Source organism: Zea mays, chromosome 2, assembly GCF_902167145.1.
Source record: "Zea mays cultivar B73 chromosome 2, Zm-B73-REFERENCE-NAM-5.0, whole genome shotgun sequence".
NCBI classification, from domain to species: domain Eukaryota; kingdom Viridiplantae; phylum Streptophyta; class Magnoliopsida; order Poales; family Poaceae; genus Zea; species Zea mays.
Window position 1 is genome coordinate 196,758,816 of NC_050097.1, and position 69,034 is coordinate 196,827,849.

Below are 69,034 nucleotides of genomic sequence, written 5' to 3' on the forward strand. Positions count from 1 at the left end.
ATGTGTGTTGCCATGAAGTTAAAATTAGTATAAAATATAGATACGGATTGACAAACATCACTATAATATGCATCCAAGTTTCACATCACTATGAAAGAATGACAAGTAAATAGGAAATCAAATACTACCTCCATCCAAGTTTCACAAGCGTATATAAGTAATTTATGCATGTCTAGGATTATAAATGAATTACAAAACTTTATAACACATATTTTTATATAAGTTATCGTGGTATTATATGTTCCCGTTGCAACGCACGGGCACTCACCTAGTGATTAATTATGCATCTACCCGTAATACGCTTCGACTATAGCTTTAACCACTGCGAGACCTTCCTTCTTCTCTTTCTAGCCATGGCGAATGCAATATCGTATGTCATATCTTATGCATATTCAGTTTATCTGCTCGCTTGTATGGTGTACTGTTTATTTCCTAATTCAAATGGATGGATGTATGTTTGCGCTCGCATAGAGAACGGTCTGGTTGAGGATCCCGAAGAACTTGCAGGAGAAGCCCCTAAGCAGCAGCTGGTTGGTGGAGGCAAGTGTCCCTTGACCTATCTTTGTCCTATACATTCTATAATTCACTTCCCGCATTTACACGGTTATACCTAAGGATTGACTAGCTTTTGTTATCCATGTCCTTGTTTACCTATTTGGGTTGGATTATTCCGGTTTAGCTTCATGCTAGTGCTTAACACTAATCAATGAACATGATGAGATTTATCAATGATACACTATTTTCCCTTCTTTATTATGATGTTATACTTGTGGCATTTAAGGGGGGCTCGAGCGGTTTCTCGAGTGCCTCTCCGTAAGGACTTGTTCGTTGGATGACCGCCCGGGAAAACAATGCAACCATGAGGGTGGAGTGGGACGCCCTTAGCTGAATAATTAGAGGAACCGGGGTGTAGTTCGCTTAGCCGTCGTGCCGTTAATGGGGCTCGGTGTATGCTGCTCGCTCCGCCAAGTTTGGTTCGCCCCTTAGGGAGGAGTGCGGTGCATTTAGGAAACCTAACGGGCGGCTACATACCCGGGGAATCTTTGTAAAGGCTACATAGTGATACCCTGCTGGGTCACCTTGGTAGTGATCAATGGAGAGTCATGATCTCCGGGCAGAAAGGGAATCACGGCTTGTGGGTAAAGTGCGCAACCTCTGCAGAGTGTTTGAAAACTGATATATCAGCCATGCTCACGGTTATGAGCGGCCAAGGGAGCTCCATTGATTAGTGGTACTTGATCAGAGATGTTCAGATTACAGGTGGCGAAGAGAATGGTGGTTTTGGTATTGACTCTGGTGATGGTAAGTGGTATTCTTTCCATTTGGAAAGGGTACGTTTGGGTTAATAACGTGGGTTAATACTAAAACTCGGCTCTCTCTACTAGTAATAATAATCTGACCAACTAAAAGCAACTGCTTGACTTACCCCCACATAATAAAGCTAGCCCACTACAGCCAAACAGGACACTTGCTGAGTATGTTGATGTGTACTCACTCTTGCTCTACACACCAAACCCCCCATCCCTAGGTTGTTAGCATTGCAACCACTGCTCAGGAGAAGACAAAGTCGTGGAAGGAGACTTCCAGGAGTTCCAAGATTACGACGAGTTCTAGGCATGGGTTAGCGGCAACCCCCAGTCGGCTGCCTGTGAAGGCCGCGTGTATCTATGTTTCTTTTACGCACTTTGATTATTGTAAAGACTATGTGGATGTCTCAGACATATGATGTAATCGACTATTATTACACTTTTATGTTATTATTTGAGCATTGTGTGATGATGTCCAGTTATGTAACTGTTGTGTACGTGAATTGTTGATCCTGGCATGTACATGGTTCGCATTCGGTTTGCCTTCTAAAACCGGGTGTGACATGAGCCCCCAGGGACGTTTGCGTTGTGATCCGGCTCCGGCTGGGAGTCGTCCTCCATGGGGATTTGGCCGTCGGAGCGCTCCAGAATGTCGATGGGGGAGTCCTCCATAGCCGAGAGAATAGGGGGGAAGGCAGGAGAGCGGCGGCGCGCGGCCGAGACCAATGCCGGTGCCTGCGCCGAACAGGTAGTCGTCCCACGACACACGGGGCTTGTCCCAGGAGAAGGCCATGTCACCAACGGACATGCAACCGGCGTCCAAGGAGAATCGTGGGTCTGTATCGCACGAGCGTCGGTCGTCGGCAAACTCAGAGCCGGCTTCCCCACGGCGGAAGCGGCAACGCCGGAGGAACGACGACTTAGATGGCTTCCCCGGTGGGGGCATTGCCACCGCCGCCTTTCTGTCCGCGGCCTCCTGCTTCTTGAGCTTCTGCTTGCCCCTCCACTTCTGTCACTTCTTGCTGAACATCAAGGCGACAAGCCAGAAGCTCCCGACGATCTCCTTGAGGTCCTTGGGCGGCAGCTTCCTAGGCTGCTGCGACTGTGAGGCCTCGAGATCTTCATGGCCCTAACGTCCCGCGCCGCACTCACCTTCGTCTCCATCTCCCCAGAGGTGCCCACGACCAAGATGGGCTCCATCACCGGGACAACCTCGTCAGAGTCCTCGGCCCCAACGATCTCCTCCTCTGAGAACATCTCACGGACGCACGCGGGAGGTGGCGGTGGCGGCAGCTGCGGGGGCAGGAGAACCTCGGCGGCGAGCGCGACCGCCGCGGCGGAGGACGAGGCCGGGAAGGCACCGAACGCGGTGCCGTCGCGAACCCGCTGGCGGTCGTCCTGGTGGAAGAGCGCCCAGAGAGTGCTCCGCCCGCGCACGTCGCACGACCGCCGCCGCGGCGGCCAGCGCGTCGCCCCCGCGCCCGCAGGAGAAGGACTTGCAGCGGCGGAGGTCCGGCAGCGCGGTGGCGAACGTCCAGGAGAAGAGCGAGCGGATGGCAGAGGTGGACCTGCGGCCCGGTGCGGCGGCCGCGGCCACATCGGAGGTGGACTCGAGCCCCCTTCCATCGCCGGTGTGGGGAGGAGGGTGGAGCGGAGATCCTCGTCCTTTGATGGCGTCCGTTGTTGGTAGGAGGCGCGATTGGGTGGATCCGAGGCCATCCATTGATGCGCGTCCGTTGTTGGTAGGAGATCCTTGATGGCGGTGCAGATGGCGGCGCTGAGACAGGATCTGTGCGTTTGGGGAGGATCGCGGAGGAGAGAGTGACAGAACCATGCACCTACACAGATGTGGACGCTTACACTACTGCCTTAAGAAGTACTCCCTCCGTTTCGTTTTAGTTGTCGTTGGATAGTGCAAAATTGAACTATCCAGCAACAACTAAAAAAAAGGAGTAGTATATATTTAGATAATCTATTTTATTTATTATTTAGATTAAAAATGTTTTTAAAATTATTTAAATTGATATTCTGAACTACAACTCTACATTGAAACTGAAACATGGAGCCACCCTAGACACTCTCTTTGGATTTGGTAAGGCTATATTGATATAAATACCCAAAATTCTATTGGTTTATCGTGCTTCTATTATATTTTGGTTTTTTGATTATTTCGGTTTTCTGAGGTCTAGAATCGAAACTACCACGGTTCTTTAGTAAAACATAGAATCGAAATTTCGTTAACGCCCCGTTTGGATCATTGGAATTGAATTCCATTTTAATAATAATAATTTAGACATATATTAATTAATCTAATTCGGTTTTATGCACAATATATTTGTATACTATTTATTAGCAAGATGTCGGAGATATTTATGTGCTACATTTTTACTATAGGGGAGTGAGACGAATATTGTCATGTAAGTTATAGATTAGAAACCAATTCTTGTAATGCATAAAATCATTTCCCACCCTCTACTCCATGAATTTGAGATAGACTTATATCTGAACTTTAGAAAGTGGTGGAATGTCAAATTCCAAACTAAATAAGTTACTTTATTGAGTGAATTCCAATTTCTCTAAAATGAAGGGATCTAAACGCCCCGTAATTTGATTTCGGTTCCGATAAATTTGATTCGGTTCTTCGGTTTCGATTTATTTTGTTGAGACCTAGATACGGGCCCTTGCTCTCCTCGGCCCACCGATCCACGCCCCGCACGCACACGACCCGCAGACCGCACCCTGTCGGCGAGCTCGCTCCCGTTCCCGTCCGCTGCTCTCCGCTCGACGCCGCCGTCTTCCGCGCAGCTAGTGTCTACACTCCCGGCGACGATGGCGGAGGACTTGGTTTTGGACACGGCGATCCGAGACTGGGTCCTGATCCCGCTCTCCGTGGTTATGGTCCTCATCGGCGTGCTCCGCTACTTTGTCTCCAAGCTCATGCGCTCCCCGGCGACCTCTCCGTCTCCCGACCCCAAGCTCGTTAAGGAAGGGTAGGAAACTTCTCTTCATCCCTACCCCAATTCCCTCCCGATCACGATCTGTTCCCCGGTTTGCTCGGAGGGTTCGCTGGATCTGAGCGATCTAGATCCAGGAGCCTCTTCTGGGGCTTAGTTTATAGTCAAATTTGCATCTGCGAGTTTATTGGAGGCCGTGAGTTTAAGCTTCTTGCGCTCAGCTGTTGATTTACTAGCTGACATGATGTTTCTTTGCCGATCTGCAGGCAGGTGGTCATCAGGGCGAGGAACCTGAGGACCAACGCACAGTTCATCCCGGCCAAGGCTTTCAAGGCACGCAAGGTTTATTACACCAACGAGGTAATTCACCAAGTCCAGTTAAGAAAGGATCAAGGAAACGATTAAGCTTACCATGTGCAGTAACATGAATGCCACGATGAGTGTGATGATGCTTAGTTATTATGATTTCAAACACTGAATGGACTATTCCACATGACTTCTCCAGTGTATATCGTGTTTACGGTATCTAGTGACTGTAGGAAAATGGATTACTTCATGTTCCAAAGGAAGACGCGCAGAAGGCTCAGGCAGCCATGTTTTCTGATCCAAACATGGCCATGGACATGATGAAGAAGAACCTATCCATGATAGTTCCTCAGGTTCTGTGTTCCGTACACTGATTTACTTGTGGTGCACTATAGTTGGCTAATCGTGTGGCATTCTACCGTATGTTATATTAACATCATAACTTGTGTTTTTGCAGACACTTACATTTGCATGGGTGAACTTTTTCTTTTCAGGTTTCGTTGCAGGTATGTTCATATTTGCTTAATATGTATATGATTTGAGAAACCTGATCTTTTCACATGGCAGATACACAGTTTAATTCTCATATTAATTTTGTTAGAATAGGAACCCATACCCTAATCAGGGGTTGGGAGTGGTATTAAATAGGGAGAGTAACTGGGCCAAGGCCCATTACACAGGGGTATAATGGACATTACACAGGGAATAGCACAAACTCTAGACGGGTAGTCTAACACCCCCCCGCAGTCACAACTCTATCCTGTACAGATGTTGAGACTGGATCGGAAGTCTAAAAAGACACTCGACGGTAACCCCTTGGTGAAGATGTCGGCGAACTGAAGCGTGGTGGGGACGCTGAGAACGCGGACGTCACCGGCAGCGACACGCTCGCGGACGAAGTGCAGGTCGATCTCCACATGCTTCGTGCGCTGATGCTGCACGGGGTTGGTGGAGAGGTAGACCGCGCTGACGTTGTCGCAGTAGACGAGGGTGGCGCGCTGGAGGGGACTGTGGAGCTCGTGGAGGAGCTGGCGCAGCCAGGAGGCCTCGGCCACGCCATTGGCCACGGCACGGTACTCGGCCTCAGCGCTGGAGCGAGAGACGACGGGCTGCCTCTTGGCGGCCCAAGAGACGAGGTTGGCGCCCAGGAAGACGGCGTAGCCGGAGGTGGACCGGCGCGTGTCGGGACAGCCAGCCCAGTCAGCGTCGGTGTAGACCACGAGCTCCGACGTCGGGGATGGGCGGAGTAGGAGACCGTAGTCGAGGGAGCCGCGGAGGTAGCGTAGAATCCGCTTGAGCGCAGTGAGATGGGGCTCCCGCGGAGTGTGCATATGCAGGCACACCTGCTGGACGGCGTAAGCGATGTCGGGCCTGGAGAACGTGAGGTACTGGAGCGCGCCGGTGAGGCTCCGGTAGGACGTCGCGTCGGCGACCGGAGGCCCGTCGTCCTCAGAGAGCTTCGCCTGAGTGTCGACAGGCGTGGGGCAGGGCTTGCAGTCAGACATGCCAGCCCGCTCCAGGATGTCGATGGCGTACTGGCGCTGGTGGAGGAAGAGACCCTGGGGCCGACGTTCGGCGGTGACGCCGAGGAAGTGGTGGAGGGGCCCCAGGTCCTTCATCGCGAACTCCCGCTGAAGGGCGACGATCGTGCGCTGAAGGAGGTCGGCGGTGGATGCCGTGAGCACAATGTCGTCGACGTAGAGCAGGAGGTAGACGGTGTCGTCGCCGCGCCGGTAGATGAACAGGGACGTGTCCGACTTGGCCTCGACGAAGCCGACAGAGGCCAGGTAGGAGGCGAAGCGGCTGTACCAAGCCCGTGGCGCCTGCTTGAGGCCGTACAGGGATCGGTTCAGCCGGCAAACCAGGTCCGGACGGTCAGCGTCGACGAAGCCGGTGGGCTGGCTGCAGTAGACAGTCTCCGTCAGAGTGCCATGGAGGAAGGCATTCTTGACATCGAGCTGATGGATCGCCCAGTCGCGGGAGAGGGCGAGGGAGAGGACGGCGCGAACAGTGGCGAACTTGACGACAGGGCTGAAGGTCTCGTCGTAGTCCACTCCGGGGCGCTGGGTGAAGCCCCGAAGGACCCAACGGGCCTTGTAGCGGTCGAGGGAGCCGTCTGAGGTTAGCTTGTGGCGAAAGAGCCACTTGCCGGTGACCACGTTGGTGTCTGGTGGACGCGGCACCAGGTCCCAAGTGTGGTTGGCCAAGAGGGCCGCGTACTCCTCCTCCATAGCGCGACGCCAGTGTGGGTCGGCGAGGGCAGTGCGAACGGAGGAGGGTACCGGGGAAGCGTCGGGTGGAGTGCTGGTCGTAGCGGCTGCCAGGATGAGCCGGTCGACGGGGCGGAGAACGCCAGCAGCGCGTCGAGTCACCATCGGGTGGACGTGCCCGGGGTCGCGATGGATGGCGACCGGGTGGTATACGGATGACTCGGAGTGAGCCACCGGAACGTCGGGAGCGGCAGGAGGGGCCGGCTCACGGCGGTGATAGACGACGGCGGGGTCGGCGAAGCGGGCCGCACTCGTCGATGGGCACGCGTCGGGGGGTGCCGAGGTAGTGGCGTGGCCGCGGCGATGGTAGACGAGGGCGGGGTTGGCGAATCGAGCCGGAGTCGACGGGGCCGCGCGTGGCGCAGGCGGGGTCGACGGGGCCGCGCGTGGCGCAGGCGGGGTCGACGGGGCCGCGCGTGGCGCAGGCGGGATCGCCGGGGCCGTGCGTGGTGCAGGCAGGACCGACGGGGCCGCGCGTGGCGCAGGCGGGGTCGACGGGGCCGCGCGTGGCGCAGGCGGGGTCGACGGGGCCGCGCGTGGCGCAGGCGGGGTCGACGGGGCCGCGCGTGGCGCGGAAGAGGTCGTGGGGGCCGCACGAGGAGCAGGTAACGGCGCAAGACGGGGAGCCGAAGGTGGGGGAGGAATCGGATCGGACTCGAGGAGGGAGTCAAGATCGGTGGGTGGGGTGGAGCCAGCAAGGGGAAACACATCTTCGTCAAAGACGACATGACGAGAGATGATGATGCGGTGAGAGGTGAGGTCCAGACACCGGTACCCCTTGTGGTCAGGGGAGTAGCCAAGGAATAGACAGCGGGTGGAGCGAGGAGAAAGCTTATGTGGAGCAGTAGCGGAAGTGTTAGGGTAGCAGGCACAGCCGAACACGCGAAGGTGGTCATAGGAAGGGGCTGTGCCGTAGAGGGCTAAGTGGGGGGTAGGGTGGCGTACCGCCTTCGAGGGAAGACGGTTGAGGAGGTGGGTGGCAGTATGCAGGGCCTCTGCCCAGTAGCTGGCAGGGAGAGACGCCTGGAAGAGGAGACAGCGGAGCATATTAGTGGTGGTGCGGATCATGCGTTCGGCTCGGCCGTTCTGGGCAGAAGTGTAGGGGCACGAGAGACGCAACTGGACGCCATGAGTGAGGAAGAAGGAGCGAGAGGCGTTGTTATCGAACTCGCGGCCATTGTCACACTGCAGAGCACGGACCGGGCGACGAAACTGAGTGGATACCCAGGTGAAGAAGTGTGTGAGGGTGGTGAATGTGTCCGACTTCAACCGAAGCGGGAAGGTCCAGAGAAAATGGGAAAAATCATCCAAAATCACCAGATAATATTTATAACCAGAAAGACTGAGTACAGGGGAGGTCCAAAGGTCACAATGAACCAGATCAAAAGCCCGCTCAGCCCGAGAAGAAGAAGTAGTAAATGGGAGACGAGTATGTCGGCCTAACTGACAAGCATGACAGAGACCCTCAAAATGTCCCCTACTACATGAAAGATCGAGACTACTGGTAATCTTGGTCATGACGTCAGGTCCAGGATGGCCGAGACGTCGATGCCATGTGGTGGAGGAGGTGGTGGAGACCAAGGCAGGAGGTGGAGACACGCCGGCGGTGGAGGGCTGGAGCGTGTAGAGAGGCCCCGAGCTGTCACAGCGGGCGAGAAGGGTCCTGGTGGCCAGATCCTTCACAGAAAAACCAGAGGGGTCAAACTCAATGGAGCAGGAGTTGTCAGTAGTGAATCGACGAACAGAAAGAAGATTGTGGGTGATGTGGGGAGCTACGAGAACATCGTTGAGGTAAAACGGCCCAGGGAGAACCGAGGCACCTACTGAGGTGACTGGCAGAGTGGAACCGTTTCCAACGACGATCGAGGATGGGTGAGAGGGGAGTGGGGGATGAGAGCGAGAGAGCGTGCCTGCCGTGGGGGTGGTGTGGTACGAGGCACCGGAGTCGATCACCCAGTCGGAGGGGGGTGGGGTCATCGCCATGGTGCTGAAGGCAGCGGCGAGGGAGGTGCTGTCCCAACCACCAGCCGGCGGGGACCAAGGCGGCGAGGTGTGGGTCCCCGGGGGCGGGAGCGCGGGCAGAGCCTGGGGCACGACGGGAACACCATAAGGAGGTGCGCCGTAGTGGGGTGTAGTCAGGAGGGCGGGCGCCGGAGGACGGGGGGTACTCGGTGCCTGGCCTGGCCACATGGCGATGGTCCCGGTCCAGGGGTTGTAGAAGGACGGCCACGCGTGGCCGCCACCCCGGCCGGAGGGACCACCACGAGAGGAGCCGCCGCTCCCACGGCCGCCCTTGCGGGAGCGACGACCCCCGTCAGTCGTGGAAGTCGGACGAGGGGCCGCCGGGACGGCAGGTGGGGGGCGGGTGGGAGCCCCGGTCGACGGAGGACGGGTGGCCTGGCCCCCTGAAGGCGGCTGACCACTGGTGGGAGCGCTGTAGAGGGCCGAGGCAGGAGTGGGTGCCTCATTCGCCATGGTGAGCTCCTCGAGGAGAAGCTCGTTACGCACGGCGTGGAAGGTGGGGAAGGGCACGCTCCTCTTGATGAGAGCCTTCAGGTGGCCGTAGCGGGGGCTGAGGCCACGCAGGAGGTTCAGCACCAGGGTACGATCGGCAACGGGCTCGCCGAGATCGCGGAGAGAGTCAGCCAGGCCCTTCATCTGGCGGCAGTACTCTCCCACGGAGAGGTCCTCCTGAGAGAACAGGTGAAACTGGGCGTCGAGGTGGAGTGCCCGCGCGTCCCGATTCCCGAGGAACTGGTCCTCGAGAGCGAGCCACGCCTGACGAGCCGTGTCCGCCTGGTCGCGGATGATGTCCTGTAGCTCAACGGTGATGGTGCCGTGAAGCCACGAGAGGACGACACTGTCCATGAGGCACCAGGAGGGAGTCGGCGGAGCGTCGAGGTCGTCGAGGACGTGCTCGGCGAGGGCATACCGCCGCAGAGTGAGGAGGACCTGTCCTCGCCAACGGGGGTAGTGGGAGGACGCCGGGTCCAACACCACGGACACGAGGGCCCGAATGTTGTGAAGTCCGGCGGCTTGAGCGTGGAGAGCACCGATGTGGTCGACGTCGAGGCCCGTGGCGGGGATGGCCGCAGGAATCGCCGGGGGGTCCTCACGAGCGACCGGCGGGCGGCCGAGGAGGAGGCGCTGCGCGGTGGCCATCTGGGTGGTCAGAGCGGCGCCCAGGGCACGTTCGTGCTCCAGGGCGAGGGACGTGGCGCGCTCACGCTCCCGCGAGGCAGCCACAGCGGCCTGGATCGTAGCGATGGCGGCGACGAGTGAGGGGTTGTGCTCGGCGGGAACCGGCATGGTGGGAAACCCCGGCGGAGAGCCACGGCGCAGGGCCATGGGAGTGGCATCGCGGAGGGGCCCGAGGCCGTCGATGAACGAGGGCTGCCACCAGTGCGCTCGCTGCGGGGGGCAGTGAGACCGGGCAGGGGAGGTCCGGTCGCCGTGGGGGAGGCGAGGCCGGCGTGCAGGGACCCGGCCGCGCTCACAGGGGCGGCGGTGAAGGCCAGGCGGGTGGCTGCAGCGGCCAGGCCCGCGCCAGGCGCAGCAGCGGCGGCCGGGTCCGCGCTGGGGGTCGGTGTAGCGGCAGCGGCCGTGTTGGGGAGGCGGCCGGCGTCCATGGAGCAGCAGGTCGGGGTCGGCGCGGATCCGGCGATGGGGAGCGTCGCGTCGGGACGAAGCTGCACGGCTGCGAACGGCGCGGGCGAGGCAGTCCTGCAGGCGGCGGCGCGTCGGGATGACGGCGCGGATCCGGTCGAGGGGGAGCGTCGCGTCCAGGCGGCGGCGCGTCGGGATGACGGCGCGGATCCGGTCGAGGGGGAGCGTCGCGTCGGGACGAAGCCGCGCGGCTGCGAACGACGCGGGCGAGGCAGCCCTGCAGGCGCTCCTCGGCGGCGCGTCGGGATGAAACAGAGGGAAGAGAGGGAGGGGGGGGGGGGGCGGCAGCGGGAGGAGGTGGTGGGGGGCTGGCCGGCGGCGGCTGGGGAGGTGGGGGCTGGTCGGCGGCGGCTGCAGAGAGGAAAAAATCCTCCTGGCGGCGGCGGCTGTAGGGTGGGAAACCCCTGGCGGCTGGGAGGAAAGAACTAGACTGAAGATACCATGTTAGAATAGGAACCCATACCCTAATCAGGGGTTGGGAGTGGTATTAAATAGGGAGAGTAACTGGGCCAAGGCCCATTACACAGGGGTATAATGGACATTACACAGGGAATAGCACAAACTCTAGACGGGTAGTCTAACAAATTTCACGCTGTTGTAAGATCATCTCTGTTTGTTCCAGAAGCTCAATTCTGCCTTTCAAGTCTTTGCAAAGTTATTTTGTATAAACACATCTCAACTTATCTTATGGTATCATTAATAGATGATGGAAATGCTTTTTAATACATTTTGGTATGACAATTTTCGGAAGAAACCTAATACCGAAACTATGCTCTGAAGTCGACATTTCTTTTCACTTTTAAAATTGAAAATTGTAGGGTAAGATGCTATTTTATGGTCACGTTAAGCATTTTCAACTTCTGGTTTGTGATCCCAATAAAAATAGAGATGCATTCTTTAAGAATTGGCAGTTTTCATGTAATAGAGCAGACATATACCCACACATATTATTTGCTTCTGCTGTTTTTGTTATCATGTGTTATATATCCTATCGTATGTAGTTGAAGCATACTCACATATATGCAAATATCTTTTCAGCAAAAATCCCCTTTCCATTGACTCAGAGATTCAGGGGAATGCTGCAAAATGGGATTGACCTGAGCACTGTTGATGTCAGCTATGTTAGTAGCCGGTCATGGTATGTATAAAATATTTACCTTTATGTCAATGAATTACCTTGATGGTATAGCGACTAGGATCTCTAAATCTCTAATGTCTGCTGTTACCGATAGGTATTTCCTCAATTTATTCGGCTTGAGGGGTCTTTTCAGTCTGATCCTTGGTGAAGAAAACGGTACTGATGCTCACCTTGACATGTCTCTGCAAAACTTGTCAGTAGCATTTATTGACCATTTTGCATTGCCTGGGAGTTTGATTATCTTTGCCTGTATGTGCAGCAACTGATGATGCACAGAAGATGATGCAAATGGGTGGTGGATTTGGATTTAACCCAACAATGGTAAGGTGCTCTATGTTTTTTATGCAATTCTTGGTGCTTGTTCTTGATTGATACATGATGATGCATTGTACACCACACGACACTCACTTTTGGATTCGAAGGAAACAAAAAAGCTCTGCTTAGCGTTTAGTCCTTCACTTCTTTATTTGCCAGTCCCGTGTTTAATTCAGCATTCTTACAAATTAGATTAATTCATCTTACATAGAAGTTTGTGGTTAGAGGGAGCATTTGTGAATGAATGTTGACTTACATGTATCATAAGTTATTATGGTATGCAGTTACAGTAAATCAGCGAGCTCATACAAATGTTGTTCCAAGGATCCTAATGTACAGTGGAAATTGAAGCTGATTTCCTCTTGCTCTGGTGTCAGACATCTGATTCTGCAAGAACTTAATTGCTCCAATGCCCAGCTTTTGGAATCTTGAGATATCTATGTTATGAACTCAGAAGTTTTCGCCGCTGTTTTTTTATTTTTCACTTAGTTTTGATGGTGTCTTGCTGCCATAGTTATCTAGAGCAGATTTCTTGGTGTGTACGGTTACTGGATTTGTTTGTTTATTTTACATGTCTATATTTGTGACAAGTAATTTTTTGAACTTGTGTCTTGACAAGATTTGAGAACTTTACTTTTTCGATTGGCAATATCCAGAGTTTGGGAGCAGAGAAAGACAGCCTGGATATCATGCAGCATGACTGGGCTCTACCTAAGATGGAGCGGCACGCAGAAGATGTGTTGAAACAGTTGCTGAAGAAATGACTCGAACGGTTGGGCTTCTGGGAAGCAACACTCGCGTCGCGTCTTCCAGTTTTTGTTGAAGCCAGTTTGGACCAGGAATTTTACCATTTCTAAATGTATTATTTATAACTAGCTACTATAACACCCTTAGAAGGTGGAGACCGGGTGTTGTGATACTTAATATAAGTAGAAAAAACGTAATTCTGTTACTTTATTCTCCTGATATTTATGAGCATCGTTTAAGCACTCGTGTGGTGATTTCTTTCTCCTGCTGATGAAATCTGCCAGGTTTTTGACACGATCTTAAATGTTGTACTATCTGTAACCTTATCGATCGCCAAGATAAGACATCATCTTATCGGGAAAGAGGAACGCCCTTTGTTCAAAAGATGGCCAACATAATGACTGATTGTTCTTAGAGCTGCAGCTGTAGGTCTCGACGGCGGCAGCCGCCGGATCACATGACCGGGTAGCTCGGGAGCATAGCGATGCCGCAGAGGCCAGACGCGACGCTGGCTTCGCGTTGCATGAGGATGTAGCCGGCGTCGCCCCACTCGGGCCCCCACGAGTTCTTGACGATCCAGTACTTCTTCCCGGGCACGCCGCTACCGTCGCCGTCCGTGTCCCCTTGGGTCTCGCCGTACCCGACCACCGTGACGCCGTGGTTCAGCTCGGCGGTGCAGGGTCCCGTGAAGACGCCGCCGCCGTAGAGCTGCCACACGAAGCTGCCGGCGTCCACGGCCACGGACACCGGCTGCGCCGCGGCGGCCCGCAGGAGGTCCGGCTCGCTGCTGGGCGTCACGTTCATGTACCCGGAGATGCTCACCGCGCTCTCCTTCAGCTTCGGCGTCTGGCAGGCGCCGTTCAGCCCTGCACCGCGAACGCAACGGACGTGGAGCTAGCTAGAAATGCAAATCTTTGATCTCTTGGTACGTTTCCCGTGTACCTTGATACGGGTAGTTCCGTTCGGTGGTGAGGCCGCGGTTCTTCATGACGAACTCGAAGGCCCAGCTCATGTACCCGCCGGCGCAGCCGATGGCCTTGGTGTCGCAGTCCACCAGCTCCTGCTCCGACAGGGACACCAGCTTCCCGTTCTTGATCTGGTTGATGCCCTCGATGGCCGCAACGGCGGAGAACGCCCAGCAAGAGCCTGCATGCAGGACGCGCGCGCAAAGTCTCATCAAACCAGGCGAGGCGGGCATCGCACTCGTCATTCTCCGGATCATCCATCGTTCACCGACGAACGCTATATATCACTCACCACAGTCCCCCTGGCTCTTCACCGGCGCGACAGCTCCCTTCTCTCGCCAGTCCACGCTTTTCGGTAGATCAGAATAACCCTGACGACCCATCAGTCCACTTCCAATCTATAACCAGCACGAACATCATGAAAAAGTTAATTAACATGGGATGGCTGAGAAACTTGCGTGGATTGCCGCGATTACTGAGTACTGACAATGCAAGCTAGCTCAGATGGTTTCAGAGAAAGAGAGTACAGACACAAGCCACGGTGCTCGGCGCTGTGGAGTGCCCGGCTCCGCCTCCGCTGCGAGGCCGTCCGAAGCCCAGCATCTTGGCCCTGAACTCCTCGTTCGTCAGGTCGGCGAACTTGTTGTCGGCCAGCCTGTACCCGTTGCCCATGGAGTTGAAGGTCTCGACCAGCTCGACGTTCCTCCGGTACACCTCGAGCCGCCTCTGCTTCTCTCCGGCGTCAGCGTACAGCCGGCCGTGCCTGCCCATCCACTGCTCGAACCTCTCGAGCATCGGGTCGGCACGCGCTACTAGGGCCGCGCCGCATATCCAGACGACAGCCAGCAGCAGCGCGAGAAGCCGGGGAGACCTCGCCATTGCTGGACCTTTGGCTTGGCCTCTGGGGAGTGGGGAGGAGGACGACGATCGGCAACGGTGCATGCACGGAGGCGCGATGATTGTTGGAATGTGGAAGTACTTGTAGTCGTCCGCCCGGACGTTGCTTGCGACAGCCTGGGGACATTGCGAGAAGGTCGTTATGGACTGTCGTCATGCCGCGAGCGTGAATTGGGGACGATCTCTCTTGCTGATTTGCACAAGCTAGCTTGCACCGTTGCATGTGAACTGCGCTGGAAAGAACAATGCTGCACGGGGCTTTCGTTTCTGACGGCAACCTGTCCTGGCTCTTCCGTTGTCTTTCGACCTTCACCTTGTTCCGTGAAGACATGCTTGCCTTCAATGGAAAGAACACTGCGCCTTGCCATACATGGAAAGGTAAGCTTGTTGCCCTAGAGTGTAAATCATCCAGCATGCAGCATGCAGGAAACAATGTGGAAATTAGGAGCAAAACATTAGATATATATGTTAGACTATGTGTGTGTGAGTGTGTGTGGGTCGGCACCACTGTTGGGCTGCCGGCCCATTAGGGTTAGGGTTTCTGTGTCTCTATATATTGTAACCCCATCTATTATCAATACAACACTTTCACATTCCTACATGGTATCAGAGGATTAGGTTTAGGGTTTCTCCCTGCCCACCACAGCCGTCACCCACCCCACAGCCGCCGCCAGCCCTAGGACCAGCCGCCGCCCCCCGGGAGGCTCATCCTTCCCTCCCGGGGGCGGCCTTCTTCCTCCCAGCCGAGCTCTCCTCCTCCAGCAGCACCCCCATGGCGCCCAGTTCGCAGACCGACGCTCCCTGCCCTTCCATGGCCCCCTTCCCTCCCGGCGTCCGAGGGCTCGGGCGCAACCATGGCGCGGCTCCTCCGGCCGGGGGCGGCCCTGACGCGGGCTCGCGGCCTCCGGCTAGGCGCGGTCCAGCGCTGGTGCGTCCAGGCGCGGCGGCCCCGGCGCTCAGATCCGCCGCCCCGCAGCACCCTCCCGCGCCGGCAGCAACCACGACGCCGGCAGCAACCACGACGAGCGGCCCCGGCGCGGGCGCGCGTTCCCCTGCGCGGGGCGGCCACGGCGAGCGGCCCCGGCGCGGGCGCACGATTACCCTGCGCGGGGCGGCCACGGAGCGGGCTGGCTCGACGGCGCCCATGGCGCACGCGGCCAGCGGCCTCACGGCCTCTCGTCGGCGCTCTCCTCTCTCACTCCTCTTCTCTCTCTCCCTGCCTTCCCTTGCTCCTGCGCGCAGCCGCCAGGGACCGAGCCCGACGCGCCCAGAGCGCTCTCTCGTCGGCGCTCTCCTCTCTCACTCCTCTTCTCTCTCTCCCTGCCTTCCCTTGCTCCTGCGCGCAGCCGCCAGGGACCGAGCCCGACGCGCCCAGGGCGCAGCCGCGCCAGGACGCCGCGCCAGGACGCCGCCCCTTCCCTGCAGCCCGGCGTCGTGGCCGCCCCTCCCCTCTGCCCACCACCGCCTGCTCCCTCTCCACTGCGTCCTCCGCCGGCACCCTCGCCCGTGACGCCTCTCATCGCGTGGCCTCCTCCTAACTGCTCGCGTTGATGCCCAGCAGCGCCTCACCCTTCAAGCTTCTCCCGACGCCGGCGCCGTCATCGTCCCTAGCCAGGTCCGGCGCAGGCCCCTGCCTGGTTGGACCCGCCCCGTCGCCCTCCCCCTTCATCGCCGCCATCGTTGGTTCCGTCACTGCCGCGGCCTTCCCGGCCGGATCCACGTTGCTGCGGCCTTCTCGGCTCGATCCGCCATCCCTTTGGCCGGATCGCCGTCTTCATGGCTGGATTCGTCGCTGCCGTGGCCTTCCCGGCCGGATCCACCGATACCCCTTTGAAAGGGAATTAGGCTTACACCTAGTTCCTATATAATTTTGGTGGTTGAATTGCCCAACACAAATATTGGACTGACTAGTTTGCTCTAGTGTATAAGATACAGGTGTAAAAGGTTCACACTCAGCCAATAAAAAGATCATGTGTTGGATTCAATAAAGGAGCAAAGAGGCAACCGAGGGCACCCCTGGTCTGGCGCACCGGACTGTCCGGTGTGCCACCGGACAGTGAACAGTACCTGTCCGGTGCACCAGGGGACTCAGACTCAAACTCCTCACCCTCGGGATTTCTCGGAAGCCAGCACGCTATAATTCACCGGACTGTCCGGTGTGCACCGGACATGTCCGGTGCTCCAAGGAAGCTCGGCCTCCGGAACTCGCCAGCCTCGGGTTCGCGCGACAGCTGCTCCGCTATAATTCACCGGACTGTCCGGTGTGCACCGGACTGTCCGGTGTACCAGCGGAGCAACGGCTCCCTGCGGCGCCAACGGCTCTCTGCGCGGCATTAAATGCGCGCGCAGCGCGCGCAGACGTCAGGGCTGCCCATACCGGTGCACCGGACATCAAACAGTGCATGTCCGGTGTGCACCGGACACCCAGGCGGGCCCACAAGTCAGAAGCTCCAACGGCTAGAATCCAACGGCATCGCTGACGTGGCAGGGGCACCGGACTGTCCGGTGTGCACCGGACTGTCCGGTGCGCCATCGAACAGAAGCCTCCAGCCAACGGTCAAGTTGGGTGGTTGGGGCTATAAATACCCCAACCACCCCACATTCATTGCCATCCAAGTTTTCCCACTTCTCAACCTCTTACAAGAGCTAGGCATTCAATTCTAGACACATTCAAAGAGATCAAATCCTCTCCAATTCGATACAAAACCCTAGTGACTAGAGAGAGTGATTTGCCGTGTTCTTTTGAGCTCTTGCGCTTGGATCGCATTCTTTCTTTCTCTTTTGCTCTCGTGATCAACACTCAATTGTAACCGAGGCAAGAGGCACCGATTGTGTGGTGGCCCTTGCGGGGAAGTTTTGTTCCCGGTTGATTGAGAAGAAGGAAAGCTCACTCGGTCCGAGGGACCGTTTGAGAGAGGGAAGGGTTGAAAGAGACCCGGCCTTTGTGGCCTCCTCAACGGGGAGTAGGTTTGCGAGAACCGAACCTCGGTAAAACAAATCCACGTGTCACTCTCCTTATTTGCTTGCGATTTGTTTTGCGCCCTCTCTTGCGGACTCATTTATTATCACTAACGCTAATCCCGGCTTGTAGTGTGATTATTTTTGTAAATTTCAGTTTCGCCCTATTCACCCCCCCCTCTAGGTGACTATCAATTGGTATCAGAGCCCGGTGCTTCATTAGAGCCTAACCGCTCGAAGTGATGTCGGGAGATCACGCCAAGAAGGAGATGGAGACCGGCGACGACAAGCCCACTACAAGCCAAGGGAGCACTTCATCTTCATCGGAAGAGTCCCGCACCAAGAGAAGAGAGAAGAAGAAGAAATCCTCCAAGCGGAAGGAGAAAAGATCTTCCTCTTCTCACCATAAGGAGAAGAAGGAAAAATCTTCTCACAAACCGCATCGGAGTGGGGATAAGCACAAAAGGATGAGGAAAGTGGTCTTCTACGAGACCGACACTTCATCGACCTCCACCTCCGGCTCCGACGCGGCGTCCGTCACTTCTAAACGCCAAGAGCGTAAGAAGTATAGTAAGATCCCCCTACGCTACCCTCGCATTCCTAAACATACACCTTTACTTTCCGTCCCATTAGGCAAACCACCAACTTTTAATGGTGAAGATTATGCTATGTGGAGTAATTTGATGCAATTTCATCTAACCTCTCTCCACAAAAGATTATGGGATGTTGTTGAGTATGGTGTACAGGTACCATCCGTAGGGGATGAGGACTACGACACGGACGAAGTGGCCCAAATCGAGCACTTCAACTCTCAAGCCACAACCATTCTCCTTGCCTCTTTAAGCAAGGAGGAATACAACAAAGTACAAGGGTTGAAGAACGCCAAGGAGATTTGGGACCTACTCAAGACGGCACATGAGGGTGATGAACTCACCAAGATCACCAAGCGGGAAACGATCGAGGGGGAGCTCGGTCGCTTCCGTCTTCGCCAAGGGGAGGAGCCACAAGACATGTACAACCGGCTCAAGACCTTGGTGAACCAAGTGCGCAACCTCGGGAGCACAAAATGGGATGACCACGAAGTGGTTAAGGTTATTCTGAGAGCTCTTATTTTCCTTAACCCTACTCAAGTACAATTAATTCGTGGCAATCCTAGATATACACAAATGACCCCCGAGGAAGTCATCGGGAATTTTGTTAGTTTTGAATGCATGATTAAGGGCTCCAAGAAGATCAACGAGCTTGATGAGCCTTCCACATCCGAGGCGCAACCCGTGGCCTTCAAGGCAACGGAGGAGAAGAAGGAGGAGTCTACACCAAGTAGACAACCAATTGACGCCTCCAAGCTCAACAACGAGGAGATGGCCCTAATCATCAAAAGCTTCCGGCAAATCCTCAAGCAACGGAAGGGGAAGGACTACAAATCCCGTTCCAAGAAGGTTTGCTACAAGTGTGGTAAGCCCGGTCACTTTATTGCTAAATGTCCATTATCAAGTGATAGTGACAGGGACAACGACAAGAAGGGCAAGAGGAAGGAGAAGAAGAAGTACTACAAGAAGAAGGGCGGCGATGCCCATGTTTGTCGGGAGTGGGACTCCGACGAAAGCTCAAGCGACTCCTCCGACGACGAGGACGCCGCCCACATCGCCGTCACCAAAGGCCTCCTCTTCCCCAACGTCGGCCACAAGTGCCTCATGGCCAAGGACGGCAAAAAGAAGGTAAAATCAAAGTCCTCCACTAAATATGAAACATCTAGTGATGAGGATGATAAAAATGAGGAGGATAACTTGCGTATTCTTTTTGCCAACCTTAACATGGAACAAAAAGAAAAATTAAATGAGCTAATTAGTGCTATCCATGAAAAGGATGATCTCTTGGACTCCCAAGAGGACTTCCTAATCAAGGAAAATAAGAAGCATGTTAAGGTTAAAAATGCTTATGCTCTAGCAATGGAAAAATGTGAAAAATTGTCTAGTGAGCTAAGTACTTGCCATGAGACTATAGACAACCTTAGGAATGAGAATGCAAATTTGTTAGCTAAGGTTGATTCTCATATTTGCAATGTTTCAATTCCTAGAAATAATGATGATGATTTGTTTACTAGGATTGAAAAATTGAACATTTCTCTTGCTAGCCTTAGAAATGAGAATGAAAAATTAATTGCTAAGGCTAAGGATTTTGATGTTTGCAATGCTACCATTTCCGACCTTAGAACTAAGAATGATTTGTTGCATGCTAAGGTTATTGAATTAAAGTCTTGCAAACCCTCTACATCTACTATTGAGCATGTGTCCATTTGCACTAGATGTAGAGATATTAATGTTGATGCTATCCATGATCACCTTGCCTTAATTAAAAAACAAAATGATCACATAGCACAACTTAATGCTAAAATTAGAGAGCATGACTTAGAAAATGAAAAATTTAAATTGGCTAGAAGCATGCTCTATAATGGGAGACGCCCGGGCATTAAGGACGGCATTGGCTTTCAAAGGGGAGACAATGTCAAAATTAATGCCCCTCCTAAGAACTTGTCTAATTTTGTTAAGGGCAAGGCTCCCATGCCTCAGGATAACGAGGGTTACATTTTGTACCCTGCCGGTTATCCCGAGAGCAAAATTAGGAGAATTCACTCTAGGAAGTCTCACTCTGGCCCTAACCATGCTTTTATGTATAAGGGTGAGACATCTAGCTCCAGGCAACCAACCCGTGCCAAGTTGCCTAGAGAGAAAACTCCTAATGCATCAAATGATCATGCCATTTCATTTAAAACTTTTGATGCATCTTATGTGTTGACTAGCAAATCTGGCAAGGTAGTTGCCAAAATTGTTGGGGGCAAACACAAGGGCTCCAAGACTTGTGTTTGGGTACCCAAAGTTCTTGTATCTAATGCCAAAGGACCCAAAACCGTTTGGGTACCTAAAGTCAAGAACTAAATTTGTTTTGTAGGTTTATGCATCCGGGGGCTCAAGTTGGATACTCGACAGCGGGTGCACAAACCACATGACCGGGGAGAAAAGGATGTTCTCCTCATATGAGAAAAACCAAGATCCCCAACGAGCTATCACATTCGGGGATGGAAATCAAGGTTTGGTCAAAGGACTTGGTAAAATTGCTATATCTCCTGACCATTCTATTTCCAATGTTTTTCTTGTAGATTCTTTAGATTACAATTTGCTTTCCGTATCCCAATTATGTAAAATGGGCTACAACTGTCTTTTTACTGATACTGGTGTTACTGTCTTTAGAAGAAGTGACGATTCAATAGCTTTTAAGGGAGTGTTAGAGGGTCAGCTATACTTGGTAGATTTTGAAAGAGCTGAACTCGACACTTGCTTAGTTGCTAAGACTAACTTGGGTTGGCTTTGGCACCGCCGACTAGCCCATGTTGGAATGAAGAATCTTCACAAGCTTCTAAAGGGAGAACACATTTTAGGACTAACCAATGTTCATTTTGAGAAAGACAGGATTTGTAGCGCATGCCAAGCAGGGAAGCAAATTGGCACTCAGCATCCACACAAAAATGTCATGACTACCGACAGGCCGCTGGAGCTACTACACATGGACTTATTCGGCCCGATCGCTTACATAAGCATCGGCGGTAGTAAGTATTGCCTTGTAATTGTGGATGATTATTCTCGCTTCACTTGGGTATTCTTTTTACAGGAAAAATCTCAGACCCAAGAGACTTTAAAAGGATTCTTGAGACGGGCTCAAAATGAGTTCGGCTTAAGGATCAAGAAAATAAGAAGCGACAATGGGACGGAGTTCAAGAACTCTCAAATAGAAGGCTTTCTTGAGGAGGAGGGCATCAAGCATGAGTTCTCTTCTCCCTACACTCCACAACAAAATGGTGTAGTGGAGAGGAAGAATCGAACTCTATTGGACATGGCAAGAACCATGCTTGATGAGTACAAGACACCGGATCGGTTTTGGGCCGAAGCGGTCAACACCGCCTGCTACGCCATCAACCGGTTATATCTTCACCGAATCCTCAAGAAGACATCCTACGAACTCCTAACCGGTAAAAAGCCCAATATTTCATATTTTAGAGTTTTTGGTAGCAAATGTTTTATACTAGTTAAAAGAGGTAGAAAATCTAAATTTGCTCCTAAAACTGTAGAAGGCTTTTTACTAGGATATGACTCAAACACAAGGGCATATAGAGTCTTTAACAAGTCCTCAGGACTTGTTGAAGTTTCTTGTGACGTTGTGTTTGATGAAACTAACGGCTCTCAAGTAGAGCAAGTTGATCTTGATGAGATAGGTGAAGAACAGGCTCCATGCATAGCGCTAAGGAACATGTCCATTGGGGATGTGTGTCCCAAGGAATCCGAAGAGCCTCCACATGCACAAGATCAACCAACCTCCTCCACGCAAGCATCTCCACCAACTCAAAATGAGGATGAAGCTCAAGTTGATGAAGGACAAACTCAAGAAGATGAGCCCCCTCAAGGTGATGGCAATGATCAAGGGGGAGATGCAATTGACCAAGAAAAGGAGGATGAGGAAGAACCAAGACCGCCACACCCAAGAGTCCACCAAGCAATCCAACGAGATCACCCCGTCGACACCATCCTCGGCGACATTCATAAGGGGGTAACTACTCGATCTCGGGTTGCTCATTTTTGTGAACATTACTCTTTTGTTTCCTCTATTGAGCCACACAGGATAGAGGAAGCTCTCCAAGATTCGGATTGGGTGGTGGCGATGCAAGAGGAGCTCAACAATTTCACAAGGAACGAGGTATGGCATTTAGTTCCACGTCCTAACCAAAATGTTGTAGGAACCAAATGGGTCTTCCGCAACAAGCAAGATGAGCATGGTGTGGTGACACGGAACAAAGCTCGACTCGTGGCCAAAGGGTATTCACAAGTCGAAGGTTTGGATTTTGGTGAAACCTATGCACCCGTAGCTAGGCTTGAGTCAATTCGCATTTTATTGGCCTATGCTACTTACCATGGCTTTAAGCTCTATCAAATGGACGTGAAAAGTGCCTTCCTCAACGGACCAATCAAGGAAGAGGTCTATGTTGAGCAACCTCCCGGCTTTGAAAACAGTGAGTACCCTAATCATGTCTATAGGCTCTCTAAGGCGCTTTATGGGCTCAAGCAAGCCCCAAGAGCATGGTATGAATGCCTTAGAGATTTCCTTATTGCAAATGGCTTCAAAGTCGGCAAGGCCGATCCTACACTCTTTACTAAAACTCTTGAAAATGACTTGTTTGTATGCCAAATTTATGTTGATGATATTATATTTGGGTCTACTAACGAGTCTACATGTGAAGAGTTTAGTAGGATCATGACACAGAAATTCGAGATGTCAATGATGGGGGAGTTGAAGTATTTTCTAGGATTCCAAGTCAAGCAACTCCAAGAGGGCACCTTCATTAGCCAAACGAAGTACACTCAAGACATTCTTGCTAAGTTTGGGATGAAGGATGCCAAACCCATCAAGACACCCATGGGAACTAATGGGCATCTCGACCTCGACACGGGAGGTAAGTCCGTGGATCAAAAGGTATACCGGTCGATGATTGGTTCATTGCTTTATTTATGTGCATCTCGACCGGACATTATGCTTTCCGTTTGCATGTGTGCAAGATTCCAATCCGACCCTAAGGAATCCCACCTTACGGCCGTAAAACGAATTTTGAGATATTTGGCTTATACTCCTAAGTTTGGGCTTTGGTACCCTCGGGGATCCACATTTGATTTACTTGGTTATTCGGACGCCGATTGGGCGGGGTGCAAAATCAATAGGAAGAGCACATCAGGGACTTGCCAGTTCTTGGGAAGATCCTTGGTGTCTTGGGCTTCAAAGAAGCAAAATTCGGTCGCTCTTTCCACCGCCGAAGCCGAGTACATTGCCGCAGGACATTGTTGCGCGCAATTGCTTTGGATGAGGCAAACCCTGCGGGACTACGGTTACAAATTAACCAAAGTCCCTTTGCTATGTGATAATGAGAGTGCAATTAAAATGGCCGACAATCCCGTCGAGCATAGCCGCACTAAGCACATAGCTATTCGGTATCATTTTCTTAGGGATCACCAACAAAAGGGGGATATCGAGATTTCTTACATTAATACTAAAGATCAATTAGCCGATATCTTTACCAAGCCACTTGATGAACAATCTTTTACCAGACTTAGGCATGAGCTCAATATTCTTGATTCTAGAAATTTCTTTTGCTAAGCTTGCACACATAGCTCATTTGAATACCTTTGATCATATCTCTTTTATATGCTATGACTAATGTGTTTTCAAGTTTATTTCAAACCAAGTCATAGGTATATTGAAAGGGAATTGGAGTCTTCGGCGAAGACAAAGGCTTCCACTCCGTAACTCATGCTTCGCCATCACTCCGAGCAACTCTCTATTCCTTGGGGAGAAATGAGCATCAAAGAAAAGGATTTCATCCTTGGGAGAGAGTAAAAGCTCAAACGCAAAAGGACTTCGTCTTTGGTATAATCTTAACTCACTTATTTATGACCAAAGGGGAAGATTGCACTCCGAGGGCTCTAATGATTCCGTTTTTGGCGATTTATGCCAAAAAGGGGGAGAAATGAGCCCAAAGCAAAAGGACCGCACCACCACCACCAAATTCAAAAACTTAGTGCTTTCCAAAAATCTTTATCATTTGGTATCCTATTGTGTACAAAAGGGGGAGAAAGTAGTATTTCAAAAATGGTATATCAAAACCCTCTTGAACACTAAGAGGTGGATCTCTTTTAGGGGGAGTTTTGTTTAGTCAAAGGAAAAGCATTTGAAACAGGGGGAGAAAATTTCAAATCTTGAAAATGCGTTTGCGAACTCTTATTTATTTACCTTTGACTATTTGCAAAAGATCTATGAAAAGGATTTACAAAAGGTTTTGCAAAAACAAAACAAGTGGTGCAAACGTGGTCCAAAATGCTAAATAAGAAAGAAACTTTCCATGCATATCTTGTAAGTAGTTTTATTGGCTCAATTCCAAGCAACCTTTACACTTACATTATGCAAACTAGTTCAATTATGCACTTCTATATTTGCTTTGGTTTGTGTTGGCATCAATCACCAAAAAGGGGGAGATTGAAAGGGAATTAGGCTTACACCTAGTTCCTATATAATTTTGGTGGTTGAATTGCCCAACACAAATATTGGACTGACTAGTTTGCTCTAGTGTATAAGATACAGGTGTAAAAGGTTCACACTCAGCCAATAAAAAGATCATGTGTTGGATTCAATAAAGGAGCAAAGAGGCAACCGAGGGCACCCCTGGTCTGGCGCACCGGACTGTCCGGTGTGCCACCGGACAGTGAACAGTACCTGTCCGGTGCACCAGGGGACTCAGACTCAAACTCCTCACCCTCGGGATTTCTCGGAAGCCAGCACGCTATAATTCACCGGACTGTCCGGTGTGCACCGGACATGTCCGGTGCTCCAAGGAAGCTCGGCCTCCGGAACTCGCCAGCCTCGGGTTCGCGCGACAGCTGCTCCGCTATAATTCACCGGACTGTCCGGTGTGCACCGGACTGTCCGGTGTACCAGCGGAGCAACGGCTCCCTGCGGCGCCAACGGCTCTCTGCGCGGCATTAAATGCGCGCGCAGCGCGCGCAGACGTCAGGGCTGCCCATACCGGTGCACCGGACATCAAACAGTGCATGTCCGGTGTGCACCGGACACCCAGGCGGGCCCACAAGTCAGAAGCTCCAACGGCTAGAATCCAACGGCATCGCTGACGTGGCAGGGGCACCGGACTGTCCGGTGTGCACCGGACTGTCCGGTGCGCCATCGAACAGAAGCCTCCAGCCAACGGTCAAGTTGGGTGGTTGGGGCTATAAATACCCCAACCACCCCACATTCATTGCCATCCAAGTTTTCCCACTTCTCAACCTCTTACAAGAGCTAGGCATTCAATTCTAGACACATTCAAAGAGATCAAATCCTCTCCAATTCGATACAAAACCCTAGTGACTAGAGAGAGTGATTTGCCGTGTTCTTTTGAGCTCTTGCGCTTGGATCGCATTCTTTCTTTCTCTTTTGCTCTCGTGATCAACACTCAATTGTAACCGAGGCAAGAGGCACCGATTGTGTGGTGGCCCTTGCGGGGAAGTTTTGTTCCCGGTTGATTGAGAAGAAGGAAAGCTCACTCGGTCCGAGGGACCGTTTGAGAGAGGGAAGGGTTGAAAGAGACCCGGCCTTTGTGGCCTCCTCAACGGGGAGTAGGTTTGCGAGAACCGAACCTCGGTAAAACAAATCCACGTGTCACTCTCCTTATTTGCTTGCGATTTGTTTTGCGCCCTCTCTTGCGGACTCATTTATTATCACTAACGCTAATCCCGGCTTGTAGTGTGATTATTTTTGTAAATTTCAGTTTCGCCCTATTCACCCCCCCTCTAGGCGACTATCACCCTTCTACTCTGCAGCGGGCGCTGACACCCTGACCGGCGCAGACGCGTGCGCTGCCGTCGGCCTCCCTGGCAGGGCTCCTTGACGCCTGGACGATCGAAGAAGCAAGAAGGTCGACCTGCTGGTGCTCTTTTGTTGTGTCGCCCTGCCGATCGTTGACGCTCGAACGTCGACCCCTCCCGAAGATCAGGCTTTTGCTGCGCGTCTTCCGACCGCGACCACCTCGACTTCGGCTACCTCGGCATCTAGGGGCTATCGTCTTTTTGGAGCACACACCGGTCTCTACTCCAGCCGCAACATTCGCACCATCATGACGTTGCGACTGCGGGGGGGATTTCAACCCGTCGGCTCCTACCTTCGGCCTCTACTCCAGTCTCATCGTGTGTGGTGCCCCCGTTGCGACTGCGGGGGGATGTTAGACTATGTGTGTGTGAGTGTGTGTGGGTCGGCACCACTGTTGGGCTGCCGGCCCATTAGGGTTAGGGTTTCCTGTGTCTCTATATATTGTAACCCCATCTATTATCAATACAACACTTTCACATTCCTACAATATACACCACCCATAACTTTTACATCATCCTACACCAGATTGACTATATGAAGATTAAAGAACAATCAACCAATTTCTTCTTCTTCTTCTGAAAAACAAACCGATCGAGCAGTTATTGGAAGCTGGAAAAAAAAACAGAAACGGGGCAGTGCTGAAACTGCAGTATATATACACTGAAGTAACTGTGCAAATGACAGAGTGTATCGAATTACTTTCAAGGACTTGCAAGAACACTGAGTATTCCATCTCAAACAACATTTTAATGCTCTTGAAGCTGTCAAGATGCTACATGTACTCGAAATGACTGCTGTAAGTATCACTGCTTTATCTACGACACTGTAGAGTGCGCACAACAAGAGCAACTGCAGTGCGCTAATGGCCAAGCCATGTGGAAGGCACCGGCTGAAACCTAGACTTAGCAGTCGATAGAACATCATGGTACTCAGCCCCGCTGAAACAGTCGCGGAAGTCGGTGAACAGCTTGTCAAACACCCTCCATAGTACCCTATATGATCTGGAGTATGGAAACGGAAGGAAAAACTGCACATCAAAGAAGTACATGAGTGGTCTGCTATGGATACTAGCATATCCAAAAAATAAACCTTAAGTTGTCTGTGGTATGCCTTATCATACTATTATGTCAGTAATAAAGCATGAACATCACCATGCACCAGAGTAGCACTTCTGGGGAATTCTATGCTTGTGTGCCTTGTAACTCAATGGAAAGTGTGGGTATTGTTTTTTTTTTTTGTGAGTTAAAGAAAATGCAAACAAAGCTATCTTACTTCTCCTTCTTGTGCCACACGTTTTAACAGTAAGAAAGTTTGCTGGTTTTCTTCCAAGCTGTCAATGACTGCAAGCCATATTTTTGAAGCAAGATCATGGGCCTTTTCTCCTGTATTGCCGCAAGCAATGAATTGGTCTGTACAGAGGAGAAGATACATGTTGGTTCAGAGTTAGCATAAGCATGAGCATGAGCATGAGCAATCCTCTGAGAGGACTATCTTAACTATTAAGTACACAGAACCAGCTATGGCCAATGGGAGAACTCAATGAGCCTATATGACAGGGGAAGGGACATGAATGTTCAGTGATGTTCTCATGACCCTACAACACCTGCAGTTGCTAACGAGCTGTGGGAACACTTCATTTTCCAAAGAATACATCCAGCATACCTTTGGCTAGAGCATATACAAACTGCCTTAAAAGCATATTGCAGTATGCTTATACATTAACTCTTATTATGGTGCCAGACCTATTCTATCAAAATATTCCACTAGTTGACATGATATTGCATGATACTATCTTTGGGGCGTGCCTTTGACCACTATCATCATTAAACTGGAAACACACTGTCACTGAAAATACCAAGAAAGAAAAGAAACGATGAACTTCACTCTTGTGCAAGTTGGAACATAAAACCTCACCAATGATGGTGCCATGAAGTATGCTGGAAGGAGGCATGACAGGACGCTCAAGCTGTTCTTTTAAGTAGAGATAAGTGTGACCAACAAGCTCATCAATCTCCCCACCAGATGGTACTAAGTTCTCACTGACATACAGTGCTTGAAATCTCCTAAAAGAACCCAAGAAACAACTTTCATGAGATGTTCAAGACACTAGAGCTAGATAATATCTTAAGAGAACGGCCTACAGTTCTGAATTCTGATCTAGTGAGCATGTATTGCACAAGCCACTTCTTTGTTTTCTTTCACTTTTTTCTGAACAGGAGAATATGTCAGTTTATTGTGATTACTCCACTTCAAATTGAAATTTCCTAAAGTAAATTCAAAGGACATGTAATCTAATAAAACAAGGATCATTACTTCAGGAACTCATGGAAACTAGAGAGCAGCATTTGGCAGTAGTTTGACTGTTTTCAACACCAAAATTTAGAAGAGGACACAACAATATTATGTTACCGAACTCACCTCCTAGCAGAACCTCTAGGAATTGGCCCAGGCCAGCGTTTCCGGAGACCAGCAGATGGCCAGTTCCTTGCAATAGCAGTTTGCCACACGCATTCTCCTTGAAATATGCTTGCCCAATGCTTGTTGACACATGCTAATTGCACCCACTCATAGACCGGTAAACGAATGAGTATTTCTATAATAAGATGTTCTGGGAGCCTCCCAATCGGTCCATCACTTCTGTCTGCCATAAGCTGTCAAACAGAAAAATAAGTTTAAGCATGCATGCCTTCATGCCTAGTTCAACATCAAGATAAATCATTAAAACTCGCTTGCCAGCATAATACACTGAATGCCAGGCGCCAAAGACATAAATGTACAACTATGGAACAAGATGCATCAGATAATAATAAAAATTTAATCAGCAGTGCACAAAATAGCAGATAATGCCTTTTGTATGTCCTTCCCTTAGCAAAAGGGGCCCAAGGAATTTTCCCAGCATGCTAAAAATGCTCCTACAAACAGAAATGCATTGTACACATTTGTGTGAGAGACAGTGATTGCGATTTGCAATCTCTCTTATCTCATATTAGTAACATAAAGCAAAGTGAATCTGTAAAAAAAGTTCAAATGGGCCACATTATTAGCCGAATCTATGCCCAAGGAGCTAAGAAGCAGTGCCCTCTGAAACTAAAGAACATAATTTAACGCCCTGTCTTCCTACAACTACAGTTAGGCTAGACACAATAGGTAGCTGTGCTTGTGCTGGTGGCACCACACTACAGTCTACAAAAAGTACCACACGGATCAACAAAATGAGCATACCATAACAATCTCATGTCAATCACTCGATCTGAAAAGGTTATGACTGATCAAAACTAGAGGAATCAAATTCCAGTTGTGGGCAGGCTTCCGATTACATCCACACCAAGAAATAAGAGACCCCGTACAAGTACAACGACTACCCAAGATCTTGGTCATCATCCATCGGTCCAATAAGGCTAAACAAAAGCTTACCAAGATTGACCGCTGTGAGAAACCGGAAGAGCATCACCTAAGCATACACATACCAAGTCACCAAGTGCACCGACCGAGCAGAGCTGACTAGCCAAGTGACCAACAAACAAGACCTACAAAGAAACTTTAAACTAGGCACCGCAAAGTTCCACACAAGTCACTGCGAAATCCGATCAGGACTCTCACTTCAGGTTGAGTCCGGGACGAGCGGGAGCATGTCTATGGGGATCAAACAACCAACCACACTTCATCCAGACAGCTGAAATAAAACCAGACACTACCACAGCCTGCAAGAACCAAGAGAGTACCTGGAGGAAGAAGCGGCTCCCTCGACCCACGGACCGGTCTGCGGAAGAGACGGCGCCGGCGAGGAACGGGCGGACGAGCGCAGGCCGCCGAGTCGGGTGGGTGGAGGTGAAAATGAGGAGGTGCAGACAGGAACGGATTCGTCTGCCGTAACGTCCGGTCGCTGGCGGCTGGGGCCAGACCACGGCCGGGTCCATACGTCAGCCGCAGTCGGCCTGCAACGTTACGGCAAAGGATCCTGCCGGGTGCAGCGGCTCCGCTTTCCGGTGTCGTCTTCTCCTCTGCCATCCTTCCTGGCCTGGGGGCGCGTACTGTGTCACCGGGCTAGCGTAGGTTCACCGGCCCAATGTGTTGGGCTTTAGCGCATCTGTAGGCCCATCTGTGGAGTGGGCTTTACGGCCAGCATCAATTCGTCGCATGGCCCCATCTCCCGCAACATTGCTATTTTTTCCGCACAACACCACGGCCATTTCCTTCAAAAAAGCCAGCCCGGCCGGCACGGGGCACGGCCACAGCGACCACGTGACACCTCTCACAGTCTCACCTCGTCGTCCTCGTCCCTTCCGCGGCCAGCCAGGCAGTCAGGCCGGCTGGCCGAGGCAGCCGTGCCCACGTGCACGAAGCAGCGGGCCGTGACGTGGTTTGGGGCGAGCAGGTGACCGGCGAGTAGAAGTAGAAGTAGGCTAGCAACCTGCACGCCTACCCGTCCCACGCACCTCCCGACTTCTCCGGTTCTCCCTTCTTCATAGCAGCCACCCACGCATCTCAGCGCCGAGGCGAGCGAGGACCTCGTGGTTCGTGCCCTGCTCACCTCGTGAGGATGTGGATCGCGAGCCGGCTCTTCCTCGCGGCGGCGGCGCTGCTGATGGCTGTGCTTCTGCTCGTCGCGGGGCCGGTGGCGGCGCAGGACGCGGCGGTGGAGGGCGTGGCCCCGCCTGCGGAGGAGATCGCGGCGAACGCGAGGGCCAAGGAGGCGGCGGTTCTGGCCGCCGAGCTAGTGCAGCTCAGGGCGAAGATCTCCGCGTTAGGTGCGTGCACGCTTACCTTACCCGATTCCGGCTCCGCTTCGTCTTGTTCTGCTGCGTCGTCGGTGGGGTTTAGCTGACTCGCTAGGGTTTAGCTGGTAATTCCATATCATGGTGACGGAACGGGGAAATGCGATACAGGGTGAGGTGGGTGTGGGGAGAGATCTCTGGAGTACCCGATGCTTTGGCTGATGTTTCACTGGATGTACTTTTCAGCCTGATGCAATTTCAAATGGTTTGACAAAGGCAAGGTTTAACTGAGAAATGTTTATGTTCAAACCATACAATTGAGAGCAAAAGTGGGTGTGGGGAGAGATTTGGTGAGTACCCGATGCTTTGGCTGATGTTTCTCTGGATGTACGTTTCAGCCTGAGGCAATTTCCAATGGTTTGACAAAGGCAAGGTTTAACTAAGAAATGTTTATGTTCAAACCATACAATTGAGAGCAAAAGCCTTCTGACTGTGCCCACATTCCCCTTGCAAGTTATAGCACATTGTGCTCATACCAATCTACCCTGTTTTGTAAGCTGCAGTTTCAGCTTTACTCCTGAGGGAGAAGCAATTTAGTAAAATTCACCTGTGTAGCTGCGTGCAACTCTGTACCAACTACCAACTTCTAACCATGACAAAGTGCTTCCTCATTTTTCTTCTTCAAATTTTGAATAGTGAGAAACTGGCATTATTGTTTTCATTCTGCAGAGTCTCGCATTGCAGAGCAGAACCTGGAGTTCAAGACCAAGAATGATGCAATCGAAACACTGAATATGATTGTCAAGGAAAAGTCACAGAAGATTGCTACTATGCAGAATGAAGTAACTTCCCTCGAGGTTTAATAACAGTAAATTCACTATTGTGGCATTGTTTCATACCTTATTGAAGCAATATTCATTACACACTGGCTATACAGGCCAAAGGGTCTTTAGCTGCAGAGGAGCAGGCAAGCAAGGCCAATGCACTGGCTATTGAGCTCAAGAAGCAGGTAGTGGGCTGGCAGAATTCCATGAACTATTAGTGTGAGAAAATACTGTGGTTCCTGATCTAATATCTTTCAGACCGAGAAGCTCAAGAAGGATATTACAGAACAAAAAATTAAAAAAGCAGCTCTGGAGGCTAGGGCTGGCAATGCTGATAAGAAGGTGCAAGAGCTAAATATGAAGCTGGAGAAGGTAAGTGTGCAACTGTGGCTGCGGAATTATCTTATTTGCTACTACATTGGACTGCTATTTCTCTCTACTTCAAAAATTTACAAATACTTTTCATTGATTAGAGGCCATGGTGAATATTCTGTAGTTAAACAGTGAGCATGCTTTCTGTGTTGCGCGTAGTTGCTTACTGCTATTTTCTTTACTTTTGTGATTCCAGTACTGGTAGTGGTAGGTCTTCAAAAGTTTCCCATTTTTCTTCTTTGTCCATGTTAATTGTAAATGAATATGTAACTATACTACACATGAGTGATGAGCAATGAAAATTTATGGTTGAATTCTGCTAACACTATTTGGTGATTGTTGTCACTGATAAAAGAATTTTCAATAGTTGCGAGAGTTCCATGGAATGAAAAATGATACCAACCTTGGAGGAACTAGATGCCTTTATATTGAGAAAATGGGCACCCAAATTTGTCTCGACGAGGACTTCAACCTAGTGGTCTCGGCATACATCCACATCCTCAACCTACTGAGCTAGGCTCCCTTTCCTAGAGGGTAGAGTTCCATGGAATGACAGCATGGCACATGTTAGCATTTTCTTATTTATCTCAAGTATAAATGGGGCTCATGTCTTGTTGAGTTACAATCAAGCTGTAAAGTAAAAAAAGATGGAGGTTAATTTCCCGTTGAGAGAAAGGTAGGTTGTCAGATGCGGTGTGCTTTCTTTCTTTCTTGTCACCTGTTTCAGTTTCTGTGTAAGCACGGTTAGGCACCTCAAAAAAAGAAAAGAAAAATTCTTTTAGTCCATTCTTTTATTCAGTGTGCAGTGTCCTTACTTCTATACTTTTCTTAATAGCTCCAGAGGACAAGCAGTGATCAAAAGCGCAGGATTCAGAAGACTGAACATGCTCTTAAAGCTGCTGAGGTATGAGAATGTGTGACTACTGTGATGTTTTGTTCTGATGCAGTGTGTTTGCATTCTATTCAACCTTTGTTTCTTATGTCTCTAGGAGGAGCTGATGAAGGCTCAGTTGGAAACAACAACAAAAGTAAAACAGCTTAGAGAGGTAAATATATATTTAACTCTCTGATATCCTGTCAAGGTTTGTCAGGTTGTTATAAATTCATTGCAATTTTAGTAAAACTATCTGCTTCACAACTTGGTGCAGTATATCAATGATTTTTTAATAAAATGCAACTTTGTCAGCTCAGCTGCTATAATTGTGAATCTGTGATGGAGTTGCATAGGATAGTAAATTCATGTTCTGATTGATGTAAGTTCATTGTAAAAGTTTAGTAAATATATCTGCTTCACGTCTTGGCGATGTGTTCCAGTGACCTTTCTGACAACACAATTCGGTGGAACTTAACTTTTCAGCTGAACTGCTCTAATTGTGAGGACTCAGGAAGCTGAAAAAAATACAAACTCACTTTTTGCTAAACCCTAGCATATTCCAGTTCTTGGGCATGCAGTTGCTATCAGGGAACTTGTTCAGTGAGAACTTCCAAGCTGACATGGTTGCCATGAGCAGTTGAGCATGATAACATTACATGAGAATTACAAACGTCCAACACTACCCCTTTTTTATGAGTATTGTTGAGTTTGTGATCCAAATTCTGAAGAAGGCGGCCAAGTTGGCGAGCGAAGCGGAGGCCCGTCGCCGGGAGGCTTGGGCCGGAGCGCATTTATTTATAACAAGTATTGCATGCATATTGTACTGAATATGTTTCTTTCGTAGGTTCATGGAGCCTGGTTGCCACCATGGTTAGCGACACATGCAGCCCGCTCTATGGTACAAGTGGTGGACCTAAAGACTATTCCTCCTCTTTGGTTGGTTGTTTCTCTCATCACATTCATTGTGTAACTATGCAGGAGGTGATGTCAAATCACTGGAATGAACATGGGAAACCTGCCTTTGACAGCTTCTTGCAGAAGGTGCCATGTGCCTTCTTTGTAATTCTTTTTATTTATGGATGAAAAATCTGATTTAAAGTGACACTATCTATCCACTTGAGATTTATACCCTGGGAACTGAATGACTGCAGGCATCTGAAAAAACAGTGCAGACAAAGAAATGGGCTGAGCCTCATCTGGAAACTGCTAAGACAGTAATATTCTTATTTCTTACATATCCCTGAATGTGTAGTTACTGAAATATGATGTAGCAGATGTTTTTGAAGCATAAAATATGAATCATATCTTCATGCATTTGTAGCCAATTCCTGACATGTATCATGTCTGTGAATCTGTAATTGAAGAAATCTGTTTAGTTGAATAAAGAGTATTTGAAATGTTAAAACTACAACATAGCATGGTATCATGCCATATATTGCCTTAATATTTCTAACTTCTGTTATCTTGATATGTTCCACTAAAAATGGCATTTCCCTTCTTGAAGAAATGGATGCCTGTTGCTAAAGAAAAATGGGTTACCTTGAAGAAACATGCAAAGCCCTATGTCCAAATGGTCTCAGAGAAATCATTGGAGGCTTATCAAACATCAAGTGACTTTGTCAGGCCTCATCTTGTAAATGCACATCAAGTTGTTGATCCCTATTTCCAGGTGCATCTCCAGCATTGAAGATTTTACGGTTCCGCGCCCTGTAAAATCATCAACATATAATTTTTGGTCCTATGTTTTCCAGGAAGCCAAGAAATTATCCAAGCCATATGTTGATCAAATTGCTACAGCTACTAAACCACATGTCGAGAAAGTTAGAACTGCTCTCAAGCCTTATACTGAAAGAGCACGACATGTATATGGACAGTTTCTTGAGACAGCTACTACATATCATCAGCAGGTAATTGTTGTTTCCTTTTTCCATCTACCTTAGTCAAGATTTTTGGTCCCTGTTAATATTCAGTTGATATCTATATTTTTGTGCTTGTAGTTCTTAACTTCTTATTTGCATATGCTTAATTCTTCCAAATTCTGAAAACCATGGCTGGATTTCTAGGGCAGTTTTTAGTTGAGCTTAGTTCTTATGTTCTTGTACATTCATTAATCAGTGTTTCAGTATTTCATGTAGCCTCTGTTGAAAACCCTTAACACTGAGGCCAAGTGTTTTTTTCCTTTTCGTATGTGTCAGACTATTGGTTATTAACTGGTTGCTAAGGTCTTTGATTGCTTTCTTTTGTGTTAGTAAACATATCAAAACTACTGCTAAATTGCAATATGTTTTCCCACTAGTATGATGGATTAGAAGGATAAGGCATGGCATGGTGATGATAGTCTTTCCACTGAGCGAAAGATCCTAGGTTCCACGCAGCCTCTCTGCAAAAATGCACTCGGTTATTTGTTACTCAGACCCCACTCATGTGGGAGTCGTGAGCACTGGGTCTGTCCTTTAGTACGATGGATGAAAGTTCAATAAATTTAATGAAATTTCTTTCATTTATCCTAATTATTTTGCATTTAGTACTACCATAATCAAATGCCCAGATAAAAAATCTCAGCCATTTTCTTTTCCAGGCTCAGGCAACTATCTCGGATTACCTTCACCGGCATGAGTTTACAAAACAGTTTGTAACTAAAGAGTTGGTGTGGTATCTGGTAGGCACCAACTAACCATCAGCTAAAAAATCTTTATTTATTTATTTATCTTCTTGTTTTGAACATACAAACAGGCTTAAGGATTGTCTCTCTCTTGACAGGCTTCTGCTTTATTGGTTACACCCTTCTTTGTTTTGTACACACTCCTAACTGAAACATTCTGGTTTGTGCTTCATTTTTGGTGTCCAGCTAGTATTAGATGCTTGTTACAAATTGACTTTGTTCGTCACCTAATCTGAATATTTTCATTCGCATGAAGTACCAAGAAGAAGAAGAAAACACCTCGGAGCAGTAATACCAACCATGGTCATAGGAGACATAAGCGCCGGCATGCTGACAAGTAAAACATTGATCAACCATGGTCATTACTTTTTTTATAACGGTACGACCATTATTTTTCCTGTACTACAGATCCATATTCTTTTCTGGTCTGAAAACAAAAAAAATATTGTTCTGTAAGATAGTGTTTGGTTTTCCATGGCATTTTGAGTTTTTGACTTAGTATTTGATTTTGCACCGTGCAGATCTTGGAAGCTTGACCATTTACCTTTCACTGTAAATGGTATAGACACTATCATCCGTCATCGCCGAACCTTGTTGTGTATCCACGAACTAGAATACACACAAGAAATGTGTTTCTGCCCCCCATCGTGTTGGGAGAGTTGTGTTTTTCATCAGAGTAGGGACCGCGAGCTTAAATCTGTGGGTGTCATTTCATAGGTTATTTGTTGTAGCATTGTGCTTGAGCTTGTGTAATTCATGATTATTTTGTCTCGCGTTTGTGGATCACTTCAGCCACTACATTATTCTACAGCTTCCACTCGGTGTAAAAGTTTTATCTTCCACGCTGGGATGCTGTGGTTTGGAGAAATTCTAGTACCAAGAAAAACCTTAGTTTTATATACAAGAGACATGGAAAAGGAGGTCTAGACTCTGTTCCATCGTAACTGCGCTGCGTAAGCCCCTAATCTACCGCGAATCCGCTTGATGTTTCTAAGGGGAAATCCAAATCGAAGCAATCGGCATGTCCCGGGCGCTTGTCGGAGAAATTTTTGGCACCATTCGTCCATCACGTAACCACATATAGCTCAAAATTCAAAGGTCGGGTTTGAAGAAAACATACACGTTTATCAGAAACTATCACACGGACGAGTACACCCCATACTCTTATCTAGATCCCTGTATGAGCTCGATCAGTACCAAGCCTGTTTTTGTTGCACATGACATGCATGCTGTCAACCTATGCTGCTCCGATCTCTACAAGCCAAGAGCCCCCAACAAAAAACTGAAAAAAAAGAGAGGATAATTTCCAGCTACTGATACAAACAACGGACTAAATTGACACATCAAATCCTACCGACCTACATGATCCATACACCAACATTACGTCGTTGTTACGTTTGTCGGCTGCATGCATGCCATTGCCAAGCCACGCCACTACTCCGATCCACAGCTACTAGCTAGACTTGGTACCCGCCGGCAGGCCAGTACCTCTCCACCAGCTGCTCCACGTCCAAGCCCTGGTACCGGGCCCCGGCCGCCGAGTCCGCGCCGAACCCTCCGTCCGCGCCGGGCACGATCACGCAGCCGCCGAGCCCCGCCGCAGCCGCCGTCGCCATCTGCTTCTGCTGGTGGTGTTCACCTGCCATCACCTGATGATATTGCCTACCGGTGCTGGCACAGCTCGGCTCCGTCTGGCCGCTCATCATCGCCATCGACATCGCGTGGAGTGCTGGCGGCGACGACGGCATGGCCGGCGTGGCGCCGAGGTTGAGGTTGAGGCGGCCGCCGCCAGAGAGCGTGAACGGTGGCGCAGCCACGGCGGGGTTCATGTACGGCGCCGACGACGACGTCCCGGGGTGCGGCTGGATGTGCGGGTGCAGCCCCGGCGTGCCGCGGGCGAAGCGCGCGAGCTCGGCCAGGTCTGCCGGGGCCATGTACGGGTGGTGGTGGTGGTGGCGGCGCGCGACGAAGGGGTCATGCTGGAGCAGCGTGGGCAGGAGGGGTGGGAACATGTCCAGCGCGTACGGGTGGTGGTGCGATGACCGCGCGTGCGCGTGCGCGTTGTTGGACGGGTACTTCTTTGCGGCGGCGCTCTTGGCGAACACCCGGCACACCACCCACTCATCCTGCGCGCCAGTGCCATACAGATAACCAAAAAACATCTTCATGAATTTGTCTATCCATTCTAGCTAGGACCATGATTAATTCCGCTGATCAACATTAAGCAATTTCGTGAAATATGTATGTATATATGTACCGTAAGGTCCGTAAGCACGTGCGTGCGTGTACCTTGTTAGATTTGGGGAGTGATTTGGAGTGCAGGCGATACTCATGCATGACCCAGTTCGTCTTCTCACCCCGAGGAGCTCTTCCTTTGTAGAACACCAGGGTCTTCTTCATCCCTACTAGCTCCGGCGTGGTGGCTGCAGCAGGTAGCTGATGACCGGCGGTGTAGATCTCCTTGTCTTTCCCCGTTGTCTTCCAGTAACCAGCGTTAGTGGCGCGGTTCGTTCGCACGCCTGTTGGGTACTTCCGGTCCCTTAGGCTGAAGAAATACCACTCTTTTTCTCCGAGCTTCGCTTTCTCTGGCATGCATATATAATCGATCACTTATATATATACTGGAAAATATAAGAAATTGTTACGTTCTGACACTCCCGCATGCATGTTCCAAATAAGGAGAGAAGAGAGGAGAAAAGATTACTACATATGCATGCATGTACATGTGCGTGTATATACACATGAACAGGTTAATTAACAGTTGGTTTCTCCGATGATGATTACCCGGGAGATCCCACGGCTCGGACTTGTTGAGGTCGACCTCGGCGATGGCCCTCGCCGTGAATCTGCCGTCGGCGATCTTCCGCCGCAGGTAGTACGTGATGAGCTCCTCGTCAGTCGGGTGGAACCTGAAGCCCGGCGGCAAGCTCTCCTCCTCCTTCTTGTTCGACTCTCTCCCACCTCCTGCTGCTGCTGATGCTTCCATACTGCTCAGATCAATCGACAGCGTACCGATGATGCTAGCTGTACAAGATCGGAAAGCGGCGGAGAACCCTAAACCACCCTAGGTAGCCCTGGTGGTTTCTTGCTGCGCGCTACGCTACTGCTTGAAGAATGAAGACGGCGCAGCAGGCAACTGTAACGGATTCAAGAACGAAATGATTTGACAAAAAAAGCAGCTAGTCAGGCGACGACGACAGGAGGAGGAAGAAGCAAGAACACGACGCTGCACACACGCGCTCCCTCGATCGGTTGCCCTCTCTCTGAAGTATTTGGGGTGCGTTTTTTTTTCCACGCAAGCGGGCAGAGATATAGGGGGGCCGGGCTGGCGAGACGCCTTGGAGAAGCTTTCACCTAACCAGGGGTCGTGAGCTACAAGCCGGCGCGGGTGTGTGCGTCGTCGTCGTCGTCGTCGTCGCGCGCGTCTGGTTCCACGCGCGCTCTCGCCGCTGTATCTTTCAAACTCGCCGGGTCATGCATGCGTCTTCGATCCATCGCAACAGTGTGCTTGTTGTGCCCAGGGATATGACCGTACGTGCTACGGTACCAGCCAGTAGTGTGCAGTACGCAAGGGCCTTCCGCCATGGCCGCGCGCGGCATTTCCGTGTTTGCTAGTAAACTTGATTAATTATGAGACAAACAGTATAATTAGTGGTTATTACTGTTAGGATTTATGGGCTTGGCCCAATTAAGTTATTCAAATAAATCCCAGGAAAATCTCAAAAGCCCATATAAGTGGATGGCAAAGGGATAGGTGGAACCAATAGCACCATATTGCTAGCTCTTGTGGAGTAGAGCTAGCTTAAATATGGAAGCCACACTCACTCACCAAGTCATGGATGAGAGGAGAGAGTGTGGAGAGCCACACGCGCGCGCGCGCTCGCTCGCCTCGCCGGGCCGGGGCGGGGCGGGGCGAAGGGCGCGGGCGCACGACATGCGCGTGAATGGTCCGCCGAAATCCGGCCCCTCGCCTTGCGGGGGCGCGGCTACCTTTTGCCATTTGATTTTTTGGTTTCTTGGCTGTTACGCTTATCCTAACCGATCGCTACAAAATCTCAACTGATTGCGAGATTTTCGTGGGTGGATAAGCACTGGGGTCGCGGACTCGGCCCTATAAAAGGAGCCCGGCAGCCAGCCTCCAAATCATCCCAGATCCCAGTTCGCTTTCGCCTCTCTTCATAGCTGAGCCGCCTTTTAGTTCCCTTCGTCCCGACCGCAGAGGTGCATCTGCGATCAGGAGAGCAGGTCTCCGGAACCCTTCGTCTTCTAGATCCTGCACCGGGAGAGGGCGAATAAGGTTTTTGGGAAGCGTCTTCACGCGACTGCTCGTGATCTGCTGACCTCGTCAACCCATCTGATCCTGGCGCGCGCCAACAATCAGTAAGTCTAATCAGTACGCATCATCTGATTTGGCTTTTATTTCAGTTCTTCTGATTTGGTCATGATTTATATTCGGAATTTAATTTGGAATTTGTCTAATTATTCAACAATCCAAAAACCTTATTGTAGACAATTTCCTAGTTTTTCTATGGCTGCTTTTGCCGACGCGCTGAAGCCAGAAAAGTTTAATGGTATGCACTTTAAGAGATGGCAAGTCAAGGCCACGCTCTGGCTTACTGCTATGAATGTCTTCCATGTTAGTAAAGGCAGACCTGAGGGTCCACTGACTCCTGAACAGGAGAAAGAGTACGACCATGCCAATACTATGTTCACGGGAGCCGTTCTTAGCGCCCTTGTTGACCGTCTGGTTGATGCGAATATGCAGTACACAGACGGGAAACAGTTGTGGGATGCACTTACTACTAAGTATGGTGCATCAGATGCTGGCAGTGACCTGTATATCATGGAGAGCTTTCATGATTATAAGATGGTTGATAATCGCTCTATTGTAGAGCAAGCTCATGAAATACAGTGTATAGCCAAGGAGCTCGACCACCTTAAGATAGTCCTTCCTGACCGATTTGTGGCCGGATGCATTATTGCAAAGTTGCCTTCTACATGGAGGAACTTCGCCATAGCTCTGAAACATAAGAGACAGGAGATATCAGTTGAAAATCTGATAGCGTCTCTGGATGTTGAGGAGAAAGCTCGGGCTAAGGACACGGGATCTAAAGGAGGCGAGGGCCACTCCAGCGCCAACATGGTTCAGAAGAACCACAACAAGGGCAAAGGAAAGCCAAAATCTAACAAGCCCAACAAAACTACCAACTTCAAGAAGAAGAAGAACAAGGCTGAATTGACATGTTTCGCATGTGGCGAGGCGGGTCATTTTGCCAAGGATTGTCCCGATCGAGCGGATCGCCGTGGCAAAAAGGGCAATGTCAACACAGTGGTCGCTAGCAATGAGGAAGACAAAGGGTATGGTAATTTACCTTTCATCTTCTCAGTATTTCAATCACCTAGCTGGTGGCTTGATACTGGTGCTAATGTTCATGTGTGTTCTGACATCAACTTGTTCTCTTCTTATCAGGGCGCCCGGGATTCTTCCGTGCTAATGGGGAATGGGTCACATGCTTCTGTTCATGGCACTGGCACGGTGGATCTGAAGTTTACTTCGGGAAAGATCGTGCAGCTGAAGAACGTGCATCATGTCCCTTCTATACACAAGAATCTCGTTAGCGGAACCCTTCTATGTAGAGATGGGTTCAAGGTAGTTTTAGAGTCCAATAAATTAGTTGTGTCCAAGTCTGGACAATTTATTGGTAAAGGCTATGATTGCGGAGGCTTGTTCCGCTTTTCTTTGTTAGATTTCAATAATAAGTCTGTGAACCATATTTGTGCTAATGTTGATGATCTTGCGAGTATTTGGCATTCTCGTTTGTGTCATATTAATTTTGGCTCTATGTCTCGGCTTGCAACCATGAGTTTAATTCCGAATATCACCATAGTCAAAGGTTCTAAGTGCCATAGTTGTGTGCAGTCGAAGCAACCTCGAAAGCCTCATAAGGCTGCTGAGGAGAGACACCTGGCACCACTAGAACTCATACATTCTGATCTTTGTGAGATGAATGGTGTGTTGACAAAAGGTGGTAAGAGATACTTCATGACATTGATTGATGATGCGTCTAGATTTTGCTATGTATACTTGCTAAAAACTAAAGATGAGGCTTTAGACTACTTTAAAATCTATAAGGCTGAGGTTGAAAACCAACTAGAGAGAAAGATCAAACGTCTTAGATCAGATCGTGGTGGTGAGTTCTTTCCCAAAGTCTTTGACGATTTCTGTGCAGAACATGGCATTATTCATGAGAGGACTCCTCCCTATTCACCCGAGTCAAACGGGATTGCTGAAAGGAAAAACCGTACGTTGACTGACCTGGTGAATGCCATGTTAGACACTTCTGGTTTATCTAAGGCATGGTGGGGGGAGGCAGTCCTGACTTCATGTCATGTTCTGAATAGAATTCCTATGGGCAAAGAAGAGAAAACCCCTTATGAGAAGTGGGTTGGGAGAAAACCATCACTTTCATACTTGCGCACTTGGGGGTGCATGGCGAAAGTCAATGTACCAATTAATAAAAAACGCAAGCTTGGTCCAAGGACAGTGGATTGTGTCTTTCTTGGATATGCTTCGTGTAGCATAGCATATAGATTTTTAGTAGTTAAATCTGAAGTTCCTGATGTGTATGTTGATACTATTATGGAATCACGTGATGCTACTTTCTTTGAGCATATATTTCCAATGAAAGACATTCATAGCAATTCTAGATACTCTTCTGAGATAATTCCTGAACATAATACACCTATTGAGAGTTTTGAACAGCCACATGAAATTGTCCTAGAGGAGGATGACAATGATGCTCCTAAAAGGAGCAAGAGACAAAGGGTTGAAAAATCCTTTGGTAATGATTTCATTGTGTACCTTGTGGACGATACTCCTACTACCATTGCAGAAGCATTTGCATCTCCAGATGCAGATGATTGGAAAGAAGCAGTTCATAATGAGATGGACTCTATTCTTTCAAATGGTACGTGGGAAGTCACTGATCGACCCTATGGATGCAAACCCGTGGGTTGTAAGTGGGTGTTTAAAAAGAAGCTCAAGCCTGATGGTACAATTGAAAAGTACAAGGCTAGGCTTGTGGCTAAAGGCTATACTCAGAAAGAAGGAGAAGACTTCTTTGATACTTACTCACCTGTTGCTAGAATGACCACTATTCGAGTACTACTTTCTTTGGCTGCCTCGTATGGTCTCCTTGTTCATCAGATGGATGTAAAGACAGCTTTTCTTAATGGAGAGCTGGACGAGGAAATCTATATGGAACAACCTGATGGATTTGTAGTAAAGGGTCAAGAAAGCAAGGTGTGCAAGTTATTGAAATCTTTGTATGGTCTGAAGCAAGCACCAAAGCAGTGGCATGAGAAGTTTGACACTACTCTAACGTCTGCAGGCTTTGCCATTAATGAGGCAGACAGGTGTGTATATTATCGCTGTGGTGGGGGCGAAGGAGTTATATTGTGCTTATATGTTGATGATATATTGATATTTGGCACAAACATTGATGTGATCAATGAAGTCAAGTCTTTTCTATCAAAGAGTTTTGATATGAAAGATCTGGGAGAAGCTGATGTGATTCTAAACATCAAGCTGATTAAGGCAGATGGTGGGATTACTCTCTCGCAATCTCACTATGTTGAAAAGGTTTTGAAGCGATTTGGCTTCTCTGAGTGCAAACCTTCTTCAACACCTTATGATCCCAGTGTGACACTGCGAAAGAACAAGAGAATTGGTTTAGACCAATTGAGATACTCTCAGATTGTCGGTTCACTCATGTATCTTGCTGGTGCAACAAGGCCCGATATCTCGTTTGCTGTGAGCAAATTGAGTAGGTTCATGTCAAACCCCGGGACTGATCATTGGCATGCACTTGAGCGGGTTATGCGCTACCTGCAAGGTACAATGAGTTATGGAATTCACTATTCTGGTCAGCATGCAGTACTTGAAGGATATAGTGATTCGAACTGGATATCTGATGCAGACGAGCTTTATGCCACCAGTGGTTATGTCTTTACTATTGGTGGAGGTGCGGTATCATGGAGGTCATGCAAGCAGACCATTTTGACGAGGTCAACCATGGAAGCCGAGCTAGCTGCACTTGACACAGCAACCGTTGAGGCAGAATGGTTGCGTGAACTCTTGATGGACTTGCCGGTGGTTGAGAAACCAATACCAGCTATCCTTATGAACTGTGACAATCAGACAGTGATTGCTAAAGTGACGAGTTCTAAGGATAATGGAAAGTCATCAAGACATGTCAAAAGACGATTGAAGTCTGTCAGAAAGTTGAGAAACTCCGGAGTTATAAGTGTGACTTATATTTCAACAGATAAGAATCTGGCAGATCCTTTTACCAAGGGACTACCACGTAATGTGATAGAAATCGCATCGAGAGAGATGGGTATGAGACCCGAATAAAGTTGCCATGGTGGAAACCCAGTCTATGTGATCGGAGATCCCGTGAATTAGGTCCTGGGAAGAACAAGCCATTGGTGAACTGAGGAGAGTAACCTTTGACCCTCTCTAAGTAAAGATGCAATACTCTCAAATGCTGTAAGGCAGGTTGGCTTTGTGCCTTAATGTGTTCTGTTGGCTTGTATTAGCGAAGATGTTGTCCTGCAGAACATTCTTGAAAGAACACACCTATATGAGTTAGACTGTCTAACGTCGCAGTCTATGAGATCTGGGTGATCTCTAGTAAACTCATGAAGAGACCTTGGAGTACGACGTATATGCTCCACCCGAGAAGGGGACTACTGGTAGCCAAGTACTAGTCATGACTTCAAGTGAAACCCATTCACGCAAAACTTGCAATTCAAGGCATAGTCCATTGTCCAAGTTGTGGGTTGGTGTAACTTGGAGTTCTAGGCGGAAGTTCAACTTAACAGTCTCTGCTGAAAAACTAGTATATTAAACAGTAGTGAACAGTGGCGAAAACTGCAGATGGGCATTTGAGATCTGGTGGGGGATTGTTAGGATTTATGGGCTTGGCCCAATTAAGTTATTCAAATAAATCCCAGGAAAATCTCAAAAGCCCATATAAGTGGATGGCAAAGGGATAGGTGGAACCAATAGCACCATATTGCTAGCTCTTGTGGAGTAGAGCTAGCTTAAATATGGAAGCCACACTCACTCACCAAGTCATGGATGAGAGGAGAGAGTGTGGAGAGCCACACGCGCGCGCGCGCTCGCTCGCCTCGCCTCGCCTCGCCTGGCCAGGCCGGGCCGGGGCGGGCCGGGGCGAAGGGCGCGGGCGCACGACATGCGCGTGAATGGTCCGCCGAAATCCGGCCCCTCGCCTTGCGGGGGCGCGGCTACCTTTTGCCGTTTGATTTTTTGGTTTCTTGGCTGTTACGCTTATCCTAACCGATCGCTACAAAATCTCAACTGATTGCGAGATTTTCGTGGGTGGATAAGCACTGGGGTCGCGGACTCGGCCCTATAAAAGGAGCCCGGCAGCCAGCCTCCAAATCATCCCAGATCCCAGTTCGCTTTCGCCTCTCTTCATAGCTGAGCCGCCTTTTAGTTCCCTTCGTCCCGACCGCAGAGGTGCATCTGCGATCAGGAGAGCAGGTCTCCGGAACCCTTCGTCTTCTAGATCCTGCACCGGGAGAGGGCGAATAAGGTTTTTGGGAAGCGTCTTCACGCGACTGCTCGTGATCTGCTGACCTCGTCAACCCATCTGATCCTGGCGCGCGCCAACAATCAGTAAGTCTAATCAGTACGCATCATCTGATTTGGCTTTTATTTCAGTTCTTCTGATTTGGTCATGATTTATATTCGGAATTTAATTTGGAATTTGTCTAATTATTCAACAATTACTATACTGTTTCATAGCATCGATTGAGCTGTACCCATGCAGCTCAATTGGTTCTAGAAAAAAGAAATCTAGGCAAAACAAGCTACAGAAATGTCCTAAAAGGAGATACATACGCAAGCAGCCTATTATATTCCGAGCCGAACAAATGTCAAAAAGGACGGAATTTTTGAAACGCCGGCGGACGGGGTGGACGCGGCAACGAAGACGAAGCAGGGAGAGCACAGCCACAGGAAGCTAGAACGGGAAGCAACGCACAGCCGCACAGGACACGTGCGGGTGGGCCCGAGCGCCAGGTACGGCCACGTCGGCAGTGGCCCACGCTCCCCTTGACCCGGCTGGACGACGGTGAGCGGCAGGGCCGCAGGGGCGCCGGGCCTGGGTTCCCTCTCGCCCCAACCAACGCGTAGAAAATAAAATAAAATAAAAACAATTGGAGCAGGAAACTGTTGACAAGCAGCAAGGCTACGTACTCTAGGATTATCTGTTCCAGTTTGTAGCTATTCTGTGGTGTCTTTTCCTTTGGTCTTCCTTAATCATTGGCACATAAAATATAAATGTTCAGCCCCAGTTTGAACGATTACTACTGAAATGTTGGAAGCAGAGCATACCGAACTGTCATCGATCTTGTCCACTTGTGCAAGCCAGAAAAGACACTACTGCTACTGCTACCTTGCCCTGTGGCGGTCCAGCCCTGATCCAGGGTCCTGCGAGAATATCAAGACAGTGACAGCAATTCAAGCAGGTTCTAATAGCCTGAATATCGGTCATCACTCACATGCCACAGCAGTACAGCACCTCAAATTATTCCCTTAAGAACAGTTCTTCTTTAATATATATACATATCCTTGCCTAGATCAAGGGCTCTTGTTCATCATGTTGACCGCCCGAAATCGCAGCGCGCGCGCGCGCTCTCTCTCTCTCTGACCAGCTCTATCACACACTTACGTTCGTCGACCAAAACAAAAGGGGGCCCCCGGTTGTGTCATGCTTGGACCCTCTCATTTTCTTGGCACCGATTTGTCTGGGGGTGCAGACGCCGATAGTTGAGTGAAGCTGAATACCTGTGCATTGACTAAACCTCCCCTCCTCTGAAAGTTACTGGTTTTTTTGTTGTGCGTCAAGTTTCTGAATCTCTCGTGGCAAGAACCGATCTGACGGCTCAAGCGGTCGGATCATGCATGGAATGGACGAAGAAGTGTGCCCCCCCCCCCCCCCTTTTCCCTTGATGAACCATGCGTGGCTCTCATGCACATCATCAAAACCAGCGAGCGATGGTTTGAGAGTGAGAAGCCTGGCTACGAACCACTGCTGATATTAGGGATGAAAACGGTCGGAAACGGTCGGTAAACACTAAAACCATTACTGTTTTCATATTTTTTATCGGAAACAAAATCGAAAACGGTAACTCCAGAAACGGAAATGATATCGGTATTTCGGAAACATCGGAAACGAAAAGTACGGTGCGGAAAATACACCGATAACAGTCGAAATCTAAAATACGATCGGTAAACATATCAAACTTCACAGTAAAACAAAATTGACAAAAGATCACAAATACCACAAGTTCACAATTCATGATATAACAAGTTCATAAGGATCACAAATTTATAATATAAAAAGTTTACAAAGATCATAAGTTCACAATATAACAAGTTCACAGTATAACAAGTTCATAAAGATCACAAGTTCACAGACTCAAATTTTACAATATCCACTCGATTTAGTTGACATGACATGCTTACTCATGAAACATTTTTTCCTCACATAAAGGGTTTTTTCACAGCCTCACAGGAAAACCCTAAAATCTAGTGTGTGGAAAAGACAGACTGTCGGCTCTCTATCATTATATATTACTAATACATAACATGTGCATAGAAAATGGTGGATTCGTTCGAGAGACCAAATCGTTAATCTCAACTGCCTTCCAATACCATCTAACCCCAAAAAAATCTTAAAGCGTCCAAAAAATACAAAAATAAGTAATCCTTATCCAGAGATGTACAGGCGATGCGAAAAAATCACATGCTGGAAAATTCCGAAAAAAATTCCGAAAAAATTCCGAGACACAATTCCGGAAATTTTCGAGACACAAATCCGGTAATTTCCGACAAAAACCGGTAACCGATGGAAACGGTCGGTAAAACATCACGCCGATTCCGATAGAAAATTCCGAAAACCGATTCCGTTTTCGAATAAAATCCGTTACCAGTGAATCCGATCGAAAAATTTCGAAATCGGTTTCCAGAATTCCGAAAAATTCCGAAACCGTTTTCATCCCTAGCTGATATACACTACTGTTCGCTGCGTAGCATCTGGAAGTGGCCACATGAAAAGGAAAGTTCAGGAATCGATAGTTCGAAAGCAGGCATTGTGTCTGCTGATGTTGTTGCAGTGAGAGTGAAGTGTGATTGACAATAATAGGTACAAAATACAATGCAAGTTTTCTTGCGGGCAAAAGTCCCTCTTGGTTTTCTTTCCGGGTTTGATCATTCCCATAAGTTTAGGGTTGGTTTCTTGTGGGTTCAGTTTCCTCGCCCTCTCTTTTGGCATCTCCTGGCTTGCGGCTTCACTGTCATTCAAGATAAGATATCACAACATGGTCTAGTTTGTGTGCGCTCCCGGGACTACGCTGCTGGCTGCTATGAACCATGAGAATGTACTTGACTCTTGGGGGGAAAAAACTACAAAAGCCATTTTTTATATGGACGGATTCTTTTTTTTCACCATTTGAGCTGCATAACATTAGCCGTGTTTGTTTCGGGTTTTTTTTTTCTAGATTCTAGCCACCAGAAACTACTATGGACTATCAAACGTTTAACTTTTTAGCGTGTTTCTATGAAAATTGTTTTGGTAAAAACATTTTAAAATCAACGCAAACACATAATCTGACATGTACGAATCGAGGTTGCGAATTCCTCCAGCATTGCATCCTCCGTGATGTCACGACCCATGATTGTGGTAGTCCAGTGTTAAGGGGTCGAGCTTAGGTCGGCCAACTTGCCACAATCAGCCCAAACTGGTGCAACATCGTTTTGGAGGAACTGATCGACCTTATTATCACCCGAAAAAGTCTTTTTGTCCCGTTAGTCCAAAATGGATTTTGGCGCACAACATTGTCAAACTCAGAATAACGCTAGATTTTTTTTTCTGCCTCAGCTATTCTAATCTTTACCTTTTGTTTTCTAATTAAATTGTAAGTTATGTTTTAGCTTAGTTTCAAGTTAAATCTATTTAATTTTAACTAAGTTTTATGAAAATACACAAACATCTATAGGACCAGACTATATACATTAGATCCTGAGATATAATTTGATTTTATAGACTTTAATATATTTTTCTATGAGTTTAGTTATTTTTAAAAAAAGATACTTATTAACGAAACTAAAATGACCCACACTTTAGAGTAGAGGCAATAATTTATTTTAGCTTTATCTTAAGTCAAACCGGTTTAACTTGAAATAATTTACTAAGAAATATATAAATATTTAAATAAATGTTCTACTGCTTTCAAAGAGAACTTATCATATAATTGGTTGAATGGACGAGCTTGGTCGATCCGTTCGAAACGAGATGCCTCATGCATACCTACGCATGAAGCTAGGAGAGATGTTTAAAGCTTTGGCATCGCGTACACATGCAACTAAGCAGGGGCTACCGTTTAAGTCAATGCAAGTGGAAAGTCTGGATAAGCTTAACCAATCAAACGATTAGTGAATACTAATGTGTTGCCCGAGATGTTTGTCTACTTTCTACATAAATTTGGTTTAAGTTAAATATCTTAACTTTGGAGAAAGTTGAGGTGAACTGAGTTTTGGAACAAATAGAGCAATTTTTTGTGTTTGTTTATTGATGTTCAGATTTCAGAAATCGAATTTGACATAAAATTGCAATAGATGGCCGCGGGCCCACGTCACGGCCACACGGGAGGGCCGCAACCGAACTTCACACTCCGACGGAACCAATTCGCATCCGCACGGACGGAACGTCTGAACCCCACCGCCGCACCGCGCGCGTCCATCCCCCAATGCCCCCAGCAGCGGCAGTTCGTCGGGCTCCCTCGCCGGACGCGGCGGGCGGAGCGAGGCTAGCCGCGGAGCAAGCCTCTGGCCCGTGAGAAACATGTCTCCACAGGAGACACGGCAACGCGCCCTTGTAGATTGCAACGGCGGAGAGGTGCGCGGTCTCCGCTGCCGGCCTGCCACTGCTGTCGGCGGTGGGCAGATTGCAATTCGCTGTAGAAAGGGTAGCACTTTGTGATTTTGTTAGGGCTCATTATAAGCTATCTCTGCATCGTTTGAGTACTTGTAGATCAGAGAGGGTAGGATTTGTGTAAGTTGCAATGCTCTATGGCTTAGTGTAGGATTTACCTTTTTTCAAATGCACTGTTTACTTAGTGACACCCAATTTTCACAAGCCTCACAGGTCAAAAAATTGTGCAGAAATGCTAGTTTGGTTGAAAAAGTTCTTTTGAATATCATCCTGTCTGTCATCACTATGCCATCACTAACAAATTGTCGTTAGCAGAAATCTGCATCTGGCAAACCAACCCTTTGACATTAGTAAGATTGGTTTCAATGAATGACCCATTACTTGTGAGGCACTTCAGTGGCAGAAAGTACATGGAAGCTTTATACCGCCATCAATCTTTCCGCAGCCAAAATTTACAATCCTCCACACGTATGGACATGTTCCTTTGAAACTGCACACCTAAAAGGGGGCCAGGATGTTACATTTTAGTTGACTGCTGTGCACGATAGGAATGTCTGAAATTTGTTCAAACCGAGTCATCGCAAAAACCTCGATAGGATTGGAATGGTGTGGATGGATACATTTTTCTCATTACTTCGTATAGGTTTCAAAAAGGAGTCTGATAGTAGTTGCAATAACCATGTTAATCTTCAGATCATTGAGAATCTATTTAGTATTTTGAGTATTTTATCAAGCCATTTAATATTTTTACTATGCAGGAGGTTATTGTGCTGTTCCATTTGGCTGAATACGGAAGTTAATGGTGGTTGAGTGCAAGAAAAGAAATTTAACTAACACTGTAAAGATCGAGGAATATAGAAACAGAGCTAATTGACACTAGTGATGAAAACAGTCTCATGACTTGTGAAAGGTAGCTTCTACCTCCCTCATCTATTATATGGTTTTCTAGGAGACTGCTAACAGACGGCAAGTTTCAAAGATCATGTTCACATTGCCTTATCCCATCTTAATCAGTGCTGTCCTTGTAGAATTACGTGAGGAATGTGGACATTGAGCTATATTATAGTTGGAAGCTTCATGTTTAATCCTTTTACTTAATCCAACATGATGCTATCTTGTAGAAGGAAATTCTGATTTGTGGATGTCAAATGATCGCAAGAATTTCTTGTGGCTAGCGCCATTGTATGTCCCAGGTTCAGGGTGCTTTTGTGTTTTGTGCGACAGTTTTGGGTTCTAGTTGGTGTTTCTTGGTGTCTAAACATGGGGCTGTTGTAACATTTAAACTTTATTCCTTATTGAATAAATAGGCAGAGCTCGTGACCTCCTGCCATCTGTTTCAAAAAGAAAAAAAGAAGCGCAGGCCTGGTGCAATGGCGAGAGCTATCTCACTGAATCACTATTCACTAGGTTTCTTCAAAGTAATCTCTCCGCATTTGTGGGGGAAGGCTTGCCTCGGCTTATATCTTTCCTGGACCCCACTCATGTGGGAGCCTCCAGCAGTGAGTCTGCCTGCCTTGCCTTAAATCTGGGACAGATAGAGTTGTAGGTTGCAATTTCTTTTTTAGTATATATCACTAGATTGTAGTTTGAATGGTGTTCTTTCACAATGCCGATTTCATAGTACATTGAGCTATTCTAGTTACCCAAATAGTTGTATTTTGTTCAAAGATGAGCAAAAAAGGTGCTCATATGTAGCTTCTCAGCATAGGATTCTGCAGTTTGACATTTTGAACACTGACTACAAATTTTTATGCAATGAAATTTTTTATGTCTCAATGAATTCAGCAGTTATGATCCAAACCTTTTGGGTATCTGCTTAAAGCATCTGTGGCAAGCCAGCAAGCAGCAGTGGTGCAGAATTTACTGAACCAATTAGAGATATAACATTATTTTGGACAAAATGTTATGAAGTTTAATTTGTGTTACTGGAATGACAAAAGTAAATTGCGCACATTGAATGAGTTGAAACCTTGTTACAATAAATGGTTGAATTTTCAGAATATTTTCGTTTGAGTTGCTTCATCTATTCTGGATGTGTTTGTTTTGTCACTAGGAAAAGCATTGGTATAATACTCTAGCAAAAACAAGGAAGATTCAGTTAGGCTGCATATTGTGATATCGATATTAACTTTATGTTGTACATAGTATTAGTTATTTAGTTCTAATCTATTGCTTGCCTTAAACACTAGTGACAGCTGTCAGTTCTTTTTAAAGCTTCCATTTGATGGCCTAATAATTGATCAGCCAACTAAATGACTTTCTATCGACAGCTTGATGGTCACTGCTTGCTGACTGGTGAGCAGCAATAGGGCTTGTCTAGAAAGTGAGGTACAGACATAAGGCAACCTTGCATTCCTGATCAGGTAATATATCAGTCTTTTGCTTCCACTAGTGCAGAGGCGGATCCATAGGGGGGGCAAAGTAGGCCATGGCCCCCCCTCAATTTTGTACACCCTTTTATGTATATGATTATTTAGTATTAAGTGTAGAAAAAAAATCAAAGTTTTAGATAGTATAGAGTCTTGTTCTAAATCTCTAAAACTAATAGCTAGTTGCTAAAATTAGTCGAGAGGTTTAGAATGGATCAACTAATTGTTAGTTATATTCCTCAAATAAATATTAGTTGTTAGATGCCACAACCCAGCTAAAACCAGTTAATAGTTAGTTATAAAGGTTTAGAACATGACATAAAACAACCATGTTATGAGCCTGCTCGTCTGATCCTCTCGGTCTAGTCCTTGCATCTACCTGTCTAACTCTAATCTTTTCGACACCACCTAAACCAGTCTGCTCGTTGTCCTGTTTTCGCCGCCGACCCATTCCCGATGCGACGCCACCCGACTTCGCCCCTTCCTGCCGCCTTCGTCCCTTGTTTTGTTTTTACATGACGTCAATCCGCTCGACAAGCTAGATCTCGCTCGTCGCAACGATATGACTTGTCCCATGCGGTTGACGGACATGGCGAACTAGAAAATCATGTCTCTCATGTGGTCTTTTTGGCCCCCCCTGAATTTTCGTCCTGCGTCCGCCACTGCACTAGTGGAATTAGTTTGTATCATGTACGATTGATTTATGCTAATGTCAAAAGCTCCCGATAACAATTTAATGTCAATGTTTTTTTAACTAAATGTAATTTTTTTTTTACAATGAGTTCGTAAAATTAAGATGAATAGGGTCCTTGCTCGCGGGCAGAACTTATTCATATCTGTTTCGTGTAGCCACATCTTAAACGAAGGAAATTCTGATATTAATTAAACTCCAAAAGAACAAGTCAATGTGCTTGGATTTCGGAATCATCTTGCCAGCTTATGACAATAGAATAGTTGCAATTCGATAATTCACCAATATCTTGGATTGATGCCAGCTTGAATAGTTACACTATGGTACCTTTGCTGGACACATTTTTCAGTGGTTTTATAATTTAAACTATTCAATCTCATGCCTTGATTTTATTTTTTTTTGCTGGAAAAGATGAAATATCATTGCAATTTTGCCTGTAGGAGCAGTTTGTATTTAATGCCTGTCATGGTGCAAGCACATTTTCTAATTTATGTGGTTATTTTTAAGGAACATGTGTTAATTTAAAATATTTTTGAAGTAAAACAATGTGAACTGTCAACCAAGGGATTAAATGTAGCTACTCAGATAGTCAGAAAAAACACACAGAAGCCTAAGACCTAGCCTTGTGGTGGAGGCACAACAAATAACTATCTGTTTCTGGAAGTTTTAACAAACCTGTAAAAATATCAGAAAAAATGAATATTCAGATTGTTGACACTTCAAAATTGTAAGTGATTTTCACTGTTTCATTATCATTTTCTTACCTGTTCAAATTGGACCAAAATTTTACATATGTAAAAAAGAAATGAGATTATCTTCTGGATTTAAACATATGAAGGTGTTCCCCATCCATCTGGACGCACATCAGTGGAAAGTATGGTTAGTTTCTTCTGCACTTTAAACTTACGTACTTTGTGCCAGTAGACACACTATACCTGCGAATGGTTCAAAGGCAATCCAACCATTTTTTCTCAAGGTAACCATGTGCACAGAAAAGTGTAATGACTCATCTATTCTTGAATCGACAAGTATTTTTGGGAAGTTGCCCCCTGATCTGCAGCAATAAGATTTAGATAAGTTATAATATTTAGTGAAAGATCTTTCTGCAAAATAAAAAAAGTTTACTTGTGAAGTACTTCATAATATGAAATTGTGCAGTGTCATGTTTTTGTTCACATGATTATTAAACTGGATGCTAAAGACATCGCTTGAGTAAACCGCAGAGTAGGAACGGGCCTTAGTTGTTCTCTTTGAAGTTGAATAGATCAATACTGCGCCCATTGATACGTGAGGGAGATTGACCCGTAACTACTCTTGGTGACTGATTGATGGAAACACGTCAATTTGGGTTGCTGATAAACCTGTAATGTCATTCAACGTCAGTGTCCAAACAACGACTAAATCAATTAATCTATTCACATCAAAGTTGTTTGTAAGAAACTTAGGCACACAATCGCTTGTTGTTGACATCCTTACTCCGTGGCCAAGATTTGTTAGCTAAGCATTCATATATTATTCATAGCAGAACTAACTGGCCTATAAAATTACACATTTCACATTGGCCATCCACTTGGAAAATTGCAGTATGAGTAGCTAGAAGCTATATTTCTTCTAGATGAATTCACTCCACACTAGTACAGACCTTCCATGAGACCATGATTAAGAAAGATGGGTGAGAAGTTTGTTTTCTCCTCGTCACTACAAAGGAATGCATGTTTCTTTTATGTAATACTGTTACTTTTATGCTATCTTGTTTGATCCACATGCCATGATTTTGTTCCCACTGCACTTTTCTTGGTTAAGCTGCACTTGCAACAAAAACAACATTTCACAGTCAACAAGTAGCATTGTTAGTTACTATAAATGTTAATATCAGTTACTAGTGAAATATATGCCCTAAGTAATACTTGTAGGTATAATGCAGCTCAGCGCTGTTGGGAGGGGGGAGAGGTCAATCATTTCTCTTGTTCAATGGTACACTCACTGTTGTGTAGCGATTGAAGCATTCTGGAACTGTGGACGCTAGTGTCTTAGACAGTTGACGTGGAAACTAGGTGAGGCGAAATTGTCGCTTCAGAATATCATATAATTGAATCTTCTGCTCTGGGTGTAGTATCTAGGTGTTCTATTTATAAACCCCTTCAAACAGGAAGAAAGAAGAAACTGAAAGATTATAGTTTATATAATTTTTATCTTCCTGAATTAGAATTGTACCTATAAACTGAAAGATGTTTCTTCATCACCTTCTGTTAAGAAATTTTCAGTTCTCACAATCGGTACAATTGGCTAAAATTTTATAATAGAAGCACAGCTGCCTTTGTAAATATCCAAATTGTTTGTCCGGCCTAGGATCTAATTGGTGGTGGTGTTATATTTTTTGTTTGGCCCTGGTCTGGTTTCTTTGGACTTCACCTCCCTGATCTGCAAATATCGATTTATACTGTGGCCTTTGCATGCATACAACATGCATACTATGCACAGTTTCTTCATAATGTGTTTATCGATTACAGCCTCTTTCTGACTTGATGGACCTTCTGTGCGGTCTAGACAATTGTAGTTCACCGCTACGGTTATCTGGGGAAGTTAGATGAACCAACACCTCAAGTTTTGCTTTGCAAAGCATCCTCTTGAATCTCTCGATTGCTGGGGAAATATTGTTCTGACTTTTTTTTTCTAGGCAAACTTATGTGATGAGAGGTTGGTTTTGCTGAAGAATTATACTTTTAATGAATTCGGATGACTCAAATCCATATTTCTCTTCTGACAGGTATCACTCGAGTGTGTAGGTTTTTCCGGGATGCAGACAGATCATGAGAGATTAGACTGTCTTCGAAGCCAATGCTGCTGGGAGTTTCTAGTTTATCAACAGATTTCCTCTTAGTTGTTGATCGCAGCAAGAAACGGCTGTCCTTGCTAGCTTGTCATTTCGCTTTTAGGTGTTCGTAGGTAAGAAAAACATGCGACAGAACCAGGCATCGTTGACACTTGTTAGACAGCAACGATGATGACATCGCCATTTTCTAGAGAACGACGTCAATGCGGACAAGAAAGCCAATTGTTTTTTGTTCAATAGTTTTTTCATCTCGTATTCTTGGACAAAGGTTAACCTGTATTTGTGCTTCTGTCTTTCAGGCAGGAAAAACATGTATCTGACTCTATCCGATGTTTCTCACGGGCACCATGGGAATGGGAATTGCTGTTGCCCTCGTTTTAAACTCATCTAGAGGATATTGCCCACGCCCAGATCAATATGCTGTCTCTCCATCTCCATGCTTCACCTCCGGCATTGATGCAGCCAGCTGTATCAATTATGCAAAAGAAAAGTTCCTATCTGGTAAACTGCTGATGAACTAGGAGCCTAGGACGACATGATTTTTTGTTTCGCTTCAGTGCTTGATCAGTGAACCCGTCCACCACCCTCGAAGCTGCTGCTTCTGGTTGCCGGTTTTCATGTTTGGTTAAGTTTTTTTTTTCCAACATGCTTTTCTAAAAATCTTTTTTCTGACGAGCTTTTCTAAGAATCTAAATCTGGATTTTCGAAGAAGCTGGCTCTGCTGGTTCTAAAATCTGGGTGTTTGGTAAACTTGATTTTCTGTTCTCGGATTCTCTGGGGAAACGTTTAGATTGCTCTCTGCTGAGTACCGATCACCAAACTGTTTCCGTGCTCCACACCCTTACCGTGAGACATTGGCAATTTTATCGACAAGTGTGCAAGGACATACATTTAAATACACAATTATCACAAATCCACTCACGTTATACGATATAACACAACCAAGTACATAACAACGTTATCAAATACAAGTGGTAGTTCACGCCACTAATGCTGTAGCAATCAAATCTCAAAACACACTCATGTCTAACTTATTTGTTGGTCCGCTATTGCTTTCTCTTATCTCCACATCATTTTTATTCGCACTGGATACAAAATTTCCGGAGTCCCGATTGTGTGTGGCACTATCCCTAATAAACTTATACAACACCATATATGCTATAATTATTTTTGATTGCTTCCGTAACGAAAAAAAGGGAGACTAAGCAAGATCAGCCACTTCATCTTCAAGACAATGAATGATCGCTTGATGACATTTTTTAGCAACGAGTGTGCATAGTTAAACACCTCTTTTGCACTAATCGGTCGTGTTGCCATTATGTTATGTGATACTTTTGTTCCTTGTATGGTGCGAGGTACTCCTTTCTGTTGGGTTAGCCAAAATCGACAAGGTTGTGATGAACCGTTAATAATTGTAAAACATTAAAATTGTTCTGTTTCAACGTAATACATCCGGTGGATGTGGAAACATGTTGTCGTATATCATTAGTGTCTTGTAGTACATGAGTATCATGTACGGACTCTGGCCAACTAGTTGTGAAGCATCTAGGCCTCTGAGTAGAGCTTTAGTAATTAATCAGAAACATGTGTGGACTAACGATTTTTTAGAGAAAATAAGGATGTAGGTTGGTCCATTAACATGTGAGCTATATAAAGTCTTGGTAGACTTTAGCATGAATTGATGGATAGCTAAAGGCAAAGATACACGATAGGTTTTTGCTTTTGTCGGTCAAAGAAGTGTTTAGAGAAGACCATTGAATAGATTAGTAGGCTAGATAATCGTACTATCAAGATGAGTCAATGATATTTATTGGATGAGATTCTTAGTGCCTCATAGATCATGTAGTTGATGTATGTACATGAGGGCTAATATTGCTTCCGGTTACAAAAGAATTTTTTTCAAAAACGAATTTTGAAAATGGCTAGAATTATGTATTGCGGACTGTCTAGGCCAAGAGGTCGGACTGTCCACAGAGCTAACAGAAACTTGAGCATAAATGTTGCATTTTTGTGTTGTTGGAAGTGTTTGTACTACGGACCGTATGGGACAAGTGGTCAGACTGTCCGACATTATTGGCTAGAAACTTGATTTGGTTAAGTCCCTGGTGCGCTGTGAGGATCGTCCGGTCGAGGGGGGGTGGACCGTCTGCAGTTGACCTTGATAAATCTGCGCAGGTGACTTAGAAGTTAGGCGAGATGCTCTACCTAGTAGCACTAACATTTTTTTTTTGCTGAGCAAGCATAATAAGTTTGCTAGATCCTGTATGATCTAATTTTATGTGTTGTCCAACCAGACTCATGCAGATGCTTTTCTTGTGGGATTCCTTGCTTGCAGTTCTAAGTTCTTGTTGTTCTAGCCATGTTTGCCTCCTGATGTATCTTGTCAGGTAGATACATGACGTTCACTATCTCCATGTATCTGTGCACAAAAATTTAATTGAAGGTTTGTTACATGTGAAGTTACCACGCTTTAAAGAACAACTGAATTTCCTGGATGCGATAATTACAACGTAGCGCAAGTGAACTGCTCCCCAGATTCAGAAGCCGAGTCTAAAAAAGGTGGGAACATAAAATGTAGGCGAGTCAATCGCGTGTGGCCTTCAAGTATTTCGTGTTGTAACAAATATTCAATCGGCATCCAAACAGAGGTAGGAAGTCTGCAAGTAACAGGTAGGATTGACGCTGCAATGCTCTGACATATATGATGCTAATACAGTCCAGCTCAAGATCATGTTCCTGCATCCAATTTACTGTGCAACAGACAGAGGACATCAAGGTGGCTCGAAGCCCCCCGGGCGACTTCCTCGTCACCTTCACACACCGCCACCACCGGGAGGCGGCCGTCGCTGCAAGAGACTTCCTACACAGCAACCTTGACTTCCGCATCAGGCCATGGCAGCTGGTCGCCCTCGGGGAGCGCCATGATCTCTACTTCCATGTCAGACTGTGCTTGGAGGGCATCCCTCCCCATGCCTGGAACGAAAACATCGCCAAGCGCTCGGTGGCTCGTGCCTGCGTCCTTGACTACGTCGAAGAAGATTGTCTCTCCTCCAACAAGGCGGACGCGCGCTGCCTCAACCTGTGGGCGTGGACGGGAAATCCGTCTGACATCCCCAAGATCGTCTGGCTCACCATCACGGGCCGTTCAATGGTGATCCATGACAACGCCCCCCCTCCGCCAGGGCAGTGTGGCCTCACCTTCCGGGTGCTGGTGCACATTGATCTGGTGGAGAGCCCCTCGGGGCAGGGTGGGCGGCTGGCCACTCGCTCACTTCCGTGGCGCCATGGTGTGGTCGACGGCGAGCGGGGCCCCCGCGACCGACATGACCCGCCCCCAACGGATCACTGTAATGGGAGTCGCCGTTGGGACAGAGAAGACGAAGATGATGAGGATGGTAGGCGTGGGCGTCGGCAACACAAGGCGAGGAGCTGGAGTTCCCGCCTCTTCCGCAGCGTCTCCCGCGCGCCACGTGACCGTGACCGTGATCGCTCCGAGCCTAGACGTGACGCCCACGACCGGGGATCCAACACTGGTGGTCGACGCCACCACCATGTCCGGGGCCCTTGCACCGATGGCCTAGCCCATCCCCCCGGGCCCGTGTCTACCCCCCACTCCGGGCCTGCGTGGCAGGACCGTGGACGCAGTCGGGAGAGGCATTCGCCCCGTCGCCATGGACACCGCAACAGGTCCTCCCCCCGTGGGCTCCACCAGCGCCACGCGCCCTCTCCGGCCGTGCTGTTGGGCTGTAGCCCCGGATCCCCCGCGGGCGCTGGGGAAGACCGCTGGCCCTCCCCACGGCCGCCGCTGCATCGCGTCGGAGGCGACCGGTGCGGAGAGGATGTGCCACAGGATGATCATAACCACTCAACACCGCCGCCACAGACAGTGACGTCGAGCCCAGGTTTGATGTCTGTGCACGCAGAGCGACGCTTTCTGCCTGGCCGGGTCTACCGCAGGCGCGCCCGTTCTGCCCCACCAGAACCGGGGCAACATTCGCCTGCCACCATCATGATGGATGCAGCGCCGGGGGTAGCTGTGGGTTCGGAGACAGCTCTTGTCACCGGCATGGAGACCGCTCAGCAGGCTACAACTGTTTTCCCAGAGCTAGGGGAGCCGGCCACTACCACCGTGGCGTCCTTCATCAGCAACCACACCTGCCCTGTTGCACCACCACTGCTCCAGGAGCTCCATCAAGCGCCACCAAACCTGAAGACAAAGAAGAAGCAAGCTGCCAGGGCGACCCGCAAGAGTATGCGGCTGGCGGCGATCGCATGGCCGCGTGGGAACATCCAGGAACGCGCACGCCAGGTCCTGCTAAAGCGCCTGGGCTTGCTGCCTAAGGAAGGCCAGCCGTCTGATCAGGCTACTGCAAGTGCCGCGCTGGAGACCTGCATCAACCTCTTCAAGGGTCCACTGTCGTCCGTGGTGCTGCAATCGCTGATGGACCTCTGCGGAATCATTCCGCCACAGGGGCCTGCGGCGCAGGTTTAAGACATGCGGTCTGGCACGCTCTGCGGGGGCCTTAGTCTGTTGCAATGTCTAGCGCTTCTTCGTTCTTTTGTCCTGAATGCGTCATGGTGTATCTGCACAACCAATTTGTTCGGTGGCCGAGAATCACGGCAGCAGCCAGGGGCCTTCAATTGCTGCGATTCTGCTGGACCACTCAACTTAGTCGTCGTCGTTCGTTGTTACAAGGGTCTGTCTACTATCTGCAGTGTTCTGGGAACTTCAAGTTGTCTACCAATGGCTCAGCATAACTGCAAAATTTTGAGCTGGAATGTGCGGGGGCTCAATGAAGTGGCCAGGCATGATTCTGTACAAGAACTAGTTCGGGATACTGGCAGTACCATTGTTTGCTTGCAGGAGACTAAACTCACTACAGTCGACGATGCAACCATCCTTCGTACCTTGGGTCCGAATTTTCTAAACAACACTGCTGTGCTGCCTGCAATTGGATCTAGGGGTGGGATTCTGCTTGCAGCTTCGAATGATTTTTTCTCACTTTCGCAAGTGTACACCACCTCACACACTGTCTCGGCCATGATCACTATGAAGGCGGACAATTCAGCTTGGTGGATCACAGGGGTTTATGGGCCACAGTCGAGCGCTGAGAAACTTGTTTTCCTTCAAGAAATAAGTGGCCTCGCAGCACAACGTTGGACAAAGTGGTTGGCGTTAGGAGATTTCAATCTCATATATCAAGCCTCGGATAAAAATAATTGTAACTTGAATCGGCGCCTCATGGGCGCGTTCAAATCAGCACTGGACAACCTACAGATGAAGGAAATCCACCTCAATGGCCGCCGCTACACTTGGAGCAACGGGCAAGCGAATCCAACGCTAACAAGAATTGACAGATTTTTCTGTACAACGGAATGGGAGCTGCTTTTTCCTAGCTGCTATCTGCACTCCCTTCCCTCCCTCATGTCTGACCACACTCCGCTTCTCCTCCAGGGAGAATTGACAACGACACATAGCCCCTCTTTCCGCTTCGAAAATTTTTGGGTAAAGATGGAGGGATTCAAGGAGGCGGTTCAGACTGCCTGGCTGAAACCACTTCGTTCCTCCTTTACACCCATGAAGCGCCTTCATATCAAACTAGTGCGTGCAGCAAAGGCCATCAAACTATGGCGTAAGACCAAAGTGGGAGACACGAGATTACAGCTTGCAATTTCCAAAGAATTAATCCTCCGATTCGAAACTGCTCAAGAGGAGCGTGTGCTCACCCAAGAGGAACTGGATCTCCTGAAGGCACTCAAAGCCAGGGCACTGGGACTTGCTGTAATTGAAAAATCAAGGATCCGTCAACGGGCTCGCCTCACTCGCATCAGGTTGGGCGACGCGAACACTAAGTTCTTCCACCTATCTGCTAGCTCCAGAGCACGTAAAAACTTCATCCATTGCCTGCAGCCCCCAATTGGAAACTTAGCGGTAGCCCATGAGGAAAAAGAAAAAATCATTCAGGAACACTTCAAATCTCACCTAGGGACAACCCCGGAGAGAGGGATCACCCTCAACTGGCCGGCTCTAGCTTTAGCGCAGCATGACCTCTCATCGCTAGAAGCGCCGTTCTCCCTCGAAGAAATAAAGGAAACAATCTTCTCAATGCCGAGCGACAAAGCACCAGGCCCGGACGGCTTTACAGGTTTATTCTTCAAAGTATGCTGGGATATCATCAAGGAGGACGTTCTTGAGGCTTTTCACCAACTTCATAGCATGGATGGGGCGGATTTTCGTTTACTCAACTCTGCCAACATCGTGCTTATACCTAAAAAGCCGGATGCTTTGACAGTGGGGGACTACCGCCCCATCAGTTTGATACACAACATCGCAAAAATCTTCTCCAAACTGCTTGCTAACCGGCTGGCCCCCCTCCTCAACACTCTAATCTCCAAGTCCCAAAGTGCCTTCATCCAGAAAAGATGTATACAAGACAACTTCCTTTATGTGCATAACGTAGTTAGAAGACTACACAAGCAAAAAAAAACCGGCGCTCTTCCTGAAGCTTGACATCCAGAAGGCTTTCGACACAGTTAATTGGGGCTATCTCCTGGAAGTCCTCCAGACCATGGGTTTTGGCCCTCGTTGGCGTGAGTGGATTTCCATCCTTTTTGGGTCCGCCTCGTCTCGAGCCCTCCTCAATGGCCGACAAGGAGCAACCATCCAGCACAGGAGGGGGGTTAGGCAGGGAGACCCCCTTTCCCCTATGTTGTTCATCCTTGCCATTGATCCGCTGCAGCGTATCCTGGACCTTGCAGCCAGAAATGGGATCCTTTCCCCCATTCCGCTAACTACAGCAAAACTGAGGACTTCTCTCTATGCCGATGATGCTGCTATCTTTATCAACCCCTCTAGAGAAGACCTCCTGGCGGTCAAAGACATCCTGCACGCTTTTGGCTGTGCCTCGGGCCTGGTCACCAACCTTGAGAAGAGCTCTATCCACCCGATAAGATGTGATAACATAGACCTAGACCACGTGCTCCAGCCATTCCAAGGGACCAGGGGGACCTTCCCGTGTAGTTACCTAGGCCTCCAACTTCACACCCGGGCGCTCCAGAAAATTCATGTCCAACCTCTGATCGAGAAAATCCAGAACCGTCTGGCCGGATGGAAAGGAAGCATGCTCAATCGGGCTGGTCGTCTCACGCTTATGTCTTCCGTCCTGTCCGCTATGCCCACATACCACTTGTCGGTCTTTCCCCTCGCGACATGGGCCCGTAAACGCATCGATAGGATCCGCCGCTCCTTCCTCTGGAGAGGAAAGGCTGAATCAAATGGAGGCCATTGTCTTGTGGCTTGGCCACTAGTCTGCAAGCCCAAAACCCTAGGCGGTCTGGGCATTCTCAACCTCGACAAATTCAGCTGCGCCCTCCGGCTAAGGTGGCTTTGGAAGAGCTGGACGACAGAGGATCATCCTTGGAAAGGGTTTGATGTGCCTTGTAACCTTGCGGACAGGCTCCTCTTTAGCGCCTCCACCATCGTCACCGTTGGAGATGGCAAGACAACCAAATTCTGGCACGACAGTTGGCTTGATGGCATGGCGCCAAGAAACCTAGCACCACACCTCTTCGAGCTAGTCTCAAGAAAGAACAAGTCAGTTGCCATTGAGATCAATGACGGGAATTGGATCAGGTCGTTGAGAGGCAAGATTACCTCCACGGTGCAGATTGAGGAATTCGTCTCCCTCTGGTTTAGACTCCATGATTTCCACCTCCAACCACAGGTGCCGGACTCCATTGCCTGGAAATGGAACCCCGACGGTGTCTTCACGGTAAAATCAGCCTACAATGCACAATTCATTGGGTCGTACAGCCACATTAATTCTGATTTTGTTTGGCGGGCACGGGCAGAGCAAAAGTGCAAGATTTTTGCTTGGATTCTTCTACAGGACAAGCTCCTCACTGCTAACAATCTGGCCACTCGGGGTTGGCCGCACCAACCAAACTGCTCCCTCTGCAATGGTCCCTTGGAGACCGGCCCCCACCTCTGTTTGCATTGCCCTTTTGCCCGGGCGGTGTGGCGTCAGATTCTAGTTTGGGAGGGCTTGAGCCTCCTGGCCCAGGCTGACCCTACTCACTTCTCCAGCATAAAAGACTGGTGGGAAGCTACATCCTCCCCGCTCCCAAAGAACCAAAAGCGTGACTTCAACGGCCTCATGATATACACCCTGTGGAACATCTGGAAGGAGAGAAACCGGAGGATATTCGAAAACAGCGCCCTCACCCCTATCCAATTAGCCTTGAAGATTAAAGAGGACGTGTGCACTTTCAAGAGAGCCATGTTCCTCCAGTATTAGGGTTGCTGCATTGGTTTCGCGGATTTGTGCGGGTCTGTTGGGAGCGCTCCTCACGTTGTGTTTGCTAGTCTGTCTTATCTCGGTCCTCGGACCTGTACAGTGTATTTTCTGAACTATCTCCTTTTAATGATTAGGCAGAGCTCCTGCCATTTCCTTCAAAAAAAAAAAATTGCATCCTGTCCAAGTTGGGACAAGAGTTGAGTTCTCAGTAATGTTCACGCTGATTTGTTCAGATCGGCAGAACAAAGTATATCTGGCCAGGAATTAAGGCATATACATAATCGCAAGCTTTACCCGCATGGGCCAAACAATTCACGTTAACATCGTCAGCTTATCGCATCCCAAAAGGTATTTCTTCTTCCCCAGGCCACCGCATATATCCACGCGACATGCTAAACCAAGCTCACCAAGAAAAGCCACTGTCTTGGTAGCACCTGGCTTGCTTCCCTCGCCACCAGTCGCGTGCCTCGAGCTTTAAATCTCTCAAGGATGCCCCCAATGCATTCCCCTTTCTCCCTCGGATTCACATCGGTTGGCAGATTTGCCACACCCAAATCAGTAGCATGGGAGAACCGAGAGCTCGCCGGCTGTGCCTGCTTGCTCTGGTGCTCGTGCAGTGGCACCACGTCTCGGTGGCCATGACGTTCACTATCTCCAACTACTGCCCCCACCCGATATGGCCGGGGACGCTCGCCGGGGCCGGCACGTCGCAGCTTTCCACGACGGGGTTCAAGCTGGAGCCTGGGCAGACGGCCCAGCTCGCGGCGCCGGCGGGGTGGTCGGGGCGGATATGGGCGCGGACAGGGTGCGTGTTCGACGCGGAAGGCGCGGGCGTGTGCCAGACGGGCGACTGCGGCGGGCGGGTGGAGTGCCGCGGGTCCGGCGCCACGCCGCCGGCCACGCTGTTCGAGGTCACCCTGGGGCAGGGCGGCGGCCAGCTGGACTTCTACGACGTGAGCCTCGTCGACGGCTACAACCTCCCGGTCGTCGCGATCCCGCGGGCGCGCCAGGGCGCGTGCAACGCCACCGGATGCATGGCCGACCTGAACCGCTGTGAGTGCAGTGCCGCTAGCTGTCGGGTCCCTACTCCCTACTCTACTCCAAAGACAGCCTTTACCGGCCGACTGACCGTACGTGGCTTTCGTTTCGGCAGCGTGCCCGACGGAGCTGCAGGTGGACTGCGGCGGCGGCGCCATCGCTTGCCGGAGCGCGTGCGAGGCGTTCGGGCAGGACAGGTACTGCTGCAGCGGCGCGTACGGGACGCCGGACGCGTGCCACCCGACGGTGTACTCGTCCATCTTCAAGTCGGCTTGCCCGCGCGCGTACAGCTACGCCTACGACGACAGCACCAGCACCTTCACCTGCAAGGCCTTGGACTACACCATCGCCTTCTGCCTCCCGACCTCCGGGTATAATTTATTTATTATATAAACCGACTTGTTACAACGTACGACGGGTCGACAGCACGTCATCACGCATGTATTTGCTTGCTGCTTGACTGCTTGTTCTCATCACCCATCACTTGTCCCTTCAGGATAAAGAAGTCGGATGCGATGTTTCTCGGAGCTCAGATGGATGGCCAGAGCACCGGCGATGGCAGTGCCGGTGCGCCGCCGATTTACAGCAACAATGGCGGTTACAAACCGCCGATCTACAACTACGGCGGCGGAGGTTCTCGTTGGCCGGCGACGACAACCTCGTCCGCGAGCAGCAAAAGATGCATGCAGCCGTGGCTCTTGCTAGTGCTCGTCTCCTTTTCTCTGAAGGCGCTCGGCTGATCTTGTTCATGCAATGCCTTCTCGAGAAGAGTTTGACGAAGAAATTAATGGAAGATCGATCTGATGACTGGTGAACATGCATGTTAGCAGTTATGGCTTCTGGATCGACGAAAAGACCGCCCGATCGAGAGGCTGAAGAGGGCCTTTTCTGGCATTTAGTTCTGTGCCATTCGAGCTGATGAGAGAAACCGGCTGGCTAATAGCTAAGTATTGGTTGGGTGGTAGATAAGACATTAGCTGATGATCTAAACAATAGCTGATTTTCAGCGGCTAACTGTTAGGTTCTAGTGAACAAAGAGAAAAATGTTGTATAGATTCAAACGACTTTGTAAATCATTGGTTCATTTTAATTGCAGTCAGATTGAGATAAACACACGCAGAATGTTTCCTTCCGTTTCCGTAGAAGATGACTGTCGGTACTCTAAATCAGGGGTACCCTCTTCTACAGTATGAAGGCGCTCCACCAGTACGACATCTCCAGGTCACACGGAGAGCGGCGCCCGACCCCACCACATGGGCAGGTCTAGGGGCACCATATGACAAGTAAAGATAATACATCCCACCGTGCATCGACGGGTCCGGACCTCCGCAGAGGGACACCGGACCCCTGTACGCACGGGTCCGGAGCTCCCAGAAGGGCATGCCGGTAAGCCCCAGGTCCCTCCGAGTAAAGTCTGGGCCTTGGCAAGGTCTCGGGACGAGGAGGATCCCGACATGAGTAGGGGTCCGGTGTCGGCACGTGTCCAGGCCTTGCCCTATGCTTCACGCTCAGGCGGAGACCCGCTGCTGCCGAGTGGCTTGTGGCCCGTGACATAAGCCAACGGGCCGAGCCTGACGTAAGACCCATAAAGCCGTGCAGCCTCTGCATTTATTGAGGAGATGACGCGCCGCCTGCCACCATGCTGACGGGCGACGTGCCCTCTCAGCATTTAATGCGTCCTGTCCAATCCACTGGCAGACGGCGTCAAGGACATCCAGCAGACGACGTGCCTAACCGGTCTGTTGACGAACAGTGCGCCTGTGCCGAGCGGCGCAATGTACTCATCATCCCTTCTACAAGAAGCTTCCCCTGCACGCCGATGATACGGAGATCTCGGGTGTCAGGGCACAAGAAGATGGCCCCAGCAGCAAACATTTGCAACCCCAAGTGCTATATTCTTTGTCCCTGGGCCCACATGTCGAGGCCCAGTACCTTTGTGCATGCCCCCCTTCAGCTATAAAAGGGGAGGCATGAGACGTTACAAGGAGATTCAATCTTAGACTCACAAGCTCATACAAGCTCACAAGCAATACATCACACAGTGGAGTAGGGTGTTATGCTCCGGCGACCCGAACCACTTTAAACCCTTGTGTGTTCTTGTGTTCTTCCCGTTTTCCCAACTAATAAGCGAAATGCCTAGGCCCATCTTCATCTTAGGATTTAGGGTGGGTGCACTCCACCACCCGGCCGGAGATTTGCTCTTCGACATTTGGCGCGCCAGGTAGGGGGCTAGGCATTAGGTTTTTGCTTGTTTCCTTGCCCAAGCATGATGGTGCAGATCATTGTGCACCACACCGAGACTTCGGTAGATTTTGCGGTGGAGGGAGAAGTTGCTTCCTCCACACCGCAGGTTCCCAATCTCCCAGTGCCAGGCACTGCTGCGATGCACGCCGCACGGCAGCACACGGCTGCACAAATGTCCCGGACTCCATCGAGGGCGTCTCCGGGGGCACTGTCGGCAGCCAGGGAGTTGTTGCGGCACCCTCCAAGCTCTATGGACTCACCGGGGGCCATGAAGCAATGGCGGGACGACGTCGACCGACTACTCGGTATGGCACATTCTACCTCGACCAGGTCGAGGACGCGGTCATCCCGACGCCAACACGAGGCGTCAGCATCTGTGCGCTCGCCCTCAGTAAGGGGTGCACAGACCAACGACCTCGGGGCAGAACTCAACCGCAGGCATGCGGGAGAGGATGCCCGGGTCTCTTTGGAAATGGCGCGCGAGTGCCGCCAAAACATCGATGGTCGCAACCTCGATCAAGATTTCTCTGTGGTTGCACCGCAGACACCGATGGGCACCCGGTCCCAAACGGGTGTCCCCTTGGCCGGTGTGGGCTGCACCGCTCTTGCGGATCATCTCTACGCGGCGTCATGGCCACCCAAGTTCCGACCACACCTGCAGGAAAAGTACGATGGAATATCGAACCCGTCGGAGTTCCTGCAGGTGTACGTCACCACCATCACGACAGCAGGTGGAAACACCACTGTGATGGCGACATATTTCCATGTAGCCTTGTCTGTACCTGCCCAGACCTGGCTCATGAACCTTACCCCGAGGTCAGTCTACTCCTAGGAGGAGCTCTGCGCACGGTTCGTTGCGAACTTCGCCAGTGCTTACCAACAGCACGGTGTGGAGGCCCACCTCAATGCGGTGAGGCAGGAGCCCGGGGAAACCCTCCGGAAGTTCATCTCCCGCTTCACCAAGGTGCGAGGTACTATACCTCGTATTTCTGATGCTTTCATCATCACATCCTTCATATAGGGAGTACGTGATGAGAAAATGTTGGAGAAGTTGGCCACACATGACGTGGAAACTGTCCCCACACTCTTTGCTATGGCCGATAAATGCGCCAGAGCCGCTGAGGGCCGTGCATGGCACTCAGCCCCACAAACCGGAGCTGCCCAGCCGGGTAGCTCGGGTGCCATCCCCCGGGATGGAAAAAAGAAAAAGAAGAAGGACCGCGACTACCAGAAGCCACGGTCCACCGCTCTGGTGGTCGCAGCCACCACCGGAGGCCAGGGCGACCGCAACAAACGCCCACGGTCGCAGAGGGGTAACAGCGGCTCATGCCCTGTGCACCCCAACGGTCGTCACAGCGCCGCGGAGTGTCGCGAGATCATTGACCTCGCGAAACACGTCAGTGAGCGGCGCAAGCAGTCTTCCAAAGATGGCTCTCCACCTCGCCGCCGACCTGGCAAAGAAAAGGTGGACGATGGCGAGGTGGTCGCGGCTGAGCGGGACCTCGGGTATCAGTCGCTTGAGGGGGACCTGAAGGATGTCTTCGTCGGAGGTTCCTACTCTGGTGAAGACAACTAGACGGACCCCAGGGGGACCCCATGCTCCCCAGTCTACGGAGCTGAAGCATGCCTTCCTCCGGAAACCCTTCTGGACCCCCACGGGTCCAAGCTGACGACAGGAACATGCAGGAGTGACCATAGTCAAAGGCAAGGGCTCCCGTGTCAAATGCAGATGGGGATCCAGGGTCGGGATCTAGCCCTACGACAAGTACCAAACCAAGAAGGGCTCCGCAACTCTTCCCCAGCTGGGAAGGACCCTCGAGGTAATGAGAATGCGCCGACCCAAGGGCAACCATCTAGCTATGACTGGAGGAGTACCTTACCCCGATGCCGAAACATCTCTATAAGTTCTATCCATAGAGCAAGTCTGAGGGGTCGAAACTGTTTCCTTTTTTTAACTAGGTAACTGAAAGGGAAATAGGCTTACACCTTTTCCTAATTGATTTTGGTGGTTGAATTGCCCAACACAAATAATTGGACTAACTAGTTTGCTCTAGATTATAAGTTTTACAGGTGCCAAAGGTTCACAACAAACCAATAAAAAGACCAAGAAA

The 69,034-nt window shown here is 49.0% G+C and overlaps 6 protein-coding genes and 1 long non-coding RNA gene across 14 annotated transcripts; 4 read left to right on the forward strand and 3 right to left on the reverse strand.

Annotated features, from left to right (window-relative positions):
- Positions 1–3,957: 3,957 nt before the first annotated feature.
- On the forward strand, positions 3,958–12,943 carry LOC100283278 (uncharacterized). Its single transcript, NM_001156180.1, is given in 8 exon segments — positions 3,958–4,297; positions 4,528–4,621; positions 4,801–4,920; positions 5,025–5,073; positions 11,542–11,641; positions 11,736–11,797; positions 11,901–11,962; positions 12,613–12,943. Coding segments are annotated over 8 exon segments (756 nt in total). The 5' UTR covers positions 3,958–4,136; the 3' UTR covers positions 12,721–12,943.
- A 115-nt stretch (positions 12,944–13,058) lies between these two features.
- Positions 13,059–14,654, reverse strand: LOC100282514 (uncharacterized). The gene is made up of 4 exons (NM_001155422.2): positions 14,200–14,654; positions 13,961–14,066; positions 13,646–13,849; positions 13,059–13,569 (listed from the first exon to the last, which is right to left on the reverse strand). Exons 1-4 carry the CDS (start codon positions 14,608–14,610, stop codon positions 13,157–13,159), a joined length of 1,134 nt encoding a protein of 377 aa, NP_001148894.2. The 5' UTR covers positions 14,611–14,654; the 3' UTR covers positions 13,059–13,156.
- Positions 14,655–26,601: 11,947 nt separating this feature from the next.
- On the reverse strand, positions 26,602–30,708 carry LOC100286343 (lipid binding protein). 2 transcript variants are annotated; one of them, XM_008669971.4, is made up of 5 exons: positions 29,700–30,708; positions 28,396–28,628; positions 27,892–28,040; positions 27,250–27,386; positions 26,602–26,978 (listed from the first exon to the last, which is right to left on the reverse strand). In XM_008669971.4, exons 1-5 carry the CDS (start codon positions 29,892–29,894, stop codon positions 26,970–26,972), a joined length of 723 nt encoding a protein of 240 aa, XP_008668193.1. In that variant the 5' UTR covers positions 29,895–30,708; the 3' UTR covers positions 26,602–26,969.
- Positions 30,199–36,321, forward strand: LOC100216830 (uncharacterized). Of its 5 annotated transcripts, none has more exons than XM_008669122.3 (15): positions 30,199–30,725; positions 31,422–31,534; positions 31,630–31,701; positions 31,775–31,888; positions 32,724–32,792; positions 32,878–32,934; positions 33,607–33,660; positions 33,741–33,803; positions 33,914–33,976; positions 34,267–34,431; positions 34,514–34,669; positions 35,341–35,421; positions 35,523–35,584; positions 35,681–35,803; positions 35,946–36,321. In XM_008669122.3, exons 1-14 carry the CDS (start codon positions 30,518–30,520, stop codon positions 35,763–35,765), a joined length of 1,362 nt encoding a protein of 453 aa, XP_008667344.1. In that variant the 5' UTR covers positions 30,199–30,517; the 3' UTR covers positions 35,766–35,803; positions 35,946–36,321. The 5 variants fall into 5 exon arrangements, 4 of the variants coding, with proteins under 4 accessions (XP_008667344.1, XP_008667342.1, NP_001136696.1 ...); XM_008669120.3 differs by having other exon boundaries at positions 31,422–31,549; positions 35,946–36,292; XM_008669121.3 differs by having other exon boundaries at positions 30,254–30,725; positions 31,422–31,549; positions 32,730–32,792; positions 35,946–36,288.
- A 169-nt stretch (positions 36,322–36,490) lies between these two features.
- Positions 36,491–38,896, reverse strand: LOC103647555 (protein CUP-SHAPED COTYLEDON 1). The gene is made up of 3 exons (XM_008672074.4): positions 38,209–38,896; positions 37,714–38,009; positions 36,491–37,550 (listed from the first exon to the last, which is right to left on the reverse strand). Exons 1-3 carry the CDS (start codon positions 38,408–38,410, stop codon positions 36,882–36,884), a joined length of 1,167 nt encoding a protein of 388 aa, XP_008670296.1. The 5' UTR covers positions 38,411–38,896; the 3' UTR covers positions 36,491–36,881.
- Positions 38,897–49,154: 10,258 nt separating this feature from the next.
- LOC103647556 (uncharacterized) lies at positions 49,155–55,730 on the forward strand. Of its 3 annotated transcripts, none has more exons than XR_562905.2 (3): positions 49,155–49,415; positions 50,210–51,814; positions 55,279–55,730. It is a non-coding gene; the product is annotated as an uncharacterized lncRNA (long non-coding RNA). The 3 variants fall into 3 exon arrangements; XR_002267323.3 differs by having other exon boundaries at positions 49,162–50,361; positions 51,722–51,814; XR_002267322.3 differs by having other exon boundaries at positions 49,162–51,814.
- Positions 55,731–64,160: 8,430 nt separating this feature from the next.
- LOC103647557 (pathogenesis-related thaumatin-like protein 3.5) lies at positions 64,161–65,794 on the forward strand. The gene is made up of 3 exons (XM_008672076.4): positions 64,161–64,694; positions 64,795–65,050; positions 65,176–65,794. Exons 1-3 carry the CDS (start codon positions 64,205–64,207, stop codon positions 65,417–65,419), a joined length of 990 nt encoding a protein of 329 aa, XP_008670298.1. The 5' UTR covers positions 64,161–64,204; the 3' UTR covers positions 65,420–65,794.
- The last annotated feature ends 3,240 nt before the right edge of the window (positions 65,795–69,034 follow it).

Excerpts from the sequence above, each read along its gene's own strand:
- LOC100286343 (XM_008669971.4), bottom strand. The coding sequence starts at position 29,894 with ATGGACCCGGCCGTGGTCTGGCCCCAGCCGCCAGCGACCGGACGTTAC. Across the intron at positions 28,629-29,699 it reads GGAGCCGCTTCTTCCTCCAG|CTTATGGCAGACAGAAGTGA; the intron begins GTACTCTCTTGG and ends TCTGTTTGACAG. Across the intron at positions 27,387-27,891 it reads ACTTCATGGCACCATCATTG|ACCAATTCATTGCTTGCGGC; the intron begins GTGAGGTTTTAT and ends TCCTCTGTACAG.
- LOC100216830 (XM_008669120.3), top strand. The coding sequence starts at position 30,518 with ATGTGGATCGCGAGCCGGCTCTTCCTCGCGGCGGCGGCGCTGCTGATG. Across the intron at positions 33,661-33,740 it reads CACATGCAGCCCGCTCTATG|GAGGTGATGTCAAATCACTG; the intron begins GTACAAGTGGTG and ends GTAACTATGCAG. Across the intron at positions 33,977-34,266 it reads ATCTGGAAACTGCTAAGACA|AAATGGATGCCTGTTGCTAA; the intron begins GTAATATTCTTA and ends CCCTTCTTGAAG.
- LOC103647557 (XM_008672076.4), top strand. The coding sequence starts at position 64,205 with ATGGGAGAACCGAGAGCTCGCCGGCTGTGCCTGCTTGCTCTGGTGCTC. Across the intron at positions 64,695-64,794 it reads CATGGCCGACCTGAACCGCT|CGTGCCCGACGGAGCTGCAG; the intron begins GTGAGTGCAGTG and ends TCGTTTCGGCAG. Across the intron at positions 65,051-65,175 it reads TTCTGCCTCCCGACCTCCGG|GATAAAGAAGTCGGATGCGA; the intron begins GTATAATTTATT and ends TTGTCCCTTCAG.
- LOC103647555 (XM_008672074.4), bottom strand. The coding sequence starts at position 38,410 with ATGGAAGCATCAGCAGCAGCAGGAGGTGGGAGAGAGTCGAACAAGAAG. Across the intron at positions 38,010-38,208 it reads CGAGCCGTGGGATCTCCCGG|AGAAAGCGAAGCTCGGAGAA; the intron begins GTAATCATCATC and ends TATGCATGCCAG. Across the intron at positions 37,551-37,713 it reads CACTCCCCAAATCTAACAAG|GATGAGTGGGTGGTGTGCCG; the intron begins GTACACGCACGC and ends ACTGGCGCGCAG.
- LOC100282514 (NM_001155422.2), bottom strand. The coding sequence starts at position 14,610 with ATGCACCGTTGCCGATCGTCGTCCTCCTCCCCACTCCCCAGAGGCCAA. Across the intron at positions 13,850-13,960 it reads GAAGAGCCAGGGGGACTGTG|GCTCTTGCTGGGCGTTCTCC; the intron begins GTGAGTGATATA and ends TCCTGCATGCAG. Across the intron at positions 13,570-13,645 it reads ACGGAACTACCCGTATCAAG|GGCTGAACGGCGCCTGCCAG; the intron begins GTACACGGGAAA and ends TTCGCGGTGCAG.